Source organism: Hypanus sabinus, chromosome 15 (genome assembly GCF_030144855.1).
Source record: "Hypanus sabinus isolate sHypSab1 chromosome 15, sHypSab1.hap1, whole genome shotgun sequence".
NCBI classification, from domain to species: domain Eukaryota; kingdom Metazoa; phylum Chordata; class Chondrichthyes; order Myliobatiformes; family Dasyatidae; genus Hypanus; species Hypanus sabinus.
The window spans coordinates 55,024,698-55,085,645 of NC_082720.1; the positions used below are offsets into that span (position 1 = coordinate 55,024,698).

General features: G+C 42.9%; 1 protein-coding gene across 2 annotated transcripts; it reads left to right on the forward strand.

Annotated features, from left to right (window-relative positions):
- Positions 1–8,279: 8,279 nt before the first annotated feature.
- On the forward strand, positions 8,280–57,109 carry hars (histidyl-tRNA synthetase). 2 transcript variants are annotated; one of them, XM_059990445.1, is made up of 14 exons: positions 8,300–8,437; positions 21,296–21,632; positions 22,737–22,808; positions 23,338–23,457; positions 25,896–25,991; positions 27,725–27,850; positions 32,480–32,587; positions 34,943–35,041; positions 40,774–40,867; positions 42,392–42,519; positions 44,562–44,822; positions 48,212–48,328; positions 53,869–54,015; positions 56,760–57,109. In XM_059990445.1, exons 2-14 carry the CDS (start codon positions 21,522–21,524, stop codon positions 56,817–56,819), a joined length of 1,539 nt encoding a protein of 512 aa, XP_059846428.1. In that variant the 5' UTR covers positions 8,300–8,437; positions 21,296–21,521; the 3' UTR covers positions 56,820–57,109. The 2 variants fall into 2 exon arrangements, with proteins under 2 accessions (XP_059846429.1, XP_059846428.1); XM_059990446.1 differs by lacking the exon at positions 21,296–21,632 and having other exon boundaries at positions 8,280–8,437.
- Positions 57,110–60,948: the final 3,839 nt, after the last annotated feature.

Genomic DNA, 60,948 nt, shown 5'->3' on the forward strand with positions numbered 1-60,948 from the left:
GTGAAAAAGAGAGGTCAGACTGATTCAAGCTGACAGGAAGGCAACAGTAACTCAAATAACCATGCCTTATAAAGATGATGTGCTGAAGAGCATCTCTGAATGCAAAACACATCAAACCTTGAAGTGGATGAGCTACAGCAGCAGAAGGCCTCACCCATAATACCTTCTGTATCTAATAAAGTAGCCACTGAATGTACACTTACATGTAAACTCAGTTTATTAAAGAAGAAAGACGCGCAGCCAGACAAATATAGCTCGTTCTCGTTTAATGAAGGACACTTTTGATGACAGCTTTTCTGGTTGATCTACCACCCTTCAAGAATACACTAATGTTTTCATTTCTTTTTCCCTGACTTAAAGCCACATATAGCTGACCTTGCTGGAATACCGGTTTCTCCAAATAAATCAACACATTCACCATGGTTTGGCCTCGTGCCTTATGTATAGTCATAGCAAAGCATGACTGTATCGGGAACAGGCTCCATTGAAGAGGGATATCTTCCCCTTCTGATAAATTGAGAGTAATTCTTGGGATCATGACAATGTCATTATTGAATGCACCAATGTTTATCTTTGCTACAATATGATTGTCGTGCAGTTCTTCCACCATCATTCGCGTTCCATTGCAAGGCCTTGGTGAATCCAAGTTCCTCATTGAAATGATGGGAGATCCCCTCTTCAATTCCAGTTTGTGCGGTGGCAATCCAGAGAGTTCAACCGAATCAAGGAATTCTGTTGGAAAATGAGTCGCGTTAGCTCCTTCACTTACGGCATTGAAGGAACAGTATTCTTTCATGATTCCAGGGAAGCATCTAATGCATGTGAAGTAGTTGGAAGACCTTCTTTGGCACCAAAGGATGTCACTTCGAAGAGACAGACAGACAGACATACTTTATTGATCTCGAAGGAAATTGGGTTTCGTTACAATTGCACCAACCAAGAATAGTGTAGAAATATAGCAATATGACAATCATAAATAATAATAAGTTAATCATGCCCAGTGGAAATAAGTCCAGGACCAGCCTATTGGCTCAGGGTGTCTGACACTCCGAGGGAGGAGTTGTAAAGTTTGATGGCCACAGGCAGGAATGACTTCCTATGACGCTCAGTGTTGCATCTCGATGGAATGAGTCTCAGGCTGAATGTACTCCTGTGCCTAACCAGTACATTATGGAGTGGATGGGAGACGTTGTCCAAGATGGCATGCAACTTGGACAGCATCCTCTTTTCAGACACCACCCCCCGTCAGAGAGTCCAGTTCCACCCCCACAACATCACTGGCCTTACGAATGAGTTTGTTGATTCTGTTGGTGTCTGCTACCCTCAGCCTGCTGCTCCAGCACACAACAGCAAACATGATAGCACTGGCCACCATAGCCTTGTAGAACATCCTCAGCATCATTTGGCAGATGTTAAAGGACCTCAGTCTCCTCAGGAAATAGAGACAGCTCTGACCCTTCTTGTAGACAGCCTCAGTGTTCTTTGATCAGTCCAGTTTATTGTCCATTCATATCCGCAGGTATTTGTAAACCTCCACCATGTCCACACTGACCCCTTGGATGGAAACGGGTCACTGGTGCCTTAGCCCTCCTCAGGTCCACCACCAGCTCCTTAGTCTTTTTCACATTAATTCTGTGATGATTCTGCTCACACCATGTGACAAAGTTTCCCACTGTAGCCCTGTACTCTGCCTCATCTCCCTTGCTGATGCATCCAACTATGGCAGAGTCATCAGAAAACTTCTGAAGATGGCAAGACTCTGTGCAGTAGTTGAAGTCCGAGGTGTAGATGGTGAAGAGAAAGGGAGACAGGACAGTCCCCTGTGGAGCCCCAGTGCTGCTGACCATTCTGTCTGACACACAGTGTTGCAAGCGCACGTACTGAGGTCTGCCAGTCACAGTGCTCGCCGGCTTGTCCAGCTGGGCGTAGACATGGTTCAGCAGGTAGACAATGGCATCCTCAACTCCTAGTCGGGGCTGGTAGGTGAACTGGAAGGGCTCTAAGTGTGGCCTAACCATAGACCGGAGCTGCTCTAGAACAAGTCTCTTCAGGGTCTTCATGATGTGGGAGGCCAATGCCACCGGTCTGTAGTCATTGGAGCCTCTGGGGACAGGACAAGGCAGGACGACTTCCACATCACAGGAACCCTCTGGCGACTCAGGCTCAGGTTGACGACATGATGAAGTTCTCCACATAGCTGGGGGGCACAGGCTTTGAACACCCTGGGGCTGACACCATCTGGGCCTGCAGCCTTGCTTGGGTGGAGACGTTTCAGCTGTCTTCTCACCTGTTCAGCTGTGAAGCCCACTGTGGTGGAATCAGGTGGGGGAGGGGTGTAGTCGTGAGAGCAGGGTGGGTGGCTGTGAGGAGGGGTAGGAGGGGAGAGTGGAGTATGTGTAGGTTGGGGGCCGACAACAGATGAATCACGTGGGGGTTGGGCAGGGGCCACAGCGTCAAATCTGTTGAAGAACAGGTTAAGTTCATTGGCCCTGTCCACACTGCCTTCAGCTCCTCTGTTGCTAGTTTGCCGGAACCCAGTGATGGTCCTCATCCCACTCCAGACCTCTCTCATGTTGTTCTGCTGGAGTTTCCACTCAAGCTTCCTCCTATACCTGTCTTTAGCCTCCCTGATCTTGACTTTCAGGTCCCTCTGTATTCTCCTCAGCTCCTCCCTATTTCCATCTCTAAACACCCTCTTTTTAGCATTCAGGATGTCCTTAATGTGCTTTGTTACCCATGGTTTGTTATTTGAATAACAAAAGACAGTTCTTGCCGGAACATTGCAGTCCACACAGAAGTTGATGTAACCAGTGATGCACTCTGTGAGCGCATCAATGTCCTCTCCATGTGGCTCACAGAGGGCCTGCCAGTCTGTTGCCTCAAAACAACCGTGGAGTGCCTCATAAGCCTCCCCCAACCATTTCCTCACTGTCCTCGAGGTTGCAGGCTTACGCATCACCAGAGGCATGTAGAAGGGTTTGAGAAGCACCAGGCTGTGATCTGACCTTCCCAGTGGGGGGAGGGGAGAGGAGCTGTATGCATCCTTAACGTTAGCATACATCAGTCTGGGGTCCTCTCCCCTCTGGTTGTACAGCTCACATACCGCGTGAAGTTGGGCAGTGTTCTAGCCATGGTAACGTGGTTGAAGTCACCCAAAATAGTGGCTGCCAGTTGCCTATCCTGACCTTTCCCTTCATACAGCAGAAATTTGCAGTTTCTCCAGTGAATAGGAAGGCACAACAGTGAGGGCATACTCTGGTCATCGTTCCAACATCAGCAGAAATGTTACGTCTTGCGAGTCGTACATTTTGCCTTGGTCTATCGCTGTTGAGGTATTGTCATCGAAAGCGACCATTCTTGTCTTCAGCAACTCTCGCAATAATTACTCTTTGCCTTATATTCTCGAGTTGATCTTTCCTTTTCTCCCCTGTCTCTTCCTCTCTCCTCCTTCTCTGCCTGTTTTTGTCATTCTGGAGACGTGCAGCCCTTTCATCCCCATCTCTTCATCTCTTCTACCATTTGTTCTTTCTCTCTGATCCTGGAGTCGTCTGGTCCGGCCTCACCCGATTCTTGTTCTCTCCTCCTTCTGTGCCTGTTGTCATCATCCTGGAGACGTGCATGCCCCTCCTCCTCTGTCTCTTCTCTCATCATTTTTGCCCGGACTTTTTGATCCAGGAGTCGTGCATCCCTGGCCTCATCCGATTCTTGTTCTCTCCCTCTCCTTGCCGCTTCCCGACGATGTTTGGTGTCATCTCTTGACCATAATGTCTCGCTTCTCTTTCCACTCGGCATAATTAGGCTGTCCATATCTCTTTACCCTAATGCTGAATGGAAGATGTGAAGCAGTAGCATCAAAGCCTCCAGGATACTAATTTTTCTTGATGATGTGGCTGGCGCTCTCCTAAGTGGACGTGATAGCCTTGCCCTTTTGCTGCGGTTGGTGTCACTACTGTGAGCATTGTGAGGTGCTGCTGAGGCTGGCCGTGCACATGCGTCGTGGTGTCGTGTTGCGGGTTTCCATTAAAGCTGGAATTGGCTCAGGTTGTGGAAAGTGGGGCCTGTTGATTGATGAGTGAGCAATTTTAGACAAATATATAACCCTGAACGTTGCATGCATTCTGTAAGCTAGCGCACTTTAAGTCAAGTTAGTCAAAAAAAGTGCTGCTGTAATGCACCGTTTGGGCTAATTGGAGGTCACAAACAGACAAACAGAGTATGAGAGTTTTAGTAGCATATAGATAGATAGTGAGCTGTCTCAGCACCTATCACCTGGTTGTACTTATATCTACTGTGATGAAGTGCTTTGTGTGGTTGGTCATGAAGACTCGTCTCCAGCCTAAACAAGGACCTGGACCCACTGCAAGTTGCTTATTGCCTTCATTGGTCTACAGTGGATGCAGTCTCACTGGCTCTCGACTTGGCCCTGGATCACCTAGACCAGGGGTCGGCAACGTTTACCACTGAAAAAGCCAATATGGACCCATTTCCCACAGAAAAGAAAACACTGGGAGCCACAAAATGAAATAACACTGCATACAACGGGTTTTTTTTGCCTTTATGCTATGTATAAACAAACTATAATGTGTTGCATTTATGAAATTGATGAACTCCTGCAGAGAAAACGAAATTACATTTCTGCATGCAATAAAAACATTTTGAACTCCGAAAAAAAGACGTTGGGTTGAAGGTTACTCCATCGTTAGCCTACCTTGGATCGAAGAATTAAAAGAAAGCGCGCACTGGTGGGTGTCAGGCATTGGCAGTTGTGATGTATATTAATAGCGATAAAAAAACACGTTGTAGCGGTGTGCTACACGCAGCGCTAAAATAAAGACTGCAGTCAAAGGTAACTTTATTCGAACTAAACAGCCTTGCTTTAAAGCCTCCCTCAACCCGTCCCCGTGGGCGCAGATGCTCCAAAAGACACGTACTCACAACCCCCCGTAGGCTATCTCCCTTAGCCGGAACGGTGGCTAATTGTGAGCCGGTTCGGATGTGCCAGGAAATGGTGTCTCCACAAAGTTTTCAGATTGTACAAGATCACCATAATCTTCAAATTTCGAATTACATTTCAAAAGCTAACAAACCACGGGGAGCCGCATCACAGAGATGAAAGAGCCGCATGTGGCTCCGGAGCCGCAGGTTGCCGACCTCTGACCTAGACAATAGCAATCCCTACATCAGGCTGCTGTTTATTGATTACAGCACAGCGTTCTACAAAATCACACCTTCAGTTTTAATCAACAAGCTCTAAAAACTGGGCCTCTGTATTTCCCTCTGCAACTGGATCCCTCACCTCCTCGTTAGGAGACCACAGACAGTGTGGATCAGAAACAACACCTTGTCACTGCCAATCAACACAAATGCACTTAGCCCACTGCTCGACTCTCTCTGCACCCATAACTGTGTAGCTCGGCACAGCTCAAACATCTTTTATAACTTTGCTGATGACACAACTATTGTTAACAGAATTTCAGATAGTGATGAGGAGGCGTTTAAGTGTGAGATCTTTCAGCTGGCTGAATATTGTCACAACAACAACCTTGCACTCAATGTCCGGAAGACCAAGGAATTGATAGTGAACTTCAGGAAGGGGAAGTCGAGGGGACACACTCCAGTCCTCATCGAGGGTCAGAAGTGGAAAGGAAGAGCAGCTTCAAGTTCCTGAACATCTCTGAAGATCTATCCTGGGCCCAGTATATTGATGTAATTAGAAAGAAGGCGTGACAGTGATCATATTTCATTAGGAGTTTGAGGAAACTTGGTAAATCACCAAAATCGCTTGCAAATTTCTACAGATGTACCGTGGAGAGCGATCTAACTGGTTGCGTCACCGTCTGGTATGGCGGGGCCGTTACACAGGGTTAGAAAAAGCTGCAGAAATTTCAAACTCAGCCAGCTCTATCATGGACCCATAGCCTCTCCTGCAATGAGGACACTTTCAAAAGGTGATATCTCAAAATGGCAGCAGCCATCATTAAGGACCCCCATCACCCAGGACAAGTCCTCTTTCCAAGGAGGGTATACAGGAGCCTGAAGCCACACACTTAACATTTGAGGAGTAGTTTCTTCCCCTCAGCCATTATATTTCTGAATGGAAATTGAACCCAAGACACCACCTCAGTACTTTTTCTTTTTTGTTCATTTTTGCACTACTTATTTAATTTTTCACACTCACGCATATACATGTATATTTCTTCTTGTAATTTATAGTTTCTATGTATTGAATTGTACTGCTGTTGAAAAAAATACACATTTCACAACATAGTGTGTTATAGGTGTTCTACTGTGCTTTACACCCTGGTATGGATGGCATCCATTAGTCTCGCGAGACCATGGATCTGCGCCTGGAAAGTCTTGCTACAGAGGCGATGCTGGAATGTCCTCTCCAGGACACAAGCCTGGGCAAGGTTGTGTGGAAGACCGGCAGTTGCCCAAGCAGCAAGTCTTCCCTCTCCACACCACCGATGTCATCCAAGGGAAGGGCAAGGCTGATATAGCTTGCCACCAGTAACGTCGCTGGAGTTGCCAGAGCGAGGTTGAATTACACCCTGTAAACATGTATGTAATTAAATGACATACACTGGTCTTGACTTGAATTGACTATCCACTCAGTCTGCTGGAGCAGATTTTGCATGCTAGTCCCTATTTCAATGAGGCAGCTGGCCAGCCTCCACCTGTCCAATCAGTGTGCCTGCTGTCACATGCAAACAGCTACTTGGAGCCACAGGTGAGAGCTGAGTGACCAAAGGTGAGCGAGCTGCCCCAGAATGGACACACAATCCCCTTCATCCAAGTGCTACCAGCCAATAGACAATAGACAATAGGTGCAGAAGTAGACCATTCGGCCCCTCGAGTCTGCACCACCATTCTGAGATCATGGCTGATCATTCACTATCAATACCCAGTCCCTGCCTTGTCCCCATATCCCATGATTCCCCTATCCATCAGATATCTATCCAGCTCCTTCTTGAAAACATCCAGAGAATTGGCCTCCACCATCTTCCGAGGCAGTGCATTCCACACCTCCACAACTCTCTGGGAGAAGAAGTTTTTCCTCAACTCTGTTTTAAATAACTGACCTCTTATTCTCAATCCATGCCCTCTGGTACTGGACTCTCCCACCATCTGGAACATATTTCCTGCCTCAATCCTATTAAATCCTTTAATTATCTTAAACGTTTCAATCAGATCCCCTCTCAATCTCCTCAATTCCAGTGTGTACAAGCCATGTTACATTTTACATGTTACATTTTAATCAATCAAAATCTTACAGTAGATCAAAATACAAGTTACAACTTTGTCACAGTTTTAGCACCCTCACTAAGTTATGAAATCAAACCCCAGGTCAGAGACAACCACTTCAGTTCAGTTGTAGGGGAAATACTGACTTTCTCAGGGGAAATTGTAAGAAACATCCATTGTCTCATCTAGTGGATCCCACACACCCTATACACTTTGTTTTATTAACACAAGAGATTCTGCAGATGCTGGAAATCCAGAGCAACACACACAAAATGCTGGAGGAAGTCAGCAGGTCAGGCAGCATCTATGGAAATGAATGAACAGTCGACATTTCGAGCCGACACCCTTCATCAGAACCGGAAAGGAAGGGGGAAGAATAATTATTTTATTTATTCTAAATTGTACTTAACGGCTTTATTGTTGTTTCAGGCACACGTACAAAATAAAATTTTATTCCTTAAAAGAGGCGCAACATTTAAAATAGAGTAAATGCGGTTTTCAACTGCGCCCCCTCTGCAGCATTTTCGCCCGCACCGATGGGCAGGACACTGTGATTGACAGAAATTAAATGCTGATGCAAGAGTGGCTCAACTGACATCAGCGAGCGGCCCGGGGCAGGCACCATCCTGGGTGGGAGCAAGGTGCCCTTCAACCAATGAGAACAGAAAGATAGACGTGGATTATGCCGTGACGTACGGAAGGTGGAGCTGGCACCAATAGGAGCACGGCTCTGGTGATGGACGTCAATTTGAATAAATGAAGTAGCGAAAAATTCTGCCGGAGGTGGTGCAAGGGGTAGACGATCCCACATGATGGACATGGACTGGAGCGAAAGAAGTGGCCAGAAAAACCGTCGGGGGCGGTGAAAGTAATACCGTTGTCAAGATGGGACGAGACCCCGGTGATTGACAATGAGTGGAACGAATGAGGTGGCGAGGTGCCGCCGGAGAGGGTGCCGGCGCGGACAATGCTGCGACTGCCAATAGGGGGAGAGGGGAGGGGAGGGTCCCTTTGATGGACGTGAATTGGAACGAATGAGGTGACGAGCCATCCCCGAAGAGGCGGCAGGAGACTTGAACCATGCGTATCGTCCGGTTCTCCTTCCACTTCTGATCCGGTTGCGATGGCGAAGCGGGGCGAATGCGATCCAGTGGAACTGGTGAAGCAGCAAGAGAACAGCCCGGGAAACCAGGTCGGTCATCCGGCAGGGTCAGGGGGGTGGCTGGAAAAGTGCCAGTGCCGTAGGCCTCGAGTACCGGGCAGCTGTCGTCGGCCTGCCGCAGAGATGCATCCCCGGTCGGAACTGGGTGTGTTACAGGGCTGCTGCAGTTGCACCGATCCCATACCCAAGGCTCGCCTGCAAATGAATGGGGAAGGGAGGGGACTAGTGGTCATAAAATGAAACTAATACAGAAGATTGGCTGACTATCAGGAGGTGAAGAGTGGGAACAACGGGAGCCGTTTCTGTTTGGCTGCCGGTGACTAGTGGTGTTCCACAGGGATCTGTGTTGGGACCAAGAGACTCCTGAATAAGTACATGGAGCTTAGAAAATTAGAGGGCTATGGGTAACCTGAGGTAATTTCTAAAGTAAGTATACGGCACAACATTGTGGGCTGAAGGGCCTGTATTATGCTGTAGGTTTTTCTATGCTTCTGTGTAAATGATTTGGATGATGGAATTGATGGCTTTGTTGGCCAGGTTTGCGGATGACCCAAAGACAGGTGGAAGGGCGGGCAGCCTTGAAGCAGGGAGTCTGTTGAAGGACTTCGATGGGGAGAATGGGCAAAATAGCGGCAGGTGGAATACAGTGCAGGAAAATGTATGGTCATGCGCTTTGGTAGAAGTAATGAAGCAGTGGACTTGTGCAGGATTCCCTACAGCTTAACTTGCAGGTTGAGTCGGTGGTGAGGGTGGTAGTGCAATATTAGCATTCGTTTTGAGAGAACTGGAATGTAAAAGCAAGGAATTAATGTTGAGGCTTGGTAGGGAATAGGTGTGACAGCACTTGCAGTATTGTGAGCAGTCTTCGGCCCCTTAAAGGCTGTCCTGTGATTTGAGAGGGTTCAGAGGAGGTTCACGGGAATGATTCCGGGAATGAAAGGCTTATCTGTGAGCAACACACACACACAATGCTGGTGGAATGCAGCAAGCCAGGCAGAAGCTCCAGGAGAGGGTTGATCATTAAATGAAACTAACAGGGAAGGGAGAGGGTTTGGTTACTAAATGAAACTAGCGGGAAGGGAGAGGGATTGGTCACTAAATGAAACTAACAGGGAAGGGAGAGGGTTTGGTCACTAAATGAAACTAACAGGGAAGGGAGAGGGTTTGGTTACTAAATGAAACTAACAGGGAAGGGAGAGGGTTTGGTTACTAAATGAAACTAATAGGGAAGGGAGAGGGTTTGGTCACTAAATGAAACTAATAGGGAAGGGAGAGGGTTTGGTTACTAAATGAAACTAACAGGGAAGGGAGAGGGATTGGTCACTAAATGAAACTAACAGGGAAGGGAGAGGGATTGGTCACTAAATGAAACTAATAGGGAAGGGAGAGGGTTTGGTTACTAAATGAAACTAACAGGGAAGGGAGAGGGATTGGTCACTAAATGAAACTAACAGGGAAGGGAGAGGGTTTGGTCACTAAATGAAACTAACAGGGAAGGGAGAGGGTTTGGTTACTAAATGAAACTAGCGGGAAGGGAGAGGGTTGATCACTAAATTAAACGGTAATGGAAGGGAGGGGTTGGAGGTTACTAAATGAAACTGAAACACATGCACATGAACAGAGGCTGTTGCTTCCATTCTGGGAAGTGCTGGACCCTGAAACAGCAGCTGCTGGATGAACTCAGTGCATGGAACAGTATCTGTGGAGGAAAATAATTTTTTATATCTAATGTCAATGTTTTTCAGGTTGAGACCTAGCATTAGGACTAAGAGGGGGAGATGGCTGGTATAAAGAGGATCAAGGTAGTGGGGTCTGAAGCAGGACAGTAACGATAGGTTGGATGATAGGCTGAAGATTCAGGTGGTGAAAGGGGTATGACAGGGACAGTGGGTGCTAGAAGCGGGAAGGGGGAGAAATTGGGAGACATGGAGCAGAGTTGGTAAAGGTATAAATAGTTGGTGGGGTGAAGAGTTATAATTTGGGAGTGCTGGAATATGGTAAGTAAGGAAGCACATGAAAACATTCTTTCCCTCCCCGACCTGTCTGAATACTTTCAGCATTTTCTGTATTTTTTTCCTCTGATTATCTAGCGGTGAGACCTAACCTTTACAACCCAATGTCCACTAGCTGTAGTATGCACTCTATTTACCACACTCGCCCTCATCTGATGTCATTTGCCCTCCCCGATCCCATTCCAATGAGCCCTTGTTTTCCATTTCTCCTGCTTAGTGGTTGGATTTTCTCTGCACATTCATTCACAATCAAGTTTGAGGCTTTGGAGAGGGTGCAAAACAGGTTTATCAGGACGCAGGCTGCAGAAACTTGGGTGGGTTTTCTTTTACTCTGGAGCAGTGAGTGCTGAGAGGAGATCTGATAGGGGTTTTAAAGATTATGAGAGGCATAGGTAGAGTAGACAGGGAGTATCTTTTTTCCAGGGTAGAGATGTCTACTACCAGAGAGCATGCATTGAAGGTGAGGGGGTTAGGTTCAAAGGGACGTGAGGGTAAGTTTTCTTTACTCAGAGTGGTGGATACCTGGAATGCACTGCCTGGTATAGTGGCAGAGGCAAACACATTCAAGGCTTTTAAGAGACGTTTAGATAGGCACACGAATATGAGAAGGATGAGGGAAATGGACATTGTGTAGGTAGGAGGGACTAGTTTTTTTCCAGGGATTTTTCGATTTGCTTTTTAGCTGTTTCGGCACAACATTGTGGGCCCCAGGGACTGTTCCTGTGGTGTACTGTTCTGTGTTCTCAGTTATAATACTTAGATCAATTTGTCCTGTTGAAGGGTCTTGGCTCAAAACAGAATGAGTTCATTTCCTTTCTTATATGCTGCCTGACCTGCTGGAGTTCCTCCAGCGTTTTGTGTGCGTTATATGTCCTTTCTACAGATGTTTAGAGATAAGGTACAGTATCTTCATCAATATGCTGATATTGTGTTATCACCTCTTGACAATCCACAACAAGATCAATAGGTCATGGTCAATACCCTTTGATTGCCTCTGACATGTGAACATCTCCTTTTCATTGAAATCTGTCATTATTGTGCCTGAAGTTGTCTATTCCAGTCAGGCCTTGGTTTCCATGGTGCGGTGCCATGGCAAGTCCATCATCTCCAATTATACTAATAGAACAGAGCAGTACAGTTTGTGAAATGTCATTCACCCATACACATGAATACAGGTAAACGAAACAGTGTTCATCTGGCTCCAAGGTGCAAAGCACACTGTACCAACAGCCACACACAGTGTGTATTGGGCATGTATTTTTACAATAGACAAACATACGAATAAAATAACAATATAGCCAAAGTCCCCAAGTGGCATGTCCTGTTTGATTGATGGGCGTGAATGTTCTGGAGCCACGTCTCTGCAAGAACAGCCCACAACGGTTCCTCATCTCGTGCAGTGCAGCTGCAGTTAAGCACTGGAGGGCATCTCTGACAAGAGGGGCCAGTACACAACTTAGCTGCACTCGCCCAGCTCCAGCATTTCCTACCTCAACAGCTGCAACAGGCGACCCCCGGGGCATGAATGAGGCCTGGTATGCCTCACTACTGAGGCCAAGCAACCCTCTCACTGTTGGCCTCACCAGTGAATCAGACCCACAGATATTCTAGTCTGTTAAACCTCTGTTAAGGGATAGGTTTCCTATTACTTTCATACTTTGTACATTTCAGTCAGGTTATATCTGACAGAAAATTCCGCAGCCAAATCTGAAGTACTCTAGCCCAGTGGGAATTGTATCTGGCTGATGCAATGTCAAGTGAGTTGCCTCACTGAACTGAAGGGAAAATTCCATTTTTTCAGTCATGCTTCTAAAGCTGTTCCACTTGATCCCCAATAGAGTGCCGACCTTTTTGATGTCCCTGGGCCTGTACTCCCTGGAGTTCAGAAGAATGAGGAGGAGCCTTATTGAAACCCATCAAATATTGAAGAGCCTCGATAAAGTGAATGTTGAGAGGATGTTCCCTATAGTGAGGGAGTCTAGAACCAGAGGAAACAGCCTCAGAATAGAGGGATGTTCATTGAGAATAGAAATGAGGAGGAATTTCTTTAATCTTAGAGTAGTGAATCTGTGGAATTCATTGCCACAGAATGCTGTGGAAGCTAAGTCATATTGTAGCGGTGTGCTACACGCAGCGCTAAAATAACGACACGGAGTCGGTAAACTGCAGTCAAAGATAACTTTATTCGAACTACACAGCCTTGCTTTTAAGCCTCCCTCAACCTGCCCCCCCGTGGGCGCAGATGCTCCAAAAGACACGTACTCACAAACCCCCGTAGGCTATCTCCCTTAGCCGGAACGCTGGCTAATTGTGAGCCGGTTCGGATGTGCCAGGAAATGGGGTCGCCACATCCCCCCCCCCCCCAGAACTGGCGATACACCCCCCAATGTCCACAGTCTGGGCCGGAACCTGTTTGGGAGGTCGGCCTCTGCGCCACGGTGCCGGAAACTCAACCGGTTGCGCCAAGTCCACATGGGCCAGTTTGAGTCGGTCCACCATGAAAACCTCCTCTCTCCCCCCAACGTCCAGCACAAATGTGGACCCGTTGTTCCGGAGCACCATAAACAGCCCCTCGTAGGGCCGTTGCAGTGGTGGCCAATGCCCGCCCCTTCGTACAAACACAAACTTACAGTTCTGCAGGTCTTTGGGTACGCAGGTCAGGTGCTGCCCGTGCTGCGAAGTGGGTATGGGGGCCAGGTTACCGAGCTTCTCGCGTAGTCTGCCCAGGACTGCTGCGGGCTCTTCCTCTTGCCCCCTTGGGGCTGGTATGAACTCCCCGGGGACGACCAGGGGTGCGCCGTACACCAACTCGGCCGACGAGGCGTGCAGATCGTCTTTGGGTGCCGTGCGGATGCCGAGTAGGACCCAGGGAAGCTCGTCCGCCCAGTTAGCTCCTCGCAGGTGGGCCATGAGGGCCGACTTCAGGTGACGGTGAAAACGCTCCACTAGCCCGTTCGACTGTGGGTGGTAGGCAGTGGTGTGGTGCAGCTGAGTCCCCAAAAGGCTGGCCATAGCAGACCACAGGCTGGAGGTGAACTGGGCGCCTCTGTCGGAGGTAATGTGGGCCGGTACACTGAAGCGGGACACCCAGGTGGCGATCAGTGCCCGGGCGCAAGATTTGGAGGTGGTGTCGGTGAGCGGGACCGCCTCTGGCCATCTTGTGAACCGGTCCACGATAGTGAGGAGGTGCCGCACTGGCAGGGGGCCCACGATATCCACGTGAATGTGGTCGAAACACCGGTGGGTGGGATGGAACTGCTGCGGCAGAACTTTGGTGTGCCACTGCACCTTGGCCGTCTGGCAGTGCATGCACGTTTTGGCCCATTCACTGACCTGTTTGCGGAGTCCGTGCCAAACGAACCTGCTGGAAACCATCCGGACAGTTGTCCTGATGGAGGGGTGTGCCAAGTTATGAATGGAGTCGAAAATGCGTCACCGCCAAGGTGCGGGGACAACGGGACGGGGCTGGCCGGTGGCGACATCAGAGTAGGGCCCTCTCACCTGGGCCTACGGGGAGGTCCTGGAGCTGCAAACCGGAGACTGCGGTTCTGTAACTAGGGATCTCCTCGTCTGCCTGCTGTGCCTCTGCCAGCGCCTCAAAGCCTACCCCTTGGGAAAGGGCATGAATGGTAGGGCAAGAGAGCGCATCCGCCACGACATTGTCCTTTCCCAAGACGTGCCGGACATCCGTCGTGTATTCAGAGATGTAGGACAGATGGCGCTGCTGGCGGGACAACCAGGGGTCGGACGCTTTCGTAAACGCAAAGGTAAGCGGTTTGTGGTCCGTGAACCCAGTGAAGGGCTGACCTTCTAGGAAGTACCTGAAATGCCGGATTGCCAGGTAGAGCGCCAACAGTTCCCGGTCAAAAGCACTGTACTTGAGCTCAGGTGGCCGCAGGTGTTTGCTGAAAAACGCTAGGGGTTGCCAGCGACCTGCGATGAATTGCTCCAGTACCCCACCGACTGCCGTGTTTGATGCGTCCACTGTGAGGGTGGTAGGGACGTCCATTCTGGGGTGCACTAGCATCGCGGCATTCGCCAAGGCTTCCTTCGTTTGAATGAAAGCGGCGGTGGACTCCTCGTCCCAGGTAATGTCCTTGCCTGGACCCGACATCAGGGCGAACAGGGGGCGCATGATCCGGGCAGCTGAAGGGAGGAAGCGGTGGTAGAAATAGACCATACCTACGAATTCCTGAAGGCCTTTGATCGTGGTGGGTCGGGGGAAATGGTGGACCGCATCTACCTTAGCGGGCAGAGGGGATGCCCTGTCTTTAGTAATCCTGTGGCCCAGGAAGTCAATGGTGTCGAGCCCAAACTGGCATTTGGCCGGGTTGATCGTTAGACCGTACTCACTCAGTCGGGCATAGAGTTGACGGAGGTGGGACAGATGCTCCTGACGACTGCTGCTGGCTATGAGGATGTCGTCCAAATTGATGAATGCGAAGTCCAGGTCGCGGCCCACCACGTCCATTAACCGCTGGAACGTCTGTGCGGCATTCTTCAGGCCGAACGGCATGCGGAGGAACTCGAAAAGGCCAAACGGGGTGATGAGAGCCGTTTTGGGGACGTCGACCGGATGCATCGGGATTTGATGGTACCCTCGGACGAGGTCTACCTTGGAGAAGATCCGTGCGCCGTGCAGGTTTGCTGCAAAGTCCTGAATGTGTGGCACAGGGTAGCGGTCTGGTGTGGTAGCCTTGTTCAGCCTGCGGTAGTTGCCGCACGGTCTCCAGCCCCCTGTCGCTTTGGGCACCATGTGTGGGGGGAGGCCCATGGGTGTCGGACTGCCAGATGCCTCCATGCCTCCATCCTCTTGAACTCCTCCTTTGCCAGTCGGAGCTTGTCCGGGGAAGCTGCCGAGCGTGGGGGTGGAGGGGTGGTCCCTGGGTCGGGATGTGGTGCTGTACGCTGTGTCGGGGCATGGCCGCTGTGAACTGCGGTGCCAGAACCGAAGGGAAATCCACCAGGACCCTGGTGAAGTCGTTGTCGGACAGCGTGATGGAGCTGAGGTGAGGGGCTTGCAACTGGGCTGCACCCAGGGAGAACGTCTGAAAGGTCTCGGCGTGGACTAGTCTCTTCCTGGGCAGGTCGACCAGTAGGCTGTGAGCCCACAAAAAATCCGCACCCAGAAGCAGTTGGGCTACGGCGGCCAGTGTGAAGTCCCACGTGAACTGGCTGGAGCCGAACTGTAGCTGCACCTGATGGGTGCCATAGGTCCTTACTGTGCTGCCGTTCACGGCCCTCAGGGGGAGACCCGGTGCCCTGCTGTGGGTGTCGTAACTCGTCGGAGGTAAGACGCTGATCTCGGCACCGGTGTCAACCAAAAAGCGGCGTCCTGACCACTTGTCCCACTCATACAGGAGGCTATCCCGATGGGCGGGCGACAACAGCGGGCTTCTGCGCGCCACCGCTGGTGGTAGAAGCACCATTGTTCGTTGGGCTCCCCACCCCTGTCTCTGGGGTTAGCGGGCTCTATGGCCGGGTCTGGGCTGGTCTGCTGCTGGGAGCGTGGCCACATAGTAGTAATGGGTGTCCACTGAGGTTATCTGCCGAACGTGGAATTGGGCTTCTGCTTGCTGGAACCATAGGTGAGGTCGCGGCGTCCAGAAACCAGGCAGTTTCAACGAAACCACATGAACAGAGGCGGCATCGGTCATCTCTGGTCCAAAAATCGTTTGGACCGTCGGGGTCACCAATTGTAGCGGTGTGCTACACGCAGCGCTAAAATAACGACACGGAGTCGGTAAACTGCAGTCAAAGATAACTTTATTCGAACTACACAGCCTTGCTTTTAAGCCTCCCTCAACCTGCCCCCTGTGGACGCAGATGCTTCGAAAGACACGTACTCACAAACCCTCATAGGCTATCTCCCTTAGCTGGAACGCTGGCTAATTGTGAGCCGGTTCGGATGTGCCAAGAAATGGGTCGCCACAATATGGTGTATTTAAAGCAGAGGTTGATAGGCCCTTGATTAGTTAGGATGAAGGCAGAAGAATTGGGTTGAGAGGGATAATAAATCAGCCATGATGGAATTGTTAGCAAACTCAATGGGTTGAACAGTCTGCTGCTGCTTCTTTGTCTTTTGGTGTTATGGATGGATAATTAAGGTTGGTCCTACTGCTGTGCTTGGAAGGACTTGTTTCTTGCAGAGTTGCCCTATTAGAATGCTATCTTTTTTATTTAGTGATACAAAACAGACACTTCAGCCCAATGAGCCTTTGTGTATGTTTGACCACATTTGTAAAGTAAACAAGTTATTAACTTGCTTGGTGTGGCCACAGAAATATCTATTAAGGGGTATGTTTCCTGTTATTTTCATACATTGTATATTTCAGTTAGGTTATATTTATGACAGGAAATACCTCAATCAAATCTGAAATACTCTAGTCCAGGGGGAATTGTATCTGGCTGATGCAACGTCAAGGGAAATTGCCTCACTGAACTGAAGGGAAAATTCCATTTTTTCAGTAATGCTTCTAAAGCTGTTCTTTTAATATTTCAAAGGCTTGCATGTGGCCTCGTTTTCAGTAATAAGGCCATAATCAAGTCTGCTCCACCATTTGATCATAGTTGATTTATTTTCTTCTCTCAGCCCTACCACCCCTCCCCAGTCTCTGAGCCAGTGTTCATCCCTCCATTCCCCTTCCCACCTGGGACTGGCCTGAGTTAATACTAATCAGAGTAATTTTAGCCCCAGCCTGGGTATTCTTGTGGTTGATTGTGTACATTATTTAATTAGTAAAACAACGTGGACAGACCCTTTCATCCCAATGAACTGCAACATTCAGCAACCTACCTTTTTAACCCTAGCCTAACCACAGAACAATTTACAATGATCAACTAACCTACTGACCAGTGCGTTTTTGGACTCTGGTAGGAAACCAACACGCTCATGTGAAGGACATACAAACTTCTTACAGAGGACACTGGAATTGAACTCCAAACTCCCAACAGCCTGAGCTGTAGTAACACTGCACTAACCACTATTGCCCAAACCTGTGCCAAAATTCTGTGCATTCATTCATATTTTAGCAAAGAGTTTCAATGCAATCTCTCAGAAGTTACCTTGCAGAGCATTGATTCTCAATCTCCAACACAATATATACCCAAAACTCCAAATTCTTTCTGCTATTGTTTAGAAGTCACGGAGGTTTGGTATGTGGCTGACCCAGTTCTGTTCCCTGAGCTACCCTGAAAGTTGCTGATCTTTAGTTTCCTTGCACTTCTGAAACTCACCTAGTTCTCTTGAGATTGTAATTGTACTACCATGGATCAGAACCACAATCAGGTTTAATGTTACTGGAATATGTCATTTTGTGGCAGCAGTACAATGCAATACATAATAATACGAAAGAAAACTAAATATTACAAATGTGTATATAAAAAGTTAAATTTAGTGCAAAAAGAAAAAAAATGGTATACATTATCTATTTGAAATCTGATGGTGAAAAGGAAGAAGCTGTTCTTAAATAACAATTAAAAGTGTGTTGAGTTATTAATGAGATATATCCAATAGATACAGTGCTCTGTGTAAGTCTTAGGCACCCTAGATTTTTTGAAATGGTTTCTGATGGTGTGGCCTCCACAGAGCCCTGATCTCAGTATCACTGAGGCTATCCGGGATTACCTGGGTGGCAGAAGCAAGCAAGACACACAAAATCTGCAGATGAACTGTGGCAAGTTCTTCAAGATGCTTGGAAGAACCTAGTGGCCAATTTTCTTACAGAACCGCACAACAGTGTACCTAAGATGCAGTTTTAAAAACCATACCTTTTTTTTAAACTGTTTACTACTCTTTTTATAGTTTTTTTTATATATATTTAGAAATTTTTCAATTCGCTATTTTTGAAGGAATCTTCACTTTACTGAATTTTCTTACAAGTGCCTAGGTCTTTTGCTCAGTACTGTATGTCCGTGCAACAGTCTCCTCACATTAAACAAAGTTGCAAGCAGATGTATTCCTTTAAGTGTAACCCCCTGGGTCGCCTCAGGCTCGCTCAGCTCGTTCTCGTCTAGGGGGAGCAGCCTTCAGCCCCGCCAAACTGGGTAATCAGCTGGTGTGGATGCTGTGTGATGTCCCCACCTCGCCCAAAAACAGACAGTACACCATAAGCGATTAAATGAGTACAATTTATAAAGGTTACTATAACTAAGTGATTAATAACGATACAGTATATATGAAGAGAAAAAAATAAAGAAAAGGCGCCAAACTTATCAAAGTCCAAACCACTTCGTGCACAACCGTTGGAGCTCAATTACTGAAGTCTTCTGGCCACCATTCAATCCCCTCCGAACTCCTCGAATCGCAGCTCAGGACCCTCCGAGTGGTCAACCAAGCACATCTAGCTTCATCCCCCCTCCTCGGAGTACCTCCTGGCCTTAGACACCCGCTTGGGGTCCATTCCTCGCCCAGCTTACAGCATTGCGTCCTCTCTCTCAACCCCCTCGGGCCGATCTGCCCAAAAGCCCGTCAACAAAAGCTTACAGACTCAGAAGAAAGAACATTAATCCCCATTTGGTTTACAAAGGAATACAATTCTCGTTATCAGTAAATTTTAACCCAAACAAGCTTCCCGCACTCTCTCGCAACAAAGGAGCATTCCTGCTTTTAACAAAACAAAGAAGCCCTTTCCCAACAAGCTTCCAGCACTCTCTCGCAACAAAGAAGCCCTTTTGATTACATACACAGTAACAAAGAAAAAAGAAGAAACTCCCTTTACATAAGGAAATCCACTCTGGCACCCCGGTTATGAGGACTCCAGATCGGCCACCTGAAGGACCCAGCAATAGACAACCCCTTAGGAGAACGTTATACACAACTCAAGTGACTGGACTGCTCTCTACTACTATATGCAATAATGTGGAATTGCAGCAACACCAGGGCCCTGAGGGTGCTGGATTATGGGAGGTTTACTGTATTAATTTCTGTTAATTGGGTTTTATACTTTTATTGTTTCAGAATCCCAGTACGTTTCAAGTTCATGTTTAATTCTCATTTAACCATGCACATGGGTACAGCCAGACAATGTTCCTCCACGGCCAAAGTGCAAAACAGAATCCCAACAGTCACATACAGCACATATAATCACAATAGCAGTAAAACATGCAGTCACTCAAAAATAATATAGCCCAAGTCCCTGAATATTATGGCCAGTTTGGAGTCTACTTGAACCTTTAAACTATTAGTTTCTGAGTAGAAATGTTAAGTTTGCCAATGTAAACATTTACATCCTATGAACTGTAACAGGTGTGTACTTTAGTAATTTAGAAATAATGTTATTAGATTAAAGGCAGTTTTAAAATACTGTGGTTGATTTTGACTGATTAAATTTTTACTTGGAGATTGGTTAGACTGATGGTTATTTTGGACTTGTAATATGTTTATGGGTATCTTTGGGATTGTGCACATTGTACAATCAGATAAAAAGGATTATATCCTGTTGCTTGAAGAAAATTGGGAATTTCTGGTCGTAAAGTACAAGCTTTGTTCTGCATTTCCTTTTGGAAGTAAACAAAGGATCTGTAGACTGTTCAGGGTTGGAAGAGCTTGCCAGAAATGTGTGTGTTGATGAAACAAAATCTGATAGTCATGTATTAGTGAAGGGGAAGCAGAAAACCCAACCTGTGTGGGGTGCCTAAGATGGCTGTAGAGGCCAAGTAATTGGGTATATAGTGGATTCCAGTTACTTGAAACATATTGGTCCAATTGAGTGGCTGCCCCAATTAGCTTGAGTTTCATAGAAATGGTAAAATGGTATTAAAAAAAATTCATACTGTTGTTTAACTGAGTAAAAAAAGTGTAAATAAATGAAATACTGAACAAATTAGAACATAACACTAATTTTATTGTACTGTAGCGTACCTATAAAACTATATACAGTATTAGTTTCTAATTGTTATTAAAAGGAGGAACTCATCCAGTGTACACTGCTGTGATCTTTTGACTGTAAATGAACAAAATGAATGCAGACACCTCATGCAGATTGTGGGTTACCTTCATACAATGCATTGGATGATTGCATGCTCCAAATCTTCATTTTCAGTCCCATCCTAGCATTTCAAAGCCTGGATGTTTGAAACCACAGTAAGCGAACCATTTCTTGCCAATTATCAGTTACAATTTAACTGTTTTTTTTAAATCAAAACACTGTTGCTATTTAAAAGCTGTATGCTCTTACAGTTTAGTGCCTAATAATGGCCACACAAGCGCACATGATAGAAACTGTTTGGCAACAGTCTCCTGTACCATTTCAGTGATATAGTATCGCAAATAAATGAATGGAATTCTAGCTATTTTATTGATAAATTCTTGTTCGTTAAGAATTGTCCCAAATAGGTGGATGACTCAGTTAACTGGAATCCACTATATTTAAAGTAGAGGTTGACAGGTTCTTGATTAGTAAGAGTGTCAAAGGTTATGAGGAGAAGGCAGGAGAATGGGATTGAGAGGGCTAATAAATCAACCATGATGGAATGGCAGAGCAGACTCGAATCAAATTAGCTAATTCTGCGTTTATGTTTTATAGTCTTACTAATAATGAATAAGGGCTTTGGGCAAAAAAAATGTCAATCATTATTTTAAAACCAGCATGTAGTTGTGAATGAAAATTGATTGTCCTCTCCTGTCATAATATACTTCCTATTTGAGATGCCATTCAATATTACCTGGTGTTAATTGTGTAAAAATTCATTGTGTAAAAATATTGATGTAATATTATTTTTGTTTTTTAAACTTGTGCTTGATGCAGTAAATTTCATAGGCTGGTAATTGGTTCTTTCAGGAAAATGTGGTCTGAAAGTTATTGTTCGGTTTAGTTAATTGTCGCTGTTACTCCTTTCCACCATGCTTTGCTGCCTCACTATACCACTGGGTTAGTGGTAGTTGCTGACAAGTTTTCTCCTATTCCTCCATGCACATTCCGCTTGGGATTTCATTGTCCTTATGTCATGTCATATTTGGTCCTGGCCTCCTTTGGACATTTGACGGAACTTGCCGGTGTACTTTAAATGGGATTTGAATGTTGACTCTTTGACGGAATTATTGGGATCGAACTGGACACGTGGAGTACCTTTCACACCGATCCACTGAACTTCAAACCAAAATGTACAAATTTGGAACCTTTGCTGTGAAATACTCATCTGGATTCGTTTTCTCCTGGTTTCGATCTGGTAACGTGGCTGCACGCATGATGTTCTCTCTGTCCGATGAACAGGTGTGTAACACTCTTATGTAGTTTTTTTTCACAAATAGAGTTATTATTACAGAATAAAATGATTATGACCAAATTTTGTACTCTTGACAATGTCTTCATGGCAAGGAGAACTCTTAAAAGGATAAAAAGTAAAGACTGAAAAGTGTGCATTTTAGAACATTTCAAACGTTTCCAAATCTAAACAATCAAGAAAACATCTAGTTCAAGCCAAAAGTGGGATTTCCCAGTGGTCAAACATTTCAGTTCCCCTGCCCTTTCCCATTCTGACATGTCGATCTGTGGCTTCCTCTTGTGCCTAGATGAGGCCACCCTCTGGGTGGTGGAGCAGCAACACGTTATACTTAGTCTGAGTAGCATCCAACCTGATGGCATGAATATTGACTTCCCTTTCCAGTGAACAAATTACTCTCCACCCCACCTTCTTGGTTCCCTTTCTTCTTCCTCTTCTCCTTTGGTCCATTGTCCTCTCCTATCAGATTCTTTCTTCTCCAGCCCTTGACCTTTTCACTCACCCGTCTTCACCTTCCAGTGAGATTCCTGCCCCTCCACCCAGTTTTTGACTCTGGCATTTTCCCCTTCCTCAGTCCTGAAGGAGGGTCTTGGCCTGAAATATTGACTATTTGCTCTTTCCATCAATGCTGCCTGACCTGAGATCCTCCAGCATTTTGTGTGTGTTGCTCAAGTTTAAGTTTATTGTCATCTGACTGTACCTATATACAACCAAACGCAACATTTCCCTGGACTGTGCACCCTCAATACATTCATCACCTGATATTTTGAAAGGAATACTGTATGAAAATTTTCCGTGCATTGTATATGCCAGTGGTTCCCAACCTCTGGCCGCGGACCGATACCAGCCCGTGAAGCAAGCCGGGGTGCAGCGATAGCCGGATCGCACCCAGCACATCTTTAAGAAAAAAAGCTGAAATAAACAAGCTAATTAATTAGGTACCGTCCAGTATATGCAATAAATATCAGGTTCTCTTGTTTCAAGCAATGTCAGTTTTACTTTGCATATCAGCTGTTAATGATCTATAGTTGAAGTAAGGTGGCATATTAGTTGAAGAAGATTTCACTTTGTACTTCTCTTCTACATTTATTTAGATTGCAAAGGAAATGGAAAATCAGCTTAGAACAAGTGATGTGAAACCACAGTTTCTACTCAAAACACCCAAGGTATCTTTTATTTTTTTTTACACAGTGGAGAGAGCCTGCTTTGTCTTTGCCTTCCATTTAGTTCGCATTTGCGATTTACCACTAAGCTCCATGTTCTGAACATTAGTGACTGCTACAGTTCGTAAATGACTGTATAGGCATGGCATTTATTTTTATTATTTAAAGGTATAGTGCTGAATAGGCCCTTCCAGTCTAATGAGCACACCACCCAGCAACCCTCCAATTTAACCCAGCCTAATCATAGGATAACTTACTATCACCAATTAACCGGCTGACCGGTACTTCTTTGTACGCCCTCCCTGTGAAACAGGTAGGTTTCTTCCCACTGTCCAAACTCCATATGGAGAGCACCAGAACTGAAGCCCGAACTTCGCACCAAGCTGTAATCGCATTGCACTAACCGCTACACTACCATGGTGCCCAGTTGCACTCCTTTACAATAAATAGTTGTAATTTTGTTTTAATTGCAATGTTTCATTGTATGAGAACACTCCATTTTGTTTTCTTAAATGAGCTTTCAACTTTGCAGGGAACAAGAGACTATAATCCAAAACAGATGGCTATCCGTGCAGAAGTGTTCAATATCATCACTGGCTCATTCAAACGCCATGGAGCGGAGACTATTGACACACCTGTGTTTGAACTCAAGGTAAGGTATTCAGCCAAGCTGACTAATTTTCTCTTGATCTGGGCTGTGGTTCACTCATATGGTGCTATAGATGGGTCATAAACCCACAATAATACAAATGCTTCACAAGAATCAGAATTAGGTTTATTATCACTGACATGTTGTGAATTTTTTTGTTTTATGGCAGCCGTACAGTGCAATACATAACTATGCTATAAATTACAGTTATAGATATATATATATATATATATATATATATATATACTAAATAAGTAGTTCAAAAAAGTAACAAAAATATTAAGGTATTGTTCATGGACTAGTTTAGAAATTTGATGGCAAAAGGGGAAAAAACTATTCCTAAAAATGTTAAATGTGTGTCTTCAGGCTCCTGTACAACCTTCCTGATGGTAGTAATGAGAAGAGGGCATGTCCTGGGTGGTGAGGATCCTTAATGATATGACATCTTGAGACATCATCCTTTGAAGGTGTCCTTGATGTTGTGCAGGGTTCGTGCCAATGATGGAACTGGTTGAGTCAACAACCCTCTGATCCTGTGCAGTGACTCTTGCATAGCAGGCAGTGATGCAACCAGTTACAATGCTTTCCATGGTACATCTGTCGAAAGATGTGCACCTTCAGTACTTCTGAAGGTTTTCATGCAATGCTCCATCATATATGGAATCGTGCCAGGGATTGCTGGCAGTCTTTCTGAATCTGTAATCTTCAGTTTTCCTCTGCATCTTAGACCTTCCTTGCTTTCAGCTTGAGTTTTGGAAGCAGATAATCTATTAACATACAAAATAGAACATTACAGCACAGTACAGGCTCTTTGGCCCACAATATTATACCAACTTTAAGTTCAGTACAACCCTTCCCTACATTGTCCTCTATTTTTCTGTCAACCATCTGCCTGTTTCTTACATGCTACCCACCACTCTGTGTTTAAACAAACGTACCTCTGACATCCTCCCCATACTTTCTCCCAGTCACTTTAAAATTATGCTCTCTGGTGCTAGCCATTTCCACTCATTTCCAAGTCTCTGGTCCACTCAATTTATACCTCTTGTACATGTCCATCAAATCACTTTTCACGTGTTTCCCTGTGGAAGAAATTGTCATGTCTTTAACAAGACCAGGCTGTGTCCAGAAGTCTGATCAAAGAGTGGCTGCTTTATCTGACCCCCTGGATGAATCCTATTTTATCCGGTCTGAGAACTGCTGTGAGTGTAGCAGTCTCGGGCATGCTGTTCCCATGTAGTGAACCTGGGTGGATCATTCTGGCCTGAATGTTAACATAAGGAATGGGGCTTGATGATCTATTCCTCCTTTAAATCTCTTCAGATATTTATATAGCCAGTCTTCTACCTCAGCACCATTTTCCAGTGTAATCTCCATGAGCCTTAGTACCTTGAAGTGTAAAAATCTGTGTGTTTTTAATGAACACAATAACCGAGTCTCCACAGCCTCTGGGTTGGAGAATTGCAAGGGTTCACCATCCTCTGGGAAAATATCTCCTCATTTCCCTCCAAAGTATTTTTTAAAATTTGGAGATACAGCTATTTAGATTTTTGAACAGGCCCTCTGACCCTACGAGCTGTGCAACTCACCAATTTAACCTGAGCCTAATCACAGGATAATTTACGTGACCAGTTAAGCTATGAACTGGTATGTCTTTGTGGGAGGAAATCAGAGCACTTGGAAGAAACCCACACACTCACAGGAAGGACATAAAGCCTCCTTACAAAGGACAGTGGAATGGAACTCTGAACTCTGACCTGAGCTGTAACAGCATTGTGCTAACCCCTGCACTACTGTGGCACCTTTCTCCTCATCTCACTCATAAGTGGCCTGTTTCTTCCTTCTAAATCACCAGTTTGTACTGTTTGTTTATTAGTTGCTTCAGTTCCACATCCTTGCTGGACCTTGGATTCTAGACCAGGAGTTCTCCACCTTTTTTTTTGTATGCCATGGACCAATACCATTTAGCAAGGGATTGGTGGACCCCAGGTTGGGAACTCCCTGTTCTAGACCCAACTACTTATCATGTTGGGTAAAGACAGATACATTGTTTAATTCCTTTGCCATTTTCTTTCCTATTATAACAACTTTAAGCTCAAGTTTATTGTCATTCAACCATACACATGTATACAGCTAAACAAAACATTGTTCCTCTGGTACCAAGGTGCAAATCACAGCATATATAGTTACAATCCAGCACATGCCGTCACAAAGTAGTATAGCCTGAGCAGCCTGGCCTGAAGATGGACAGGTTGGCATAAGGTGCATGTTTACAGTATGTAAGATAGTACGATGCTGATGGCAACGTACACCCTGACCAAGGGAAGGCTTCAATAAAGAAATTCTAACTCAATATTTTGCATGTGCTTAAATAATTACTTTGCTTATGCCTTTATAGTTCACAAAAATGTATTTTAACATTTTACCAATTTGTTCTTTAGGAAACCCTGATGGGAAAATATGGTGAAGACTCAAAACTTATCTATGATCTGAAGGACCAGGGTGGTGAGCTGTTGTCATTGCGTTATGATCTAACAGTATCCTTGATCTGTGAACTAAATGTAACAGTAGGTCAAGTTGGTCAATACTCACTCAGTAAGAGTGAGGGGTAGACTTGATAATGCAGGTGACTTGTACCAGGCTTTTTACCATTTGGATTGAGCAGTGTTTGAAGATAGCATAGCTCAATTATGTTCTTAATCAAAGTTCAAAGTTAATTTAATATTGAAGTGCATAAATGTTAACTGCATATACTACTTTGAGATTCATTTTATTGCAGACATGTATACGAAATAAAATAAGTACAATAGAATTAGCAAACAACCGATATGTAAAAGAAGACAAATTCCATTGTATCAATCTGAAGACCTCTGATGGTGCACCCATACACTATTTAAAATTCTGTGTTCTACTTGGGGATGTCATGAGAAGGTGAGGATTAAGATCATATCCAGGCAAGGGTAGTTGACAGATAGCATGCTGTCAACCCAGGTAAGAGGTCTTTGAAGAGCTTAGCTTCCCTTTTCACTGCATGGGGCTAGAGGCACTTGACATAACAAGACAAGATAAGAACAAAGGTTTCTAGTGATACACTTACTTTGATAATTCTGAAGTATTATTGGCTTTTAATGTGGAAATTGTTTTTGTACTCGCTATTAATAGAAGATGGTAGGAGGGATTAATTTTGGGGGCTTTTATTTTAACTTTAACTGGTTTGGCACAACATTGTGGGTTGAAGGGTGTGTTCCTGTTCTGTGTTGAATGTTACGAGTGTACAGGAAATAAGTAGTTGTTACTCCATATCCAATGCAGCACAAAAAGAAACACAAAAGATAAAGAGCACAATAGTAGTAATTTTAAAAACGCACGATAAAAAATAGATACATAAGAAAACGAATATACCTAGATTAATTGTATGTGCATAAAGTGTTGCTAAGTTGTACGTAAGGTGACTGATGGGGACTAATACAGTACCTATATTACCATAGTGTGACTGATGAGTGATTGTGTAAGTAAGGAATTTGAACATCCAGAAGATTATCCACAAGATATCTTTATCCAACTAGTCAATTTCTGTATAGAAATGGCATTTCTCTGTTCAGACTTTGGAACAGTGTGGTGGACGGGGGTCAGCCATATTGTTCCCCTTGTGTGCAGTGTGATTTAGGAACAAGTGTGTGTTTTCAGAGTCCAGTTATAGTGACACATCTATTTGTTACTCAGTAGGAAATGGCATAAATGAAAATATAGCAGTTTTGTGTCCAAGTGTTGCTGGGAAAGTGGAGGCAGCAGCTGCAATGCCACCTTTGTTCATGGGTTGACACTGAAGGGATACTTGCAGGGCATCCAATCCTTATTATTTGTTTAGAAATACAGAATAGTAACAGGACCTTCTGTCCCAATGAGCCTGTGCTGCACAATTACATTCATGTGACCAATTAACCTACTAAAGTGCTTTTGGATTGTAGAAGGAAACTGGAGCACCCAGACGAATTCAGTGTGGTCACGGGGAGAACGTATAAACTCCTTACATACAGTGGCGGAATTGAACTGGGGTTGCTGGCACTGTAATACTGTTATGCTAACCACTATGTTACCATGCTGCCTGAGTGATCTAGTTTTCAATGATGGGTGGCATGTGCAAGTGAAGAATTGAATTTTAAAAATTTTAGGAGGCGTTTTTTGATTTAAAATATAGAAGTGAATATTTTGAATCGGAACTTTGGAGCTGGTATTGTGGTTGGTATTTGTCCTTAACATTTCTTTCCAGGTTCCTTTCGCCCGTTACTTGGCTATGAATAAAATAACCAATATTAAGAGGTATCATATTGCTAAAGTATACCGAAGAGACAATCCAGCCATGACCAAAGGTCGGTACAGGGAATTCTATCAGTGCGTAAGTATTGATTCAAGATTGTTCAATGTCATTTCTGGTACTCAAGTGTAAAGAGAATGAAATAATTATTACTCTGGATCCAATGCAGCACAAATAAAAATAGATAAAGAACACAATAATAATTAAAAAACTGCAATAAATATAAATACATAAGATAACTTGTGTGCATAAGATTGATTTTATGTCCATAAAATGCTTCTAGGCTCAGAAGTATCTGCATATATAGGTGACAGGAAATAATAAAGTAGTGATGGTGTAGGACTATGGAGGGTTGGGTTAGTGAGTGGAGGTTTTGATCAGCCTTACTGCTTGGGAAAAGTAACTTTTTGAGGCTGGTGGTCCTGACATTGATGCTACATTGCCTCCTTCCTGATGGGAGTGGGACAAACAGTCTAGGAGCAGAGCTGGTGGGATCCTTTATGATGTTACTGGCTCTTTTCCGGCATCTTTCTGTACATGTCCTTGATGGTGGGTATGCTGATGCCAGTGAAGTGTTTTGCAGTTTTGACTAAACATTGTAGAGCCTTCCTGTCTGCTAGAGTGGAGTTTCCATACCATGCAGTGATGCAGCTTGTTAGGATGCTCTCTACTGCGTGTCTATAGATTGGGGTGAGTATGGATGTAGATAGTTCAGCTCTCTTCAGTCTCCTTAGAATGTCGAGGCATTGTTAATTATTATCAACTGAACTAGGTTAGGTAATCCAGTCATGCAGCTTTTAATCCAAGCTTGCACTTTATTATCTCTGCACAAACAACAAAGTAACTATGTTGACCTCAGGCCAACAACCTAAAACATGAATTCTACTGTTCCCTCTGCACCAATACTCACTCAGACCACTACTCCAATTTCTAACACCAATTTAGGGGATTTCCTGTCGGCCAGAGAATCAATCCTTTCTTCTCTGAGCTCTGGCATGGGGTTTCTTCATTGTGATGAGGTCTCTCCACAGCGTTCTCGCCACTTTCTAGTTGAAGCTCCTAACTCTTATAGTGTTCCTCATCAGTTCAAGTGATGGACTTCATTCTTGTTGCTCTACTGACCTATGTCACCTTATTGGCTCTGGTCCAAGCCAGCATCCGTTCATTGTCCTTTTCCACAAGTGACAACTGATAATATATGGCTCTTTGTTCTGTATCAGTCACCAAGCCAGTAACCAGCTCCATCACTCGGGGCAGACATAGACCCCACCATTCACAAACCTACATGTTGTATCTTATTAAAGAATACCTCACAAATACTTCTTATTTGGAAATTATTTCTAGTCCAGCAAATTACCTGGAGCATCATTGTCTTTACTTTGAAACACTGACTCAGTCGAGCAAAAGCAGTTCTGATTGGAGGATACAGAGCAGCTTCACACAATGACAACCTCCATTACTTCAACCTCATGGCAAGAACAAGACAATTGGTTTGTCTACTTCCACTGTCCTTGACCCGTTTGAGTTGGATGCTTTCTTCCATAGTTTAATTCCTTCATGACCAACAGCAATGATGAGCTTTCTGGATTCTGTAGAATGTGTTGTGGGACCATGAGAGGTTGTGCAAGATATGCACTCCCAAGAGTTCGAAACTGCTTGCAGTCCCCACTGCTGTGCAGTCGATGAAAAGGGGTGTGAGTGCTGCGAATTCTCCTCAAGTTGCAAATCATCTCCTTTATCTTGTTGATACTGGGAGAAGAGCTTATTGTATAAGCTTATAGGTTGATGTTTCTGCAGGAGGGTTCTACTTGAGTGATATTTAATTGCAACTTTATCTGAATATAAATGATCATAGAAAGTACTTGACAGTTGACCTACAAAATTCCTTTGTTTAGGGTGCATTGTCAAATTTTGTTGTGCTACACAACGTGCTGACTTGTAAAGTGGCGTTGATGCCCAATAGTTTTCTAGGTAATCCACAAGGTCAGTCTGGGTATTCATGGAATTCCTTCATGGAGAGAACATACAACAGCCCTCCATACTATCCACAACTTGACTAGTTTTGATTCCATCTGCAGACTTACTAACCCAACCCGTCTAATTCCTCATTTAAGACTTTTATAAAATAATAAATAAAGAGGTTACTACCTCTATTGTGCCTGATAATTTGCAACAACATTGAATGAAAAAAAATTAGAATGCATCTTTTGACTAAAATATAGAAGTGAATATTTTGGTGATTGATGAGCAGCAACTTTGGGTGATTACTACTTTTGCAATTTAAATTAGGGCAGAATGCATCACGGGAAAAAGACAAAGCAGTGTTATTTTAGTAATGGTCAAGTGAATGACAAAGCAGGCTTTTGTATTTGTCAAATAATTTAGAATTTAAACTTGCTTCCATCTACAGATTCATTTTCCCTTTATAGTAAGTAAATCTCTGCAGCTAATTTGTAAGTTAGACTAAAGTGTATGATTTACTCATGTTGGATCCAACTATTTAATTCTTAGACTATCGATATTTTCTTTGCAGCAGAACAATTAACTACTTGTATTTTATATAATTACGTACAGTTACAAGAGAAAGTTCGTGAACTCTTTGCAATTACCTGGTTTTCTGCATTAATTAGTCATAAAATGTGGTCTGATCTTCAACTGTCATAATAATGTACAAATACTATCTGCCAAAATTAATAACACACAAACAATTGTACTTTTCATGTTTTTATTGAATACATTGTTTAGTCATTCACAGTCCAGCTGAAAATATATGAGAACCCTTTTATTTAATAATGGGTAGAACCTCCTTGAGCTCCAATAACTTCCACCAAATGTTTCCTGTAGCTGCTGATGAGACTTGCATAATGGCGAGGAGAAATTCTAGACCATTCTTCCATACAAAACTCTTTCAGTTTATTAATGTTTCTGGGATACCTTGCATGAATGGCCCTCTTCACGTCATGCCACAGCATCTCGATTGGGTTAAGGTCTGGACTCTTGACTTGACCGTTCAAAACATGGTTATTTTACTTTATAAACCATTCTGTTGTGGATTTACTCTTGTGTTTTTGATCATTGTCTTGTTGCATCATCCAACTTTTTTTTAAGCTTCAGGTGATAGACTGCTACCTGAACATTATTCTGTGAAATGTCTTGATACAATTTTGAATTCAATGTTCTCTCAATGATTGCAAGCCGTCCAGGACCGGAGACAGCAAAACAGCCCCAAACCATGATGCTCCTTCCATCATGCTTCTCAGTTGGGATGAGGTTTTGGTGTTGGTGTGCATGCCCTTTTACTTTCAAACATAGTAGTGTGCATTTCTGGCAGAAAGTTCAGCTTTTGTCTCGCCTGTCAATGGAATGTTGTCCCAGAAGCATTATGGATCATACTGATGGTCTTTTGCAAACTTGAGACGTGTAGCAATGTTCTTTATGGTGAGCAGTGGTTTCCTCCGTGGTGTCCTTCCAGGAACACCATTCTTGTTCGGTGTTTTTCTTATAGTGGACACATGAACAGAGACTTTAGCAAGTTCTAGAAATTTCTGCAGGTGTTTTGCTCCTCTCCTTGAGTTCTTTCTCACCTCCTTCAGCATTGCACATTGTGCTCTTGGTGTGTCCTTTGCAGTAGCAGCAGTACTGAATTTCCTCCATTTGTAGGCAGTTTCTCTTACTGTGGACTGATGAACTCTTAAAAGATTTGTAGAAATGCATGAAACTAGAAAAGGCTACAAAAGCATTTCTGAAGATCTGAGGTCCTCTGAGTTTTGATTGAGGAATGGTGCACAAACAGATCTTTCTTAGGAAGAGCGGGCTTTGTCAGTAACCGGACTTTGTGTGCCTTTTTTATAGGGCAGGGCACCTATACAACCCACACCTCCAATCTCATCTCATTGACTGGAACAACTGACTCCAACTAGGTTTTGTAGAAGGCATTAGCCCAGAGTTTCACATCCTGTTTTGAACCTAGACTGTGATTGTTCAAATAGTGTACACAGTATTGACAAGTATAAGTTGAATTGTGTTATTAGTTTAAGCAGATTTTATTTGTCTATTATTGTGACTTAGAAGAAGAATAGACCACATTTTATAAGTAAGTAAAGCAGAAAACCAGATAATTACAAAGGATTCACAAACTTTATCTTGTAACTGTACAAGAACTGCCTACTATGTTTCCTATTGGCTATAATATGTATTTGCAAATTTAATGTGCCTCTTGAGGTTACACGAAGTATAATTCTGGAACGCTCTGGGAGCTTCTCTAATCTATTTGAATAATGGTTTTCTTATTGGCTAACTCAGATTTGAATGGAGTTTCCCTTAAATCTCTGAGTATAAAAAGTAGTTGACCATAAAGGCAGCACCATCTTTTAGCTTTCTCTCTCTCATCAACTGGTAGTGTTCTGTGCCTATTTCTTTTGCTGTGTCAATGCATAGTAAAACATTTGTGAAGCAACAAGCTTTGTTATAAGATGTAGAAGTTGTGCAGTTACAGTGGAAGTCACAGGGCCAATAAACCTTCAGTTGGTCCAGTTCAGCGGCCTGGTGAGCTGATGACAGCGGCCTATGCCCCAGTAGGGGTGATGGGCTTAATTTACCTAAATCCTAAAGCTGAGCTTGGCTGCCTGTTGAATTCTCCCCATTTCACTCTTTGCTGAAGAACAAATAAAGTATGTTTGCATCCATTTTTAATTTTGATTTCTTTTTCAGGATTTTGACATTGCAGGTCAATATGACCCAATGATTCCGGATGCTGAATGCCTGAAAATAATCCATGAGATCTTGAGTGGCCTGCATCTGGGAGAGTTTCAAATTAAGGTACAGGGGATAAATACTCAATGGTATTTAAATACTCTATGGTAAATACTCTATGGCAAGGCCTTTGACAAAGTTCCACATGGAAGGTTAGTTAAGAAGGTTCAGTCGTTAGGTATTAATGCTGGAGTAATAAAATGGATTCAACAGTGGCTAGATGGGAGATGCCAGAGAGTAGTGGTGGATAATTGTTTATCGGGATGGAGGCCGGTGACTAGCGGGGTGCCTCAGGGATCTGTTTTGGGCCCAATGTTGTTTGTAATATACATAAATGATCTGGATGATGGGGTGGTAAATTGGATTAGTCAGTATGCTGATGATACTAAGGTAGGAGGTGTTGTGGATAATGAGGTGGGTTTTCAAAGCTTGCAGGGAGATTTATGCCGGTTAGAAGAATGGGCTGAACGTTGGCAGATGGAGTTTAATGCTGAGAAGTGTGAGGTTCTACATTTTGGTAGGAATAATCCAAATAGAACATACAGGGTAAATGGTAGGGCATTGAGGAATGTAGTGGAACAGAGAGATCTAGGAATAACAGTGCATAGTTCCCTGAAGGTGGAGTCTCATGTAGATAGGGTGGTGAAGAAGGCTTTTGGAACGCTGGCCTTTATAAATCAGAGCATTGAGTACAGAAGTTGGGATGTAATGTTAAAATTGTACAAGGCATTGGTAAGGCCAAATTTGGAATATTGTGTACAGTTCTGGTCACTGAATTATAGGAAAGATATCAATAAATTACAGAGAGTGCAGAGACGATTTACTAGGCTGTTACCTGGATTTCAGCACTTAAGTTACAGAGAAAGGTGGAACAAGTTAGGTCTCTATTCATTGGAGCGTAGAAGGTTGAGGGGGGATTTGATCAAGGTATTTAAAATTTTGAGAGGGATAGATAGAGTTGACATGAATAGGCTGTTTCCATTGAGAGTAGGGGAGATTCAAACGAGAGGACATGATTTGAGAGTTAGGGGGCAAAAGTTTAAGGGAAACACGAGGGGGTATTTCTTTACTCAGAGAGTGATAGCTGTGTGGAATGAGCTTCCTGTAGAAGTAGTAGAGGCCAGTTCAGTTGTGTCATTTAAGGTAAAATTGGATAGGTATATGGACAGGAAAGGAGTGGAGGGTTATGGGCTGAGTGCGGGTAGGTGGGACTAGGTGAGATTAAGGGTTCGGCACGGACTAGGAGGGCCAAGATGGCCTGTTTCCGTGCTGTGATTGTTATATGGTTATATGGTTATATGGTTGAGTGAAATGCTTAATCTTGGAACCTTGCGTAGTACTACGTAATCTTCAACTTTTTCTTAATGAGAACTGTAGGGGAGGATACGATGTCTGCTATGCTCAAGTCACTTCATAAAAGCAGATTGGAGTGAGATTGGCCAAATCCTTTCCCTTTTTTTAAAAAAAATGCCAGGAGTAGAATCAGAATCGTGTTTATTGCCACTGACAGAAGTTGCAGTCAGTAAATGGATCTGTGTGAGCCACTGGTTGAATGATATTTATTGAGATACAGTGCAGAACAGGCCTTTCCAGTACTTCGAGCTGCAGCGCACTGCCCCAGCAATCTCCAATTCAACCCTACCCTAATCACGAGACAAATTACAGTGACCAATTAACTTACCAACTAGTATGTCTTTGGACCGTAGGAGGAAACCAGAGCACCTGGAGGAAACCCATACGATTTCCTCCCATTGACCCACACCCAGACCGTAGACCTTTATGCTCTTCCCATCCATGTACTTATCCAAACTCTTAAATGTTGAACATGAACTCATATCCACAGCTTGTTCTACACTCTCACCACCCTCTGAGTGAAGAAGTTCACCCTTAGGTTTCTCTTAAATATTTCACCTTTCAACCATAACCTATCAAATGGTAAAGTTCAAAGTAGATTTATTATTAAAGTAGATATATGTCACTATATACAACCCTGAGACTAGTTTTCTTGTAGGCAATCACAGTAAATACAAGAAATACAACCAACAAGATGGACAAACAACCAGTGTGCAAAAGACAACCAACTGCAAATACAAGAAGAGAGAAAAAAATAATAAATTATCAATAAGTATAGAGAGCATGAAATTATGTCCTTGAAAGTGAGTTCTAGCCTCACACAAGCCCAGTGGAAAAAGCCTGCTTCCATTTACCCTTTTTATAACCTTCATAATTTTGTATACTGCTATCAAATCTCCCCTCAATCACCTATGTTCCAAGGAATAAATTCCTATCCTATTCAGCCTTCCCCTATAACATCCTGGCAACATCCTTGTAATTTTTCTGTGTCTTATTTACTGTGTCTTCCAGGAAAAGTCTGTTGTGCTGCAGAAGGCTTTGTGACAGCTTCTGTTTGTTTGTGTTCAGGTGAATGACAGGCGTATCCTCGATGGAATGTTCGAAGTGTGTGGAGTTCCAGCTGATAAATTTCGGACTATATGTTCCTCTGTGGACAAGATGGACAAGGTAATGAACTCGTCAGGTTTAATATTGCTTTTCCTCCACAAACTGTTTCATATGCTTGCCTAAAGTCAGGTTTTGTTTTGAAGCTTTTCTGCTAATATCAGCATATTTTCAAAGCAGGCTGCATGGTACCATAGTACTAGTATAACGCTCTTCAGTGCCAGTGATTGTGGTTCAATACCCGCTGCTGTTTGTAAGGAGGTTGTATGTTGTCCGTGTGGGCTTCCACCGGATGCTCTGGTTTCTTCCCACATTCCAAGGGTGTACAGCTTGGGGTTAGTAAGTTGTGGGCATGCTATGCTGACCTGGAAGCATGGTGACACATATTCAGATTGTACTGGTTGGTGATGCAGAGCAAAACATTGCAATATGTTCAAGATTGTTTAATGTAATTTCGAAGTTCAAAGTACATTTATTATAAAAATATATATACATTATATACAACCTTGAGATTTGTCTCTACAAAACAAAGGCTGCTACAAAACAAAGAAACGCAATAACCCTAACTCACGTCTCAGTTAGTAGGTCAATCAGTCATTGTATTTCTGGTCAATGATCAGAACAATTTTAAAGGATAAGGTGAGAATGATGGAGCATGTGAAAGGCCCTGCCCCGATGAAAGCTACAATTATTATTAAGCAATGCAGTGGTTTAATTATATATATAATATATATATTAATTTTATATATATATATATATAGTGGTTTTGAAATATATACGTTTCTTAAGTGTTTTATATGCATAGAAAGGTAAAATATATACTAATATACACGCACACGTGCGACTAACTGACGCTACTACCGGATGTACTTGTTCCAACTTACGTACAGATCCGACTTAAAGACTGACTCAGGAACGGAACTCATCCGTAACCTGGGGACTGCCTGTACTCTCAGGTTCACATCTGAATGCTTTCCACTCGTCCTTTGCCAGAAAACAGCTCGTCCCAGTCCACACTTTACAGATCCTTTCTGAATACCATCAAAATTGCCTATCTCGAATTTAGAATCTCAACCTATGGCATATTTACTTGAAACTAATGGGTTTGTTGGTTAGTGCAAATGGTGAATTTTAGTTGAGTGTTCAGTTGTCTTCCTGCCCATACTTTTCAATCTCCAGGATGTGTCTCATATGTGCACCGTCGAACCATACCGTGGCAAGAATTTATTGGTTTTAAGATATGAGAGGAAAGATACAGTGCTAGTGAAAAACTTAACAGCACTGACTACAACTGCAGTATGACCAAATACAGCATCGACATCACAAACAAATCTTCGTCCTTCGACTCACTTTACACTGCACGCTGTCGGACCAGTGCTGCCAACAAGGACAGGACCCAACCAGCCCACACACTTTTTGTCCCTCTTCCCTCCGGGAGAAGGTTCAGGAGCTTGAAGACTCATCCTGCCAGATTTGGGAACAGCTTCTTTCCAACTGTGATAAGAGTGCTGAATGGATCCAGACTTGGATCTGGGCCGTACCTTCCAAATATCTGGACCTGTATCTCGGTTTTATTTATGATTTATAATTTAAAATTTTTATTCTATTTACTTTTGATTTCTACCCCAGGGAGTGCGAAGTGCAGAATCAAATATCATTGTGATGATTGTACGCTCTAGTACCAATTGTTTGGTGACAATAAAGTATTAATTAATTATTAACCTATTACTTTTAACTACTATTTGACATTGTGAAGTACTATACTGGAGACCTGTCCTGGAGTTGGACGGCTGTCTGTGTAAGGAGAGAAGGCCTTGCTTTGCTGCTGCTGTTTTGTTGCTCATGTTCTGTGTTGTTCTGGACATGCTATGTTGATGCCTAAATGTGTGGTGACACCAGCAGGCTGCCCCAGCATGTGCTTGTTATAAATTCATAAACATGAATCTGAATCCAACATGACAATTTGTAGAATTAGAAAGCAGGCGTTAGACATGCCCTGGGCAAAGAGTGATTGGCTGTAATTTGTTTTGCACGAGTACTGGAATAGGAGACTGAGAAGGCAAACAACCCATCAAATTTATTCAACAGTAAATTTATTATCAAGCTACATACAGTATATGTCACCATATATAAACACTGAGATTCATTTACTTTGAGGCATTCACAGTATGTACAAAGAAACGAAAAAAAAAAAGCAATAAAAATCAAAATAAAGAATCCTAGAAAGTGAGTCCATAGGTTGTTGGAACAGTGCAGTGTTTGGGGTGAGTGAAGGTATCCCATTTGGTTCAGGAGCCTGATGGTTGTAGTGCGTTAACTGTTAGTGGACTTGGTGGTGTGGGTTTTGAGGCTCCTGAACCTCCTTCCTGATTGCAGCAGTAAAAAGAGAGCATGGCCTGGATGGTGAGGGTCCTTGATGAATACTGCTTTCCTGCAACCTTCTGTGAAATTCAGTAATTTCACTGCTTATCATTATGCATCCGCACAAATGTGCTTTCTGCTTGGCTACAAAGCTAGCATTACTTTGCATAGCCAGTGCTCTGAATTCTAATAAGGAATCAAGTTTTAATATTTTTGGCTAATACTTTCAAAGGGAAGATAACTGGATAATTCGCTGTAATTTCCTGACATAAATTAAATATATTAATGATGTTTAGATGTGGCTTCCTGTGCTCTAAGATAGTTTACAAGCTGATATATAAACCACTTAATCAGACTTCCACCCTACCAGATTAGTGTGATCCAAGTCAATAATTACGTATTTTGTGATAAATGATTTGGGGTACCTTCTCAGCCTCTCCCAACCTTTTGATGCAGCTGCCCACACAACCCTTTGTTTCTTGAGCATCATCTTCTGGTGACTGTCCTCATTATAAGGCCTTCAGTTTGTCGGGATCAATCATGGATGTTGCATCCTAGCTTTCTACATTGTTGGTGCAGTGCTGACAGTCAATACGCAAGCCAGAACAGTACGATATGGAGAGCAAGTTGTTGTCCATGCAGCAGGCTCCCCTCGCCACAGCTGATGAATCCAAAGAAATGGCAGAGACTGATACAGTTTGGCACCAGTCAGCGTTGAACTCAACACGGGAGTGCCTTAGCAACTCCCATTTCCGAATATTTCCTTGGGGTTACGCCTAGTGCTTTCTCCATGAGTGGGTATAGCCGCAAGGCAATGGGGATTTGAGATCAAAGTTTTCCTTCTCTGAGATGAGCTGCCAACCACTGCTGACAAACACGAGTAACCCTTCTCATCTGAAAATGAATCAATGTTTTTACTGGCCTTCCAAAGCAATCTATTGACAAACTTCAACTCATTCTGAATACTGCTGCTAGACTTTTAACCGAAACCAGGATGAAGGTGCATATCACTCCCATCCTATGTCTTTTAGCATTGATTTTAAAGTTATTTTGTTAAGTTCTCTTGGGATATACAGTAGGCTCTGTCCTGGCTAAAGGTTGATTGACCTTGTGGTTTACCTTCTACCACAGTACTTCGTAAGTCTTCTAGAAGATCCTTCCTCTCTCAGGGATGAGGTCTTTGGAGTTTCTGTTAGTATTTCTGTAGCTCTAAGTTTTTACTAAATGTCCATCTGTCATCTTGGACAATGTAAATTAAATTGGTGTATTACTGTCACCTGTACTGCGGTACAGTAGAAAAACTTTGTCTTGAATACAATGAGGTAGTACAAGATAAAACTGCAGAACTGCAGTTACAGAGGAAGTACAGTGCAGATAGACATTAAGGTGTAAGTCATAACGAGGTAGATTGTGAGGTTAAGAGTCCATCTTTTGATACTTGGGAACTGTTCAGTATTATTACAACAATGGGATAGAAGATCTCCCTGAGCCCTGGTGCTGGGTGCTTTCAGGTTTTCCTATCTTCTGCAATGCCAGTAGGGAAAAGAAAGTATTTACAGTTTTCCCTTAAAATGTATTTGTACTCATTACTTCAACTACTTCACACTGGTGTGTTCCACGCTCTTGCCATTTCTGAATAATGTTTCTTCTATGCTTCATTTCTTAGTGGTGTACCCAACATCTGCATTGCTCCCCACATTGGAAACATCCTATAAAATGTTGAAGGGCTTTGAAGCAGAGGCTACATAAAGGCCTTTATAAGATCAGCCCTCAGCTGCCTTTTAACAAAAGCTTACCTAATCTGCGTTTGCTTTCCTGATATGTTTCTGGGCTCATGCTTAAAAATCTTAATTTGCACCTCCAATTAAAGACCCCCACCACCACCCAGGACATGCCGCCTTCTCATTGCTACCATCAAAATGGAGGTACAAGAGCACTCAGCATTTCAGGAACAGCTTCTTCCCCTCTGCCATCAGATTCCTGAATGGACGATGACTGCAAAACAAAAAAAATTGCGATGGATACCTCCTGGTATTTGTGTGTGTTACTCTGGATTTCCAGCATCTGCAGAATTTCTTACATTTTTATGCTTGTTTATGGAATACTTTTTGTATAGATTATACAGTTCAAAGTGCTTTACAATGGGATAGAGTACAAACATAAAGATTAAACTTAAAATGATGTTAGTTAAAAGCAAAGTTAAATCAATAAGTTTTGAACTGGCATTTAAAATTATGAACTAAGTCTGTAACCCATACAGCTAAAGGTATTTAGTTCTACAGTTTAGGAGTGTAATTTGATAAAAAAGCTGACAAGCCAATTCTCTTTTGAGGTATATTGTCTTAATTTAAGAAACTGTTGGAAAAATATTTGAGAGCTTGAGCAGATTATATAACAAAAGTGATTCTGTGATGTACTCCAGTCCCAAACCTATATGGAAGTTGATAATTTGCTTCAGTAAGTGAGGAAAAAGGAACAATTCACTAATCCTGTTGGAATTCATTCCCCTAAAAAGTTTTTCAGTGCATTAAGGGAGGTTAATATTTTATATCTAACCAATTCACAGGAGTCAGTACTGCATTTTCTACGTGAAAACTAGTCCAAATAACTTTATTCAGGACATTTTAACAAAAGTAGTGTAGTTTTCAATTAAATATGAGCATCTTGCAATTACAGGCAATATTGCATTTTCAGTATGTTTAGGTGATTCTTTTAAGTTTCATTTTATTAGGAGATGCATCATGGTAACTGGCCTTTCCAACCCAGTGAGCCCATGCTGCCTATGCTGTCTTTGGAGTATAGGAGAAAGCCAGCGCATCTGCAGGAAACCCACGATGTCACGGGGAGAACATACGAACTCCTTACAGACAGTGGGTATCCGGCACTGTAATTGCATCATGGGAACTGCTTCACTACCTAATGTTCGTATCTTCACTAATCTCATCTAATGAATCATAGGAATTCTCTACCCAAAAGTACTTTGGAGACTCAGTCAAGTGTGAGATCTTTTGTAAAGGTTGTGTGATTTTAGTTCAGAGATACAGCACGGTAACAGGCCCTTCGGCCCTACAAGGCCATGCTGCCCAGTTACACCCATCATCATTATGTACCTTGTGATGTAAGCGATCATGGTAGAGAAAATCCATGTTCACAGGGAGAACGTTGCAAGCTTCTTAAGTACAGCAGCGGAATTGAAACCAGGTACTGGGTCTGTAATAGTGTTACACTAGACACTACACCCTATACTTTTTGCATTAATGTATCCTTTCAGTAGGCACTAGCATAAAGTATGGTGCACAGAATAAATAATGTTAGTTGTGCTATACATGCACTTCTATAAATGTCCTTCCTGCACCAATTTATTTAATAATCTTGCAAGTGTTCTTATTATTTAAGTTTATGTGGACTCATCACTTTTGGTACTTATCCTATAGATGCCGTGGGAGGATGTGAAAAATGAAATGGTTGCAGAAAAGGGACTTGATCCAGATACTGCTAACAAAATTGGCGAATATGTTCGGCAGAATGGTAGATTTTCTTCACTTTTTAATGAAAGAAAGATAAGATTTTAACTCTTATTGTTAAAGATAAAGATGAACTTTATTTATCACATGTAGATTGAAACAGCGAAGTTTAAATTAAGTTTATTACTAAAGTACGTATGTCATTATATAAAATGCTGAGATTTGTTTTCTTGTGGCAGCACTCAATAAATTCAATAACAGTAATAGAATCAATGAAAGACCACACCAATCAGTGTGCAAAAGTCAGAAAACTGGGCAAATACAAAAAGAAAGAAAAAAAGAAATAATAAATAAGTGAGAAATCACTTCTCATGCACCTTTGCTCCCAAGAGTAAAGCCTTAGCTTGCTTTACCCTTACCATAAAGCCAAGCAAAGAGGTATAAAATACCACAACACTCATAATTGCATGCCCCTCATTATCTTAGTCTGTGGGTTAAACACAAGCTGGGCTTGTTCAATCCTGGCTGGGCAAGGGTGTCTAGTGATTAAAGACCTGAAACACCTTATGACCCCCAGGTTGCATTACTGATGATGTGTCCCAATGCACTCCTAGTTCATTAAGCCAAGTGGTGTCAGACCACGTTAATGAAAGGCGTGAGCCAGATTAGAGGCTCAACTAGCCTATCCACCACAGCCCTACATACCTCACCACACTAAACTCCACAACCTTATCTCTCCTCGCCCCACTTATACATCCCTTGCCCTACCCTCAAACCTAATCCTAATGGGGCACACACCCCGAATAACCCTAGGCCCATCCCAATTAACCCTGGCCACATGCCCACAAACCCGATGACTTGTGTGAGGAGGAGGAAGACCCAATAAAGGCTAGTGTTGGACCTGGTAAATGAAGATGTGGGCCAGATCAAAGTGGCAGGGTGAAGTGATACTGCATCTCTAGTACGAGACCTACAGACACTAAAGGGATATTTTGCCTACTGCTCACATAATTGCATCTTAGCCTTAACCCCAGCCTGCTCGCTCATCCAGGCAGTATCTTGATAAATCTCCTTTGTGCCTTCTCTAAAACTTACACATCCTTTCTATAACCAGAACTGAACATAATGCGCAAAACACAGGGCTTCATGGGAGCATAGTGGTTAGTGTGATGCTCTTGCAGCTCAGGGCATTTCAGAGTTTGGAATTTAATTCCGGTGCCATCTGTAAGGAGTTTGTACCTTCACCCCGTGAACTGCATGGGTTTCCTGTGAGTGCTCCCATTTGCTCCCACAGTCCAAAGATGTGCAGGTTAGTAGGTTAATAGGTCATTGTAAATTGTGAGTATGCCTTTTTAACCACCCTACCAACTTGTGCGGTAAATTTTGAAGAATCAAAGACTTCTGTACCTCCTGTCTGACTTCAGCAGTGAAGATAGCATGATCCTGATAATCTCCACCATCGTCAGTTGTGATCAGTCCATGTTTACTGTTAATTTATGATAGAATCCATCAAAGATTTTTTTCTTAAAAGTACTCTTGTTACTTAACCTTACAGTGCATAAGAAAATAAACTGATTATCTTCTGCAGGCAAGTCTGAATTAGTTGACAAACTGCTACAGGATGACAAGTTGTCTCAGAACAAAGTAGCATTGGAAGGCCTGAATGACATGAAACAACTTTTTGTTTATTTGAAAATTTTTGGAGTTGAGGATGAGGTAAGTAGGTCAAATGAGAATTGCAATATTTTATCTGCTGTGTTGCTATGACAGCATTTCTGATTACAGCCTAGCCATAAACCAAAAGGTTTTCTGTGATCAGTCTGACAACGTAACTCAGTGAGTTTTTACTGGCCTATTTGACATTTAGAAGAAGTGTTGTATGCTTCAGAGCAACACGTACAAAACTCAGCAAGTCAGACAGCATCTATAGAGGGGAATAAATAGTCTGCCAAGTCTCTTTATCAGGGCTTGTGTTTATATCCAGACAGACAGACAGACTTTATTGATTCTGAGGGAAATTGGGTTTCGTTACAGCTGCACAAACCAAGAATAGTGAAGAAATACAGCAATATAAAACCATAAATAATTAAATAATGTTAATCATGCCCAGTGGAAATAAGTCCAGGACCAGCCTATTGGCTCAGGTTTTCATGACACTCCAAGGGAGGAGTTGTAAAGTTTGATGGCCACAGGTAGGAATGACTTCCTATGACGCTCAGTGTTACATCTCGGTGGAATGAGTCTCTGGCTGAATGTACTCCTGTGCCTAACCAGTACATTATGGAGTGGATGGGAGACATTGTCCAAGATGGCATGCAACTTGGACAGCATCCTCTTTTCAGACACCACCCCCCGTCAGAGAGTCCAGTTCCACCCCCACAACATCACTGGCCTTACGAATGAGTTTGTTGATTCTGTTGGTGTCTGCTACCCTCAGCCTGCTGCCCCAGCACGCAACAGCAAACATGATACCACTGGCCACCACAGACTCGTAGAACATCCTCAGCATCGTCTGGCAGATGTCCGGACCTCAGCCTCCTCAGGAAATAGAGACGGCTCTGACCCTTCTTGTAGACAGCCTCAGTGTTCTTTGACCAGTCCAGTTTATCCTTCAGATAATATTTAAGGAAAGAAAATGTATGTTAAACATGCTGCTCTCAAGGGTATTGATTCCTCTTGTTCCTCTTGGTCTAGTACTTCCATTGTATGAGATCTTTGCTTGATTAAAGTTACTCTTCAACCACTGTTTATAATGCTGTCAACATTATAAATAAATGCTGGTATTGATGCACATTTTATTCCATATGTGTCCTTTAACCTCTAATTTCTAGCTTTCTCTCTAAAATTTATTTGAATTTAATTCTTTATTCTATATAATTGTTAATCTGATGAACCATTCTGGTTGGCCCCCAACCCTCTATTTGTTACCCCTGTCACTGCAATGTAGACACTAACTTTGCTGTTTACATTGTGAATGCATGCTGGTATTTATATATCTCTGCACATTTTTTTCCATATCTGTATTCTTTATTCTTTATAATTGTTGAAAGTAGTTTATTGTTGCATGTCATGCCCTGATCAACACATCACAACAAATTCCCAAAACATGTAAAATATACATAGCAAATAAAGTTGAATCTTGATAGAGAGCCTGTCACGGTGCACCTTCTGGTTGGATGGTCTTGCTGGCACAGATACTGTTATTCTTATTTCTGTTCTCAAATTATTGTTTCACAATAAAGAAGTGTGTCTACTTTTAAATATGTTGAAAATCCTTTGTCATCTTGTGTTTGTCATGAATATAACATGAGCAAGCAATGGTTGGTAATTGAACAAAAATCTTCCTGCATGTAGCATGCATCTCCTCTCATCACCTTTATGACTTTTGCTGTGTCCGCTTGCATTGCTGGTCACTGCGATATGCCTCAGGCAATCTGCTAATAGATTTATAAAATCCACAATATAGAAATTCACTGCAGCCCCCTGAAGACACATACTCAACGTTTCAAGAACAGCTTCTTCCCCTCCACCATCAGATTTCTGAATGGACAATGAAACCATGACCACTACCTACTGCACTTTTCTATTTTTGCTCTCTTTTAGCACTACTTAATCTAATGTTTTGCATATATTTGTTGTAATTTAGTTTTATTCTTATGTATTGCAATTGACAAAATTATGACAGATTTTGATTTTAAACCTATGGGGGAAAAAATTACAAATGAAAACAACAAGCAATTTTTATATTACTCTTTCAGATTCAGTTTGACTTGAGTTTAGCTCGAGGTTTGGACTACTACACCGGTGTCATTTTTGAGGCTGTGCTAATCCAGACACAGGCTAACGAGCCAATGCAGCAGAGTGAATCCTCTGAGGCAGTCGGTGTTGGAAGTGTTGCTGGCGGCGGGCGGTATGATGGCCTGGTTGGAATGTTTGATCCCAAGGGTCGGAAAGTCCCATGCGTGGGATTTAGTGTTGGGATCGAAAGGATTTTCTCAATTGTGGAGCAAAAAATGGAGGTACAACTGTTAATTTGTTATGTTAGCTTAGAATAAAAGTACAATAAAAGAATAATAGAAAGTATGACCCTAAGAATTAATTCAAAACTTACTTGAATCCAGAAGATTGTATATTTCTATTCAGAAATGCTGTTTTTATGCCTCATTTTAAACTTCATTAGGAGGTTGAAGACCAGATCTCAGTGGGTGTGGCAAGTGGTTGCAATCTTGGGATCATTTCCCAAGAAGACGGGCTTCCCTCTGAAGAGATCCATCAAGTCATTTGATTATTATCAAACACTTTGGCAACAAGGCCTGACCACAGCAATGTCCACATTGAGGTTGATGTTAAACTGCCTTAATCTTGATGTGTTAAATTTCACACTTATCAACAATGGGGTGTAATTCTGTGCAGACTTTCTGGAGACTACCTCTGTTATCTGCAGCAAGGTTTCTTTAATTGAGTTTAACACAAGATTCTGCAGATGCTGGAAACACTGAGCAATAGACACAAAATGCCAGGAGAACTCAGCATGTCACCCACCTTCCCCCTGCCAGCTTGTACTCCTTCCCCTCTCACCACCACCTTATTCTATCTTCTGAGTTCTGCCAACACTTTATGTGTGTTGCTATGACAAAAAACAAACATTTCTTCAATTGTTAGGGGTTCTCTCAACACCTTATTTAATGGTAAAGGTCCATGGCATAAAAAGGGTTGCAGCTCCTGTAGACCTACCTGTGGTATGAGGCTAGAATTCTTTTGTATTTAAATGTTACAGATCATTGGTAGAGAGCACAGATATTTCTCAGTTGATGCAGTTTGTATTTGGAGGTTGATTAAACAACTGTGAAGTGAAATGTCTATGGAGTGAGTGAAATAACCAATTGCAGCTGCAGAGCACACTGAAGCAGATGCAGGATGATGACCTGTGAAAGCTCTGATCTGCCTATGTCCACGACGACAAGACTGATATTTAAGCAATGCAGTTGAAAATGGCAGCCTCTTTGCTACACTGGCTAATGAAAACAAGATAAACTTTTGGAAATGTGCATGCATAAACGAGAATTCAAAGTTAAAAGTAAATTTATTATTCAAGTACATTTATAGAGTCATAGAATTACAGGACACTACAGCAGAGAAACGGCCTGAAACATTGCCTGTAATCTTTTCTTAGATGCTACCTGGCCCGTTGAGTTACATAAGGTATGGGAGCAGGAAAGCAGGAATAGGCCATCCGGCCCATCGAGCTTGCTCCGCCGTTCAATAAGATGGCTGATCTGTTTGTAATCTCAGCTCCATCCACCTGCCTTTTCCCCATAACCCTTAACTCCCTTACTATGTAAAAACCTATCTGTTTCTTAAATATATTTAGTGAGGAAGCTCCAACTGCTTCCCTGGGCAGAGAATTCCACAGATTCACCACTCTGGGGAAAAAACAGTTTCTGTTCATCTCTGTCCTAAATTTTCTGCCTTGATCCTGGAGACAATGTCCCCTAGTTCTAGTCTCACCTTCCAATGGAAACAACTTTTCTTCTTCTATCTTATCTATCCCTTTCAAATTTTTATATGTTTCTATAAGATCCCCCCTCATTCTTCTGATCTCCAGAGTGTACAGTCCCAGGTGACACAATCATTCCTTATAGCTTAACCCCTTCATCCCTAGAATCAAGCTGGTAAACAACCTCTGCACTGCCTCCAAAGCCAGTATATTCTTCCTCAAGTATAGAGACCCGAACTGCACACAGTATTCCAGCTGCAGCCTCACCAGTACCCTGTATAGTTACAGCATGACCTCCCTGCTCTTGAATTCAATCCCTCTAGCAATGAAGGCCAACACCTGCAAGCCAACTTTTTGCGATTCATGAACAAGCACTCCCAAGTCCCTCTACACAACAGCATGCTGCAATCTTTCACCATTTAAATAATAATCTGCTTCCAAAGTGGATGATCTTGCATTTACCAACATTGTATTCCATCTGCCAGACCTTGACTAACTCACTTAGCCTATCTATATCCCTCTGCAGACTCTCCACATCCTCTGTACAGTTTGCTTTTCCACTCAGTTTAGTGTCATCAGCAAATTTGCTGCTCTACACTCAGTGCCCTCTTCCAAATCATCAATGTAAATGGTAAACAGCTGCGGTCCCAACACTCTGGCACCCCACTCACCACTGACTGCTAACCAGGGAAACACCCATTTATACCAGCTCTCTGCCTTCTATTGGTTAACCAATCCACTATCCATGCCAATACACTTCCTCCAACTCCATGCATCCGTATCTTATGTATAAGTCTCTTGTGTGGCACCTTATCGAACGCCTTCTGGAAATCCAAGTATATGACATCCATTTGTTCCCCTCTATCCACTACACTCATTATGTCTTCAAAGAACTCCAGTAAACTTGTCAAACAGGACCTGTCTAATGGAACCACTCCTTTCTAAATGTTTCGTTATTTCTTCCTTAATGACGGCTTCAAGCATTTTCCTGACTACAGACGTTAAGCTAACTGGCCTATAGTTGCTCGTCTTTTGCCTACATCTTTTTTAAAAAAAGTGGCGTGACATTTGCTGTCTTCCAATCCGTCGGGACCTGCCTAGAATCTAGAGAGTTTTGATAAATGATTACTAACACCTCTACTATAACCTCCATCAATTCCTTAGCACCCTGTGATTAGGCCTGGGTTAAATCGGGGTTGCTGGGTGGTGCAGCTGGAAGGGCTTGTTCTGTGCTGTATCTCAATAAATACATAAATAAAATATTTTGATTAATTTGACATTTTAACCCTAGCGTTGAACTAATTGGATAACATGTTCCCTGTTTCCTGTAAGCTACATGGCTGCACAGTAACTGAAATGCTCCTATGCACATAGCCTTTGTTGCTGTGCAGTTGGAATTTTCTTATATAATGTTAAATAATTTTGAAATGATGCTAATATAATTGTGAAATTTCCTGTAATTGTGTTAATGAATATAATTCATATATTTTCTAAATAATAAAAGTACCACAACCTTTACTTTGAAACATTTTTGAGCTTTAACATACAGGGTCAGTGTTTCAAATTACAAATTGTAATAATAAGCACAGAATGGATAAGCTACCCAGTAAACGCTGCCACCATCTACAAAATAAAAACATTTAAAGTAACACACAGTTTTCAGGCCATCTGAGAATTTCCTGTTCAGAGCAATGGGTGGTCTGCACATTTGTAAATAACAAAAAAATAGAGGGAGCATTGTACATATTTGAGAAGCTGTGCATTAAGAATGGGTTACATTAAATTAAATCCCACTTTTGTGCCCATATGTACTTCATTGACCATGTTGATTGAAAGTTACTGTGGTGGACCCAAGATTCTTCCATCACCTCAGCAATCCAAATAATTAAGGAAAGTTCTGTGTCTTGACAGGCCTCTGATAAGAAAATTCGTACAACAGAAACTGAGATATTGGTCGCTACTGCTCAGAAGCATCTTCTGGAAGAAAGGATGAAGCTGCTGGCAGAACTGTGGAAAGCTGGGGTGAAGGTTGGTGCTTCATTATGTATGATGTACATGGTTTATGGGGTGTCCAAGGAAGGGTAGCACCTTTGGTTGAAGGGGCTTATCGTGTCTGTTCTGGGGCAGCCACTCACATTCAGGCCCCACCGGACACTCACCTCTCACCTCTGGCTCCACATAACCATCCCGCATGTAACAGCGGCCGCCCTCCATCCCCGGTACATCACTTCAACAGGGGTGAGGGTGGCCGGTGGCCTCATTCCCTGGCAAGTTAGGAGGAATATGCCTTACAGAGCATGCAAAGTCAGCTCCGGCAGACTGGGTGTGGTGGATGTGGTCTGCTGTGAGATCCAACAGCCAGAAGGGTGGCTCTGCAACGCTGTCTGGAGAGCAAAGGGCATGACAAGGCACTGAAGGAGTCGTGGTCATCCACTGCAATCAAGGGTAAAACTGGACCCGGACTTCCAAAGTTCAGAGAGTGGAACTGACCAGAACAGCTTTTCCACTTTAAAAACTACCACACAGGTTTCCTGTCATCGCCAGATGTGACAAACAGCCATTAGCACACAAGATAGAAACATAGAAAACCTACAGCACAATGCAGGCCCTTCGGCCCACAAAGTTGTGCCAAACATGTCCCTACCTTAGAAATTACTAGGCTTACCTATAGTTCTCTGTTTTACTAAGCTCGATGTACCTATCTAAAAGTATAATAAAAAGGTATAATTCCATCAACCTGCACCTGGGCCATAGCCTCAATATCCCTCCCATCCTTATATCCAAACTTCTCTTAAAAGACCCTATCGTATCCGCCTCCTCCGCCATTACTGGCAGCCCATTCCACGCACTCACCACTCTCTTGAGTAAAAAAAACTTACCCCTGACATCTCCTCTGTACCTACTCCCCAGCACCTTAACCCATTTGTGGCAACCATTTCAGCCCTGGGGAAAAAGCCTCTGACTATCCACATGATCAATGTCTCTCATCATCTTATACACCTCTATCAGGTCACCTCTCATCCTCCTTCGCTCCAAGGAGAAAAGGCCAAGTTCACTCAACCTATTCTCATAAGGCATGTTCCCCAATCCAGGCAACATCTTTGTAAGTCTCCTCTGCACCATTTCTATGGTTTCCACATCCTTCCTGTAGTGAGGTGACCAGAACTGAGCACAGTTCTCCAAATGGGGTCTGACCAGGGTCCTATAGAGATAGTATATCAGAGAGAGTTAGAAATTGGAGAAGTACCTTATAACGCAGATGGTAGAGGCAAGATCTGTAAGTGACAGAGTAGAACGGGTAGGCCAGAGGCATGGTTGCAGATATTTTATCCTTTAGCATAGACACACTGAAGTCATCTCTTAGAATCATAGAGCATTACTGCACAGAAACAGGCCTGTTGGCCCTTCTAGCCATATCATACTGTTATTTGGTATAATTCCATCAACCTGCACCTGGACCATAGCCTCAATACCCCTCTCATCCTGCTATCCAAACTTCTCTTAAACATTACAATTAAACCTGCCTCCACACTTCGACTGGCAGCTCATTTCACATTCTCACCACCTTCTGAATGAAGAAATTCTCCTTAAATATTTCACCTTTAACCCTTAACATATAACCACTAGTTCTAGTGTCACCCACCCTCAGTGGGGGAAAAAGCCTGTTTGCATTTACCCTATCAATATCCCTCATAATTTTGTATACCTCTATCAAATCTCCTCTAATTTTCATATGCTTCAGGGAACAAGGTCCCAACCTATTCGATCTTTCCCTGTAAAGTGGGTCTTCGACTCCTGGCAACATCCTTGTAAATTTTCTCTGTACTCTTTCAAGCTTATTGATATCTTTCCTGTAGGTAGGTGACCAGAACAACAACCAATACTCAAACTTTGGCCTCAACAGCATCTTATACAACTTCATAAACCAATTTATTCAGTACTGCAGTTGCGATGTTATGTTGAAGGCCAATATGCCAAACAGTCTCTTTATGACCATCTGCTCATGATGCCACTTTCAAGTAAATATTGATCTGTGTTCCTAGATCCTTCTGTTTTACTGCTGTTAAAAATCTGGACCACCTTACAATCTCTTACTGCCTTTTGCTCTGTAATTATGCATTGCTATTTGAGATCTCAGCCTGAAATGTCAAACCACTTTTTGCTCTACAAATGCTACTTGAGTTGAGCAGTTTAATTTCCAGTATCAGTAGTGTGTAGAATCACCACTCAGGATGAGACGTGCTGTTGGTTGTGTGATTATTTAGCCTTGTCAATTGGAAGTTCTCTTTTCTCTCCTTAGCATGCGTGCAGCTTCCTATTCCAGTTGCACCAAGCTTGCACATTTGTAGGTGTGCCTCGCTTTCAGTTCTGCACCTCATGGAACCAGCATAGAATGGACATCGAGAGGACGTTTCCAATAGTGGGGGAGACGAGGATCAGAGGGCAGCATCTCAGAATAGAAGAACATCCCTTTAGAACAGAGATGAGGTGGAATTTCTTCAGCTAGAAGGATGGTGAATTCCACAGATGGTTGTGGAGGCCAAGTGAATGGGTGTATTTAAAGTGGAGGTTGATGGGTTTTTCATTAATCAGGATGGTCAAGAGTTGTGGGGAGAAGGCAGGAGAATGGGGTTAAAAGGGAAAATTAGCCATGATGGCGTGTTGAAGCAGACTCGATGGGCCAAATAGCCTAATTCTGCTCCTGTCTTATGATCTTATGGTGGGATAGTAGGATGAGGTGGTCTGTTGATCATGAGACAATTAGATACAGGAGCAGAATTGGGCTATTTGGCCCACTATTATGCAAAAACCACACCATCGTCCTTCTGCTGCCTTCTCCATGTGACCTGACTAATCAAGAATCTACCAACCTCTGCTTTAAATATACTCAATGACTTGGCCTTCACCGCTGTCTGTGGCAACGAATTCCACAGATTCACCATCCCCTGGCAAAAGAAATTCCTCCTCATCTCTGTTCTAAATGAACATCACTGTGTACTCCAGGGTTTCCCAAACCCAAGGTCCATGGACTGACTCGTCAGTTAAAGGAGCCCATGGCGTAAAAAAAGGTTGGGAACCCTGTAGCCTATTCTGAGGCTATGACTCTGGTCCTGGAGTCCCCCACTATAGGAAACATTCTCTCTACATCCACTCTATCTAGGCATTTTGATGTTCGATTGGTTTCAGTGATATTTCTCTACCCTTCCCCCCCCCCACCAAACCATGCTTCTAAACTGCAGTAAGTACCATGAAGTGCTCCTCATACATTTTCACTTTCAATCCCAGAATCATTCTCATGAACCTCGCTTTGGACCCTTTCCAACGCCAGCACATCTTTTCTTAGATAAGTAGCCCTAAGCTTCTCACTGTACTCCTACCCTCACCCTAGTCATCTTCCTGTTCTCCTATCTGTAAAATGCCCTGAGGTGGATATGCAATGGCAAGCATTTAAAGATCGCATGGATGAACTACAACAAGTGTTCATCCCAGTTTGGCAAAAGAATAAACCAGGGAAGGTAGTGCATCAGTGGCTGACAAGGAAAATTAGGGATAGTATCAAGTCCAAAGAAGAAACATGAAAATTAGCAAAAAAAAAAAGCAGCACACCTGAGGACTGGGAGAAATTCAGAGACCAGCAGAGGAGGACAAAGGGAATTAGAAAAGGGAAAAAAGATTGAGAGAAAGCTGGCAGGGAACATAAAAATTGACTGTAAAAGCTTTTATAGATACGTGAAAAGAAAAAGATTGGTCAAGACAAATGTAGGTCCCTTATAGTCAGAAACAGGAGAATTGATCATGGGGAACAAAGACATGGCAGACTAATTGAATAACTACTTTGGTTCTGTCTTCACTAAGGAGGACATAAATAATCTTACGGAAATAGTAAGGGACCGAGGGTCTAGTGAGATGGAGGAACTGAGGGAAATACATGTTAGTAGGAAAGTGGTGTTGGGTAAATTGAAAGGATTAAAGGCAGATAAATCCCCAGGGCCAGATGGTCTGCATCCCAGAGTGCTTAAGGAAGTAGCCCAAGAAATAGTGGATGCATTAGTGATAATTTTTCAAAACTCCTTAGATTCTGGATTCTGAGGATTGGAGGGTGGCTAATGTAACCCCACTTTTTAGGAAAGGAGGGAGAGAGAAACCGGGGAATTATAGACCGGTTAGCCTGACATAGGTGGTGGGGAAAATGCTAGAGTCGGTTCTCAAAGGTGAGATAACAGCGCATTTGGAAAGAGGTGAAATCATCGGACAAAGTCAGCATGGATTTGTGAAAGGAAAATCATGTCTGACGAATCTTAGAATTTTTTGAAGATGTAACTAGTAGGGTGGATAGGGGAGAACCAGTGGATGTGGTATATTTGGATTTTCAAAAGGCTTTTGACAAGGTCCCACACAGGAGATTAGTGTGCAAACTTAAAGCACATGGTATTGGGGGTATGGTATTGATGTGGATAGTGAATTGGTTGGCAAACAGAAAGCAAAGAGTGGGTATAAACGGGACCTTTTCAGATTGGCAGGTGCTGACTAGTGGGGTACCTCAAGGCTCAGTGCTGGGACCTCAGTTGTTTACAATATATATTAATGATTTAGACGAAGGAATTAAATGCAGGGTGACTTGGATAGGTTAGGTGAGTGGGCAAATTCATGGCAGATGCAATTTAATGTGGATAAATGTGAGGTTATCCACTTTGGTTGCAAGAACAGGAAAACAGATTATTATCTGAATTGTGGCCAATTAGGAAAAGGGGAGGTGCAACGAGACCTGGATGTCATTGTACACAGTCATTGAAAGTGGGCATGCAGGTACAGCAGGCGGTGAAAAAGGCAAATGGTATGTTGGCATTCATAGCAAGAGGATTTGAGTACAGGAGCAGGGAGGTTCTACTGCAGTTGTACAAGGCCTTGGTGAGGCCACAGCTGGAGTATTGTGTGCAGTTTTGGTCACCTAATCTGAGGAAAGACATTCTTGCCATAGAGGGAGTACAAAGAAGGTTCACCAGATTGATTCCTGGGATGGCAGGACTTTCATATGAAGAAAGACTGGATCAATTAGGCTTATACTCGCTGGAATTTAGAAGATTGAGGGGGGATCTTACTGAAACGTATAAAATTCTAAAGGAATTAGACAGGCTAGATGCAGGAAGATTGTTTCCGATGTTGGGGGAGGCCAGTTCATTGGCTATATTTAAGAGGGAGTTAGATATGGCCCTTGTGGCTAAAGGGATCCGGGGTATGGAGAGAAAGCTGGTACAGGGTTCTGAGTTGGATGATCAGCCATGATCATACTGAATGGTGGTGCAGGCTTGAAGGGCTGAATGGCCTACTCCTGCACCTATTTTCTATGCTTCTGTGTTTTCCTTAATCTTAATTGCTGAGTGTTTCTTGGGTAAAATTAACAATAATGAGATCTTCTGTTTAATTGAATTCAGAAGTTTAATCATTCTGTTGTATCACTGTTCAGTGACGCATGTTGGTCACATCTTGTTAATGTTCACTTGTAGTGTTTATTTGTGAAGGTGAAACTGTCCCATGGTACTTAAAATGTTTATTGTGATATTATCCAGGCTGAAATTGTGTACAAGAAGAACCCAAAACTCCTGAACCAGTTTCAGTACTGTGAGGAAACAGGAATTCCCCTGGTGGCCATCCTCGGAGAAGAAGAAATTAAGGAAGGAGTTGTTAAGCTCAGAATCGTTTCTACAAGAGAAGAGGTTATTCTTTTTTCGTATTCAATCTTTAACGAAATTTAAGTGTTCCTTTATGTGCAGCAACTATTCCAAATAATAGGCAAGCATGAAGCATGTGAAATATTGAAAGGGAACCAGAGAGGGAGCTTTGTCACAGAGAGGGTGGTGCGAGCTGCCAGCGGAAGTAGTGGATGCAGTTTAAATTGCAATATTGATAAGATTTTGGGTAAGTACATGGATGGGAGGGGGTATGGAGGACTACAAGTTGATGGTACTGGGAAGAATAACAGTTTGGCATAGACCAGATGGGCTGAAGGGTTTTTCTGTGCTGTGGTGCTCTGTGATTCAATGACTGGGGAACTTGAGTTACAAGGAGAGATTGGATAGGCTGGGATTCGCCTCCCTCCGGTATATAGAAAACTGAGGGATAACCTTTTAGAGGTTTGTAAAACAATGAAACTGTACGCAAGGTGAATGGTCAGTTTTTCTCCCTCAGGTAGGCGAGTCTAAAACTAGAGGGCACAGATTTTAAGGTGAAAGAGCAAATGTAATTGGGACCAAATGGAAAATATTTCCACAGAGGAAATTTACTGCAATTTAAATAGGGGGATCTAATTAAATAATGAAAGGCCAAGATAGAGTTGATTTAGAGAGGATATTTCCTGTACTGGTGGGAGAGGTCTAGGACCAGAGGGTAGTGAATCTGGAATTCATTGCTGCATTCGTCATTGAGGCAAAGTCATTGGGTATATTTAAAACGGAGGTTAATAGATTTCTTGATTAATCAGGGTGTCAAGGGGTTACAGGGAGAAGACAGGAGAATGGGTTTGAGAGTGATAATAAATTAGCTATGATGGAGCAGATGCGACGGGCTGAATGGCCTAATTCTGCTCATGTTTATGGTCTTTCAGAAGGTGTATGGAATCAGCTGCCAGTGGAACTGTAGATGTAGTACATTAAAAATGTTTAGACAGGTTCATGAATAGGAAAGGCTTGGAGGGATATGAGCCAAACACAGGCAAGTAGGACTGGCCGAAGTGGGTAACTTGGCAGGCATGGATGGCCTATTTCAGGTCTGTATTACTTTAGCTCTGATGGATAAAGAGATACCCCAATGTGAAAAGGCATGGCCTATAACCATTCGGAGTAGCATCAAAATGGATTCATACTGCTACAACCCAAGGAATGGAATGCATTCGCTGCTGCAATGGTTGTTGAAATAAGAACTTTGCATTCTGCTAGGAGAGAGTTTTATTTTACCTAACACCTAGACATTTTAAAACCAAGCAACAGAGCAACAATGTAACACCTCTTTCTGATATAAGACACTAAATGGCTAATATGTGCGGGCTTAATTTTTAAGGTGATTGGAGGAAAGTATGGGGGTAATATCAGAATGTCAAATGAAAGCAGCAGAAATGCTACACCTGCCCATTCACCATTTCCTTATCCCTCCCACCTCCTTTCAGGGCCCCAAACCATCCTTCCAGGTGAGACAACATTTCACCTGTGAATCTCCTGGAGTCATCTATTGTCTGGTGCTCCCTATGCAGCTTCTTCATTGATGAGACTTCCTGATGGCCAACCATCTTACTTCTGGTTCCCATTCCTGTTGCGACATGTTGGTCTATGGCTTCCTCTTGTATTTAGATGAGGCAACTCTCAGGTTGAAGTAGCAACACTTTGTATTCCATAAGGGTAGCCTCCAACCTGATGGTATTAACATTGATTTTTCCTTCCCCCTGCCTTCATTTTCTATTCCCCTCATCTGGCCTCTTACCTGTTCTTCTCACCTACCTGAAACCTCCCCAATACCTCTCCTTTTTCCCTTTCTCCCATGGTCCACTCTCCTCTCCGATTCCTCCTTCTCCAGCCCTTTACCTATCACCTTCTAGCTATCCTCTTTCCCCTTCCCTAACATTTTTATTCTGGTGTCTTTCCCCTTCCTTTCCAGCCCTGATGAAAGGTCTCAACCCAAAACATTGACAGTTTACTCTTTTCCATAGATGCTGCCTGACCTGTTAAGTTCCTCCAGCATTGTGTGTTGCTTGGATTTCCAGTTCTGCTTATTTTTTCTTGTTTGTGATAACACTAACTCACTACTTTTTAAATTATTGCACTAATTGAAATACTTAAAATATATATATATATATATATATATATATATATATATATATACACTTAATAAAATTCATGTTTTCCCCCCAAAATGTATAGCACAAAGACAACAAATTTCACAACATATGCGGATGATAGTCTGATTCAGATCTTAGAATAGGTTAAAGGTTGGGTAAAAGGCCTGTACTGTACTGTAATGGTCTGTTTTATGTGAGGACAGTTGAAGGAGCAATATCAAAGACAAAGGGATAAATGTAGAAACTCATTTGCATCTGAAACTCGTTTGCATTTATGAATCAAAATTGCCATGCTGAGACTGAAAGGTTCCAGCGGTAGTCACACAGAGAACAGCTGGAATTTCCCTGTGGGAAACGTGAACAAATTTAGGACTTCCACTCCTGCGTTTCCTAAGGTGAGGTGGTTAAGGTGGGTATAGCAACATTTGAAAGACACTTGGATAGGTACATGGATAGGAAAAGGTTTAGTGTGTTAGGTTTAATGATCAGTATTTGCCAAATATATGTTGAAAATGTGATCAGCTGGACAAAGATTCTGTTTGTAAAAAGAAAATGGCCAAGTATCAGGTCTGCCATGATTACTTCAATGGTCCATATTGGTTTTAGCTCATGTTACTGTGTTATTTTTGGCAGATTAATGTTGCAAGAGCTGATCTCCTGGAAGAAATCAGGAGGAGAATATGCCAGTTGTAATCCCTTCACAAAGATGCACCACCAGAAAGCCACTGAAACATACTGGTCACTAACACTGTATATACTGTGCTTGTTAGAATGAATATCTTTCTCTGCTTGTTAACAAGTTACAGGATTAAGAAGCTTACTGATACCTTCATATTGTGGGACTAAAAAGAATTTTCTTGGGTGATATTAAACCTGGATTTGAATGTATATCCTTTTCCAATTACGTTGTTTCCAAATATCTTTTTATTATGAAACCTGGAATTTTGCTTGTCTGGTCAAATCAATAAAAAGCATGCTGGCAACTTGGAGTCTGTTATTGACTAAAAGTGCTTAGTTCAAGTTTAATTGTCATTCACCCATACATGAATACCCATGAACACAGTCAAACACCGGTATTCCTCGGGCCAAGAAGCAAAATGCAGTTCCAACTGACATACACAGTACAAAGCACATAAGATAACAGTAAACATAGTCAAAACAAAATAACAGTCCTAATTAAATTTCTCGGCCTGAAACATCGACTCGTTTTTCCCCTTAGATGCTGCTCAATCCTCCAGTATTTTGTGTGTGTTGATAATGTTACAAATGTGGAGCAACTCTGATGGGTCAAAGGGTGCAAAGTTGCCCCCTCCTTTTTGAGAATCGCAAGATCACTATTATTTCGGGTCTGAGACCCAGGAAATGAGAGAGATACACAGCATGTCAGGAAATGAGAGAAAGAGACGCAGAATACACAACAAGGTGGAATGTCTCCAAACAAAGCAGAACGGAACCACTGATTACTGCTATTGTCTCTTGGAGAAGGAATTGTGTATTGAGTACTGTACTATTCCTTGAAACCCCTCAGGGGAGTGGTCTGGTTGAGGGATTGCATCATCCCAACCTGATTGACATCAGAGACCCCGTGAGTGAGGATAAAAGAGGGGTTTGGGGAACACACCAGGAGAAATGTACGAGACCAGTGGGGGGCTTGTGTGTGTGTCCATCCTTGCCTGGGTGGCGAGTCCTCCACGGAACGGTCTAGCTAAAGGACGGATACGGATCAAGAATTATAACAAGGAAAGTCGGCAAGTTTTTCTCTTTCTCTCCAACAATTGCAACACAGCGACAAACAAACAATGGCAGCCTGTGTGAACTGAAACGAACTTTATATTTCCATCGGACAATTCATTATCCCCTAGACAACGATAGAGCTTATTTCTTATTGATTATTATTATACCTGCACTTTTAGGTTTAGTATTGATGACGTATATTATCTGTATATTTGCATTGATAATATTTTTGCTAATAAATACTGTTAAAAATAGTACCACCAGACTCCAACGGATGTCTCTATCTTTGCTGGTAAGTAACCCAGTTACGGGGTTCATAACAACTTGGGGCCTTGTCTTGAGATTTGATACCAAATTGGAGGGCCAGTAAATCAGGATTTTAAGTCCAAACTTGATCTGGTCGCGTGGGAAACCAGCAAAGATGGACGTAGACGAATTTATAAAAAAACCGACTCCAGAGGCGCTAGAGGCTGCCACAAAGTCGGACTTGATAAATATTGCGAAAGGACTAAATCTGGCAGAGGTGAGGTTGTCAATGAAAAAGCGGGAGATGCGGAGGGTCATAACTCAGCATTATATTGAGAAGAATGTGTCTTCGGCTGAGGAAGTGGAACAGATCCCTGAAAAGGTACCAGCTAGTGGGAAGGTTCAGTTAGAGTTGGAAAAATTAAGGTTGGAACATGAAATTAGGCTAAAACAGTTGGAAGCAGCTGAAAAGGAGAAGGAAAGAGCTAAAAAGCAGAGGGAGTATGAGGAGAAGGAGAAACAGAGGCAACATGAGCTGGACATGGAGAAGTTAAGGAAAGAGCGAAGAGCTCAAGGGCCCGACCGAAAGGAGAGGTTTAATGTTAGTAGGGAGTTTAGGTTAGTACCTCCGTTTGAGGAGACTGATGTTGATAGTTATTTCTTGCATTTTGAAGAGGTGGCAGTGAGTCAGAAGTGGCCCAGAGATCAGTGGGTGGCATTGTTACAAAGTGTGTTAAAAGGGAAGGCACGAGCATATGTGGCGTTGTCTGTGGAAGAGGAGGAGTCTGAGAATCACGAGGAAGTAAAACAGGCCATTCTTCGGGCCTACAAATTGGTACCTGAGGCCTATAGACGAAAGTTCAGAAATTTAAAGTGTGGAATCAGACGTATGCAGAGTTTGCCTATGAGAAGGGTGTGCTCTTGGATCATTGGTGTGCAGCAGAAATGATGGAAGAGGATTTTTGGCATCTCAGGGAGTTAATTCTGATTGAGGATTTTAAAGGTTGTGTTTCGGATGATATCCAGATGTATTTGAACGAGAAGCCGAATAAGTCCATATCTGAATTTGCCAGGTTCGCAGATGAATATGCCCTAACCCACAAGACAAAGTTTTCCTCGACTAAGAGTTACCAGAAAGACAGTAGAAAAGGTAGAGAAAGTCCGCTGGCTGAGGCAGAGATTCAGCCGGGAGCTAGTGGTAAAAATAAGGAGGAAGAAAGGCAAGATGGCAGGAGGGGTCCTGGCTTGACCTGTTTTAATTGTGGGTCATATTGCATCTAAGTGCTTTGCTCCAAGGAAGGAGACAGGAAAAGGGAAAGCAGCAGTCCCTACAGGATGTATTGTGTTGATCAGTAAATCGATGAGAAAGCCCCAGGTAGATAGAATATGAGAGGGGCGTGAGAAATTTATTTCAGAAGGGACCATGTCTCTGAAAGAGGGAGAAACACCAGTTCCAGTGCGGATCTGGAGAGACACTGGAGCTGAGCAGTCATTGATTTCCAGTAAGGTACTAGATTTTGGTCCTGAGACGGGAGAGGTAGCTTTGAGAGGCATAGGAAAAGGGACAGAAGCTGTGCCTTTGCATAGGATCATTATAAATTGTGAGCTGGTATCTGGACCAACTGAAATAGGAGTGCAATCAGAATTTCCAAGTACTGACGTGGACGTCCTTCTGGGTAATGATTTAGCTGGTGGTGAGGTTTGGTCAGCAATGAAGCTGACGAGCCAGCCTGTAAGTGTTGAGGACCCGCCCCTAGGTTCCAAGATCTATCCTGCATGTGCGACCACTTGCAGCATGTTGAGAAAGGCAGCTGAGAACGAGACCAGTTTAATTCAGGCCAGTATCGATTTGGCTGAGACGTTTTTACCGACCCTGTACCAAGAGGGGTTAGAGGGTGGTAAAACGGAGAATAGGGAGGTGAAAGAGAGTAAAGGAGAGGAGGTAGACCTAACCTTAGCCAGGAGGTAATTTATAGAGGCACGGAGTAAAAGTGAGAAACAGATAAGGCTGTTAGAAAGTCCAGGGTTGGACATGGATGATCTGTCTGGCTTGACGGAACTGTTTGAAGAAGTTGAAAATTTTAAAGGTGTTCCCAATAATGAAATGAGGGCAGTCCTAGATGAAAAGGATGCGATTACCTTGAAGGAGTCTGCTGGGTTGGCAGATGAGGTTGTTTCAGCCCGCAGGGTTGAGTTTACTCCGGAAGGGAGTTGCCCAGAGAGTAACTGGGAGGATCAGGGGAACTTAGAATTTGAAAAAGGGACGGGTATTGAAAGACTGGAAGAGGCAGATGTCCTGTTTGAGTGTGTTCAAGATATGGATGCACGTGGTACTGAACCTAGTAATGAAACTCAGGAAAGATCTGAGGAATCTGATTCAGTTAAAAAGGAATGCAGTCCTTGTGGGTCAGTTGGACGTGGTTCAGTGAAGAAAGGGTTAGCCTTGGTAATAGTGGGAAGTGAGAATTCCCAGTTGTTTGTTTCGAAGGTGTGTTAAAAGTTATTGAGGAGATAAAAGGTGGTGATGTGGATATTATTATTGAAGGAGAAGGGAAAAGTGTAGTTCCAAAGTTGAATGAAGAAAATTTAAAGTCTGGATTGGTGTCAGAAGCAGTAACCAGGCTGAAGAAACATTGGCTCGTTACCAAGGTGCCTGCGAATCAATTACAGTTTGATTTGGAATGTAAAGGTGCCCCACGCGCTAATGTTATTCAAGGGTGTGCTGTGAAGAGGCAGAATTTGAAATGTTGTTTGGACAAAGAGGGATCGCTTGCAGATATTAAACTGAAAACTAATAGAATGAAGGATCCTGAAGATAAAACTAATGACTTGCTTAAAAGTA

Coding starts and splice junctions, on each gene's coding strand:
- hars (XM_059990445.1), top strand. CDS start 21,522: ATGTACAAATTTGGAACCTTTGCTGTGAAATACTCATCTGGATTCGTT. Junction 22,809..23,337: donor TTCTACTCAAAACACCCAAG/GTATCTTTTATT, acceptor TCAACTTTGCAG/GGAACAAGAGACTATAATCC. Junction 23,458..25,895: donor CACCTGTGTTTGAACTCAAG/GTAAGGTATTCA, acceptor TTTGTTCTTTAG/GAAACCCTGATGGGAAAATA.